The sequence below is a fragment of the Setaria viridis genome, chromosome 2 (assembly GCF_005286985.2).
Source record: "Setaria viridis chromosome 2, Setaria_viridis_v4.0, whole genome shotgun sequence".
Classification (NCBI taxonomy): domain Eukaryota; kingdom Viridiplantae; phylum Streptophyta; class Magnoliopsida; order Poales; family Poaceae; genus Setaria; species Setaria viridis.
Genome location: NC_048264.2, coordinates 41,383,914 through 41,437,018, shown reverse-complemented (window position 1 = coordinate 41,437,018; position 53,105 = coordinate 41,383,914). Strand labels below are relative to the sequence as shown.

General features: G+C 45.8%; 8 protein-coding genes across 8 annotated transcripts; 4 read left to right on the top strand and 4 right to left on the bottom strand.

The window, feature by feature from the left end:
- Positions 1-7,297: 7,297 nt before the first annotated feature.
- LOC117844424 (polygalacturonase ADPG2) lies at positions 7,298-8,754 on the bottom strand. Its single transcript, XM_034725131.2, has one exon. The coding sequence runs from the start codon at positions 8,752-8,754 to the stop codon at positions 7,312-7,314; it is 1,443 nt and encodes a 480-aa protein (XP_034581022.1). The 3' UTR covers positions 7,298-7,311.
- Positions 8,755-11,227: 2,473 nt separating this feature from the next.
- LOC117845097 (uncharacterized) lies at positions 11,228-13,504 on the top strand. The gene is made up of 2 exons (XM_034726003.2): positions 11,228-12,640; positions 13,213-13,504. Exon 1 carries the CDS (start codon positions 11,410-11,412, stop codon positions 12,634-12,636), a length of 1,227 nt encoding a protein of 408 aa, XP_034581894.1. The 5' UTR covers positions 11,228-11,409; the 3' UTR covers positions 12,637-12,640; positions 13,213-13,504.
- A 416-nt stretch (positions 13,505-13,920) lies between these two features.
- On the bottom strand, positions 13,921-20,049 carry LOC117845096 (probable V-type proton ATPase subunit H). The gene is made up of 12 exons (XM_072291576.1): positions 19,908-20,049; positions 19,685-19,749; positions 17,743-17,868; positions 17,138-17,240; positions 16,956-17,026; positions 16,589-16,656; positions 16,399-16,516; positions 16,140-16,301; positions 15,852-15,977; positions 15,642-15,767; positions 14,734-14,913; positions 13,921-14,449 (listed from the first exon to the last, which is right to left on the bottom strand). The coding sequence occupies exons 2-12, from the start codon at positions 19,712-19,714 to the stop codon at positions 14,201-14,203; spliced, it is 1,359 nt and encodes a 452-aa protein (XP_072147677.1). The 5' UTR covers positions 19,715-19,749; positions 19,908-20,049; the 3' UTR covers positions 13,921-14,200.
- Positions 20,050-23,210: 3,161 nt separating this feature from the next.
- On the bottom strand, positions 23,211-25,926 carry LOC117843327 (transcription factor UDT1). The gene is made up of 4 exons (XM_034723896.2): positions 25,335-25,926; positions 24,921-25,091; positions 24,048-24,221; positions 23,211-23,926 (listed from the first exon to the last, which is right to left on the bottom strand). The coding sequence occupies exons 1-4, from the start codon at positions 25,590-25,592 to the stop codon at positions 23,849-23,851; spliced, it is 681 nt and encodes a 226-aa protein (XP_034579787.1). The 5' UTR covers positions 25,593-25,926; the 3' UTR covers positions 23,211-23,848.
- Positions 25,927-31,599: 5,673 nt separating this feature from the next.
- On the top strand, positions 31,600-34,128 carry LOC117841996 (protein THYLAKOID ASSEMBLY 8-like, chloroplastic). Its single transcript, XM_034722330.2, has 2 exons — positions 31,600-32,100; positions 33,219-34,128. Exons 1-2 carry the CDS (start codon positions 31,708-31,710, stop codon positions 33,606-33,608), a joined length of 783 nt encoding a protein of 260 aa, XP_034578221.1. The 5' UTR covers positions 31,600-31,707; the 3' UTR covers positions 33,609-34,128.
- Positions 34,129-37,372: 3,244 nt separating this feature from the next.
- On the top strand, positions 37,373-38,238 carry LOC117841998 (uncharacterized). The gene has a single exon (XM_034722331.2). It carries the CDS (start codon positions 37,669-37,671, stop codon positions 38,011-38,013), a length of 345 nt encoding a protein of 114 aa, XP_034578222.1. The 5' UTR covers positions 37,373-37,668; the 3' UTR covers positions 38,014-38,238.
- Positions 38,239-41,064: 2,826 nt separating this feature from the next.
- On the top strand, positions 41,065-45,376 carry LOC117842012 (probable proteasome inhibitor). The gene is made up of 9 exons (XM_034722344.2): positions 41,065-41,360; positions 42,295-42,481; positions 43,098-43,292; positions 43,492-43,530; positions 44,155-44,232; positions 44,329-44,360; positions 44,457-44,517; positions 44,617-44,694; positions 45,048-45,376. The coding sequence occupies exons 1-9, from the start codon at positions 41,198-41,200 to the stop codon at positions 45,118-45,120; spliced, it is 906 nt and encodes a 301-aa protein (XP_034578235.1). The 5' UTR covers positions 41,065-41,197; the 3' UTR covers positions 45,121-45,376.
- Positions 45,377-48,097: 2,721 nt separating this feature from the next.
- On the bottom strand, positions 48,098-50,725 carry LOC117845396 (uncharacterized protein At5g01610). The gene is made up of 2 exons (XM_034726423.2): positions 50,034-50,725; positions 48,098-48,502 (listed from the first exon to the last, which is right to left on the bottom strand). The coding sequence occupies exons 1-2, from the start codon at positions 50,584-50,586 to the stop codon at positions 48,435-48,437; spliced, it is 621 nt and encodes a 206-aa protein (XP_034582314.1). The 5' UTR covers positions 50,587-50,725; the 3' UTR covers positions 48,098-48,434.
- Positions 50,726-53,105: the final 2,380 nt, after the last annotated feature.

The window sequence follows — 53,105 nt, the reverse complement described above, 5'->3', positions numbered from 1 at the left end:
CCAAGTCTTCATGTCTTTATAAGCGCCGTGCGCACCTTCTGACCTTCACCTACGATCCAATCGCCCTCCCTCCATCCTCTCGCCAAGAACCACACCTTCGCGTACGATCCAATCATCCCCTCCTCGATCTCGCCGAGAACCAAGAACCTTCTGACCTTCATCCACGATGCGATCGCCCCCTCCTCGTCTAGCCGGGAAGCAGCTCGACTTCGATGGCTGCCGAGGACACCGGCGACGACGCGTCCATCGCCCTCCTGCACCGCCTGCGCTCCGGCGCCACCGTCCACTTCGTCCACCACGTCGACGTGTGCTCCGCCGCCCCGGAGGACCTCGTCGCCGACCTGGAGCCGGCGCCGGGCACCGGTGTCTGGTACTTCTACTGCGTCAAGAAGTACAAGAGCACCCACGGCAGGCCCGGCGGGCACAGGCAGCGCGCCATCGCCGCCAGCGACACGTGCTGGCACTCGGAGGCCGGCGCCAAGGACGTCAAAGGATCCCAAGGCGGCGGCACGGTCTGCAACCTGTCCTACGGCCGCAAGGATGGCCGATCCTTCACCCGGCTCGGATGGTGCATGATGGAATACGACGACGCCACCGGCGGCGGCGACCACGTCCTGTGCAAGATTTACCGGTCGCCACGCGCGCAAGGGAAGCCGTCGTCCGCCGCGTCGAAGACCTCGTCCGGATCCAAGCGCAAGGCCGGCGGTGAGCACACCGAGGCACGGCCGGCCAAGTTGTTGCACGAGCAGGACACCTTCTTCACCAACGACTATGCTATGCCATCCACGGTGGCCCAAGTCAACGTCGGAGGCGGGGAGGAGCAGCATCTAAGCACGCAGGACGGCGAATTCGTCGAGACCTCGTATGGTCTGCTGCCGTCGGATGTGGCCCAAGTCAACGTCGAGGAGTGGATCAGAGGGATGGAGATGTTCGGGGGCGAGGAGGAGCAGCAAATCAGCAAGCCAGAGCAAGACGACGGGTTCGTCAAGGTACCTCCCCTGATGACCGAGGATATTACAGTCGAAGATTATTTGCTCGCCCCAGAGACGACGTCCGGCGAGGCCAGCGGGATGCCAGCGACGTTTACACCACCGGACGCCGACCTCTTGGATGTCTTGGAGCGGGACAGCGAGTTCAGAGTCCTACAGGAGCAGCAGACCTTGCAGATGCAGCAGGCACACGCGGCCGAGCCGGATCCCATGGCCGAGTTCGCCGGTAGTCTCCTGACACCGCATGCAGCGGCGATGGCATTGGCATGCCAACATCAAGAGAGTCACTGGATGATGCAGAGCTTTCTTCAAGCATATCCTTTCCAGCTTCCGTGTCTCATGTATTGACAAGGCTAGAAGCCTAGAACTAGCTAGGTTCTTTGTGCTGAATGCTGATTAAGCTGCGCATCATTTTTTGTTTTATATCAGGTGTAAACAAGGGAGTTGTATGAACCAAACATGCTGTGCTTGAATTTTATATAGCTGGTTGTGTGTAAGTTCAACTTCTTCTCTTGCAATTTCATCGTCAGATCAATAACACTCAGTGAACATTGTGGTAGTAGTATTATCTCTTTCAGATTATCTATTCAGATTTCAGAGTGAGTTTTTCGACTTTTTCGGCGGACTCTACAGCCTTTGATGTCTGAATCTATCAGCGCATTGCTCCGATGATGAATTCAGAGCTATTCTGGTTGTTCAAGTTTGTTAATCCATTCCGACCGACGGATGGATTAGCGCACAACGACCTGAGTCATTTTATAGATTAATCTTCAGAATAGGATAATGCTTGATAATCTGAATCCGTGGACAATCTGAATGCTGCTGTGTAGCATCCCTGCTAGTCCCTTTTGAGCGATTCCCCCAGTGTTGTGCGTGTCCTTGGTGGAAGGCGAGTGCTTCAGCGAGCCGAGGCACACAGAGCGAGGCGGCGCTCATGGGTCGCCGGCCGTAGCTGTCGTCGTTCGAAACACCGATGCCCTGTTGCATGACGGCACGTGCGCGGTAGCCGCGGCACGCATGGCGACCCAGAATGGCCTGAACGCGGCACTCCGTCGAGCCACTGCTTGAGGCGGAGATGGGATTCTTGTGTGTGGCCGGCACAAGTGCACAAGCACAAGCACTGCGTCAGAGAACAATGTCGGAACAGCTGTTCGTTTAGCCAAAGCCAGCGAACGGCTCCGCGACGCGCACCAGATCGAGGATGCAGCCGTAGCCGGCCGTGGGCTGACGGCTCCAGGGGAGAAAGAGGCAGCGGCGGCGACCATGTTTTGGCTGAGGAGGAGGGGGACGGAGGCAACCAATGCCTGCGGCGCGGGTGCTCTCCGGCGAGGAACGGTGTGCAGCGGAGGCGGCATCCTTGCGACGACCCGGGCGGACGGTAGTCGAGAACATTGACCGGGGGTCTTTGACAGCCATCCGATCGATCTCGTGAGGTCCAGATCGGGCGTGGGTTGCGCTCGGGGATGATAGTCCTCGTCGGGCACATGTAGACACGTAGGCACGTTGCGTAATGCTTAACACGTGTTTAGTTTAAGTTGTTGGAATTTCCTTTAATGTTTTGTACAGTTTTAAACTGTCATCCTATCTCAGTCTTTGGGAAGCCGGCTTATTAAGTCATTTTATCCCTATAGCGAATATAGTCATTCCAACATACTATTGCTTTCTTTTTCTTGCTATATAATCCAAAAATGTACTAGCAACCAAGAAAAAGGGTGTACTAAAAGAACTCGATTGCAGTGTTGAAGTTGACTGTGGGCCCAAGCAAGAGAAAAATTGAATAATTGATTGTAGTGCTGAAGTTGAGTATGGGCCAAAGCGAGAGGAGAAATCCTGGTTTTCTCCCCACATCCCCCTTCCAGCTAGGCCTAAGGCTATTCCTAGCGGGAAGTTTCATTTTGCGGTTTCCTAAAGTGACATGTCATCAAAAGAGGTTTGAGTTGATGAATGAAATAATGCCCCCAAGCAGAGTTTAATTTCACGATTTCATAGGCTGTCCATACCATTTAATTGCGAGGCATATGATTGGATATGATCAGAGGAAACGGAACTCTATAGCCCAGTGCAAGTTTCAACAGGTTTCATAGTAATGAGTTATGCGGCATATTTTAGTAGCTTAGGGTAGGTAGATGTAGACAAATACCTTTGAATCGCCTGGTGGTGCCTATAGCCTACCAGTCAGAATCAAGCAATGAACAGTCTGTAGCTCTGAGAGTCAACAAATAGACTGGCTAGGTCACAGCCTGCTAAGGGCATGTTCAACAGTTTAGACGGCTGCCGTCTGTAAGTCACATATAGATAGTGAAACCGACAGCTTGTATAATGATTTGTCTTTTAAGTTATTTAATTCATTCAAATCAAGGTGATTAGGTGTAAATATGATCCCGCTGTGCAGTGCTCCTCCTGCCAGAGTTTGCTGCATGTTGTAAGCGTATGTTTCAAGTGTTTCAGATGTTTCAAAAGAATGTTGCAAGTGTTTCATGTGGATGTTGCAAAGTAGATCAAGATGTTGCGATGGTGCATATATTTAATGCACATTGCAAGTGTTTTATCTGGATGTTGCATTTTCAATGAGAGATTTGAATGTTCCATGCAACACGAAACAGATGTTGCGATGGGTTTTTTTTCTCATCATCAACAGATAGCTAATAAATTTTTTCAATATATTTTTTGATGTTGCAAACGGTGATTTTCTATATTGCAAACGTTTATTTTCTACGTTGCAGATATTATTTTTTGATGTTGCGATGGACCAACGAAGCGTCCGATAGTGGGCGCTAGCAACGCCCTTCATGCCAATGGATGTATGGCTGCTGCTATTGGAAAGTAAATTGCGCAGAGTATAAGCTGCTCAAGCTCGACATGAGCACTATGGAGTTATCCATATATGATTTCCCTCTTGATCATGATGGTGGGGATATCTTCATTGTGGAGTCAGGGGAAGGCAATGTTGCTATGTTTCATCAAGTTGATGCAGGCACGTCTGTGGATTATTACAACCTTTTGCAAAATGGCACTGAGAAGTCCCATGAGTGGCGTATGAAGAGTACCATCCCATTGCCAGACCAGTATGCTAGTATATGTTTTATTAATGGTCCAGCTGAAGGATACATTTTCCTAGCAGGCACTCCAAATGAACAGGATTCAACATTTTTCTCACTTGAGATCAAGTCTTTCAGAATTGAGAGGGTCACTAGTCTAACCTCTTGCTTTCACCTTGCCATTCCATATTTTGGTTTCCCACCCTCGATGTCATCAAGAAGAATTCAGTAATATGAAGTGGTAAGAGTTTTATAATAAATCTTGCCGGCCTTTTGCATTTTACAGACCTTAAAGTTACAGTCACATGACTGTAATGCAGGAATAACATTAAATTTGCGGTGCACAACTGCACATTCTAGGCCTTTACACCTTCTGATGTACATCATTGATTGTGGGTTCATCCAAGGCTTCTTCTCTAGATCCTTGTGGTCACCACATAGCGCATGTGCTATTTGACAACTTTCTAATTTTAGAGATTTGCAGTCCGTTCATATTAAAATTATTTTCTTCTGCCTAAATATTGTCTGTCGCAAAGGCAAAGCACACTCATGAAAGTATTCATGGTTGCTGTGTTGTTCAACAACTAGTGCCATGTAATAGGAGCATTGCACTATGGAAACCATCTGTCCTGGAACATCCCACTATATTTTAAAAATAATCAAGAAATCAAAGAGTCAATCTACAGGATTCATTTATCCTCAAGCTGTTAGACAAGAACTTTAGTGAAACGCTGTTACTGCAAATATGTTGGCTACTTAAAAAAAATCCATGCAGAGAAAAAGATTATATAGGATGTGAATTCACAGTTACTTACAGCATGTTCTGCTTGATTCTTTTCTTCTTCACCATTCATTGAATTATGGTTTGCGATTTCACGGTCATTGAATTGTAACAATGTTTACATTTAAATCACTAGTTTGCCACCAAGATGACAGATGGCATGTCTTTCCTGCTTATATGTTGACCATATGTCTTCAAGGAGAGTAGTTTAGACTTTTATCTTTAGGTCACGTCCCTGATATATTTGTTAAGTACATCACACATTTTCTGATTGGTTGCTCACCATATCTTCTAATTTCCCCAATTATATAGGCATATTGGTTCTGTTCCGTTCATTTAAAAAATCTTTTTTATATATATTCTATTACTGTTATGTAGTTACCTTTCGAGAGTCTTGTTTTATTATTATTATTTGCAAGGCAGGTCTTTATTCTGTAGCATCAAGCATGGACTGGTAGATAGCATGTTGAAAAGTTATTGGTCTGGGTACTGTTGGCTTCCATCTGTCAACTGTCTGTCATGTTTATCACTTCTAAACATTGACTAAAACATCAATTTTCTTAGAACTTTGGGCCTGCCTGACAAGGATTCATAGAATTTCACACTTTCTAGTTTTGTATTTGTGACTGATGACATAGCCTGCTTGCATTGTACTGTTACTATGTAAATTGTAATCATGTATATTGTGATCCATAGAACAAATGAGCGTAGAGGTAGCAGTTTTTGTAGGAAAGATGGCGTTTTGAGGTTACTTGCTGTAAAATAAACTGGTTTATTAGATGAGTCCAAGCTCAGATGGAGGCTAAATGGGCTTCTTTAGTTCTGTCTGTTCTTCTCATCCATGTGCCTAGACTCCAATCTTGATATTTGTTCCGTCTAGCTATGCTTGGCTGCAAAAGTATATTTATTGGAGCTACAACATTTTAACTTGTGTTACCTTTTGGAACTGTGAATTGATGATGATGCTTACTGCAACCTAGGTTTTGTGAGTTCGCCTCTGATAAAAAATGGTGTGATGCACCTTTGTTTTTCATTACTACTTTTGAGCGAATCATGGTGTGATGCACCTTTGTTTTTTAGTACTACTTTCAATTGAATCAGCTCAAGTATACTGTCCACACCTATAAAGTTCTAATATGGCTTGATGCTGAAACTGTGAAAGGTGAATGTTTTTGCTGCATTTGCAGTGGTAGCTTCAAAGTTCTAACTCCATCTGTTCAGTTGCAGGACTAGATTCATGTCCAGGTCGCCCCTCGGTGCCTTGCTGCTGGTGTGGAGCTAGGTGATGATGACGCAGAGGCTTTTGTGTTGTGCTTCAAAAGTTTCTGGTTATCCTGTACGCTATCCGTACTGTCTATCGAACCCTGCTCGGTCTGACTCTTATGTAGCCCGTAGGTATAAAACTTATGTTCTCTACATTTCAAGTGCTACTGATCTGAGTCTCAATTATGATGAGACTAACACATGCTGTTACTAAACTCTGTGTATCAAGTATCATGTGTGAACTTGTTGGCTTTGTATATGCTGGTTGATGTTTTGGATAACTCGGATGATGTGGTAACACCAGAATACATATTGGTCAGCATTCAGCCATTCACGGTATCGTTTGGCAATGGTAGCTTTGTAATGTCATATTCTTGCCCTACATGTTCTACAATGTCTCAGGCGTTGAGATTGCGTACTGCTTTACAACTGTCTGAGCTTAAAGTTATTGGAGTTCAGGTATTCATTTAAAAATTTATGTTATCCCATAACACACCATTCTAGTTAGCTCAGTTGGCAGAACCCCCTAGTTGAGAGGATGTACACCCAGGTTAGAACCAAAAATAAAAAGAGCAACAAAGAAAAAGGGTGGTACTTTGATTACTAAAGGGAGGAATTGTGAGAGCAATTTTGTGTTGTTGAGCGTCATGGTCGAATATGAGCATGCGTGTACTCTGCAAATTCGAAAGGTGACATCCCATGAGGCCATGACCATTACAAAGCTAAATTCTGATTATCCAAAATTGATCTATTTAAAGCAGTTTTCATTTGAATTGCGGAATTGTACCATTTTGGACGCTAAATCTGCATCACTAGCTTGAAACGGGGCAAGCATAAAAAGAGCTCAAGATCAAAGTTCCACCGGCATTTCCATATAATGGACTTTCATGTGATGTAATAGGAAAACAACGATGGTGGTGGCTGGAGGCGGTACTAAGGACGCTGCCAATACTATTAAATTTCTATGAAAAAATATTTTTAATAGTAAGGACTAGAGTATGTACTTTAGAACGGTCTGTTTCTGTTGAAAAATAGTACATGTGATGTTTACATAACAACAATACGCAATAAGAAGAACACTGAATCTGCACGTCATATTTCGTTTGAGCACAGCCACGCAGCTGCTTCGATCTGGTTCCTCCGCGTCCTGGCCAGCATTCACCGGTGGCGTCCTGCCGTCGATTTCATCTTCCCCACCTCCATCACCGAACGTTCACCTGCATCTTTCGTATGTTGAGTTTCAGACATCTTCTTCAGATCCTAGCGGAACCAAATCCTCTTTGGTCGCCGCCGACGAGCACGGCGCCGGCGAAACGTTGCTCGTCTCGCCCAGCACGGCGTTCTCGCAGGTGCTCGTGGCGGCGTTCTTCTCGTCACCTCCCCTCGTCTTGAGTTCGATGTCCCGCAGCACGACGCCGCGGCAGGGGAAGGCCTCGCTGCAGTGCAGCCTGATGGCATCCCTGTTGACGCTGGTGCCCCTGATGTTGCTGAACTCCACGTTGCTGATCTCCACCGCCGCGGACTCCTTCTGGCTGCACGCCTTTGGCTTGGACGGGTCCGACGTCGTGCAGTAGTTCTGGTCGATGACGATGGGGTTCTTCACCTTGTCCATCACCATGTTGAGGAACTTAATGTCCCTGGCGTACCCCGTGCCCCCCTGCCACGTCTTGATCCTGGCCCCGAACAGCGTGCCCGACACGTGCGCGCCGTCGATGGTGACGTTGGACACCTCGGCCCTGGTGCTCCCTTTCCCGAGGCTCCCGACGCTGATCCCGTGCCCCGGCCCGCACTCGATCTTGGTAGCGTACAGGTTCGTCGTGCCCATGGCAATCGAGATGCAGTCGTCGCCGGCCTTGATCTTGGCGCCCAGGATGCGGACGCCGTCGCTGTGCGCCACGTGGATGCCATCGTTCTCAGGACTGTTCCCGGGCGACGCGATAGTGAGGCGGGACAGCGTCACGTCGCTGCAGAACTCCACCCAGAGGTGGATCTGCGGGGCGTTGAGCAGCTTTATGTTTTCCACCTTGAGGTGGTTGCACGACGAGAAGGTGAGCGCCGCCGGCGCGAAGGTGCACGGCATCTTGTGGTTCCGGCGGCACGAGTTCTTCCACGACGTCTTGCCCTTGCCGTCCATGGCGCCCTTGCCGGTCACCGTGAGGCTGTCGACGTTGCTGAAACTTACCCAGTGCGGGTGGCCTTGCTTGCTCCAGCCCGACTTGTCCTCCGGAGCCACCAGGGTTCCCTCGAGCTTGAACGTAACCTTGGACTTGCACGGCCCCGACAGGCTGGTCTCCTTGACGAGGTAGCTCTTTCCGGCGGGGACGAGCAGGACGGCGGGTTGTTCTGAGGAGCAGGCCTGGGCCCAGGCATTCTGGAACGCGCCGGTGTCGTCGGTCTGACCGTCGCCGGTGGCTCCGAAGCTGCCGACGTCGAACTGGACGCCCTTTGTCGTCGCGTTCTTCGGGGGCTTGCTCTCCTCGCCGAGTTTGCGGTGCGCGTACCATGTGTTCGGGTAGCCATCAGCACTGCCCTCCGGCGCGTTCGTCGTCCAGAGGTGACGTCTTGGTGCGTTTCGGTGCGGCGACCGTGGCGCTGGACGTGCTTCGACGAGGGTGCTGCCAAGCAGCGTTAGGAGCAGCAGGAGGAGCAGGCAAACCGTGGCGAGGAGCGAGCGCGAAGCCATGCCTGCGCTTGCGTCGAGCGATGCTCTGCACCCTCTGTGTTCTTGGAGATCGATCGGAGAAGAAGCGCAGGCGCTGGGCTTGGCTGCTGTGGTGGGTTGGTGCGGCCTGCAATTCCTTGTTTTATACCCCGTGGGGGTGCCTTGGTCTCCGACTCGCCGCCATGAATCTCCGTGTCGGAATCTTTGGCTTCTCGGAGTCGGTCAGTCGGACTCCACCCCCGCCGCTAATGTGCGCCGCTCCTCTGCATGAATCCCTCACGGACGACCTCCTGGAGGAGATTTTCCTCCGGATCGGCTCCCCTATGTAAGACGTAACAAAGACATGCTCACTATGTAAAGAGCCATCTGCTAAAAATAAGCTTTGTTGCAAGATTATCTGTGGTTGCTGATGTTGCGGAGAAGTATGAATGATAGTGTGAGGATGACAGCAGAATTACTCTTGGAATCCAAAAGTAGGATTTCAATGGTTCAACTCGCTCTTCTACAGCAACAAAACTGTCGTTTCCCTTGAAAAGATTTCAACGATTCAACTGCTATTCTTTTTTACAAAAACAAAAGCTCATGCTTTCCCTGGAAATTACCCTGACTTTGTCAACATGGCATCTGCGTTCGTATTCATTTGAGCATTCCTTCAATTCTTTGGTCCAAGCAATATGAGCAGCCTCCTTATTCATTTTCACCAACCGAGAGAGAACGATCATCCTGCAATAGCAAAGTAACCTTCGCACGATTGTCGATACCACCGATTCACCAATGGCCCATGGATTCTAAATCCGAGCCAATACTTGTGCACAAGAAAGTTCAGAGGATAAAATGATCAAACATAAGCTGCAGCATCATTTATCTCTGAACTTTCTTATTGGCATGATTGCCCTTGTCACAACTGAAATTCAGGGATTTGCATCCAAATTGGATGACATTGTCATCATGGCATATTGGCATGATCACGGAGTTGAGTAGTTGACGAGGAAGGTTGGTATCTCCTCTCTTTCAAGTGGAAACGCGCAACATGAGAAGATGGGAGAACAGACGTCCACTTCAGCCCGCGCCACCGCCGTTCACGGCACGGGCGTCACCTCCGCGAGCTCCATGGACGCGAACCTTAACGTATCTGGCTAATGTCGAGCTACAGACGCCAGCACGCTCGGACGCTCCACCGCCGGCGCTGCCGCGGGAGCTTCTCCACGGGAGACATGCCCGCGGGAGGGGGGCGCGCGCTATGGGCCGGAGGAAGCGGCTGGGAGCGCGAAATCCGAGTAGGGGAGCACGGAACGCACGGCGGAAAGGCTAGCGGTGGTCCCCGGGTGGCAGCGCGGCGTCGCCGGAAGCCATTGCCGCCGGCACCGAAGCTTTTGCAGAACAGCCCCTGGTACTTGCAAAATAGCCCCCGGATCGCGATTAATAATCGCGATCCGAATATTTGCATATTGACCCCATAGTTTTACAAATAACCCCCTTATTTGGATCGCGATTATTGGTCGCGATCCGATTATTTGCAAATTGGTCCCTAACTTTTACTTATAATCCCCTAGTTTGGATCGCAATTAATAATCACGATCTGATTATTTGCATATAGACCCCGCTGTTTTCCAATGAACCCCCTTATTTTGGATCGCAGATCGAATATTTTCAAATGGATCCTGATTTGGTATGTCTTCCTGGCTTCCTGCCCGTCCGCCGCCATGCTTCCGGCCCGAATTGCGAAGCTCCATCCCCGTCTCCAATCCTAGACGCAAGGTATCCGATCCGCTCCTCTTGACCACAACATCATCAGCACAGAACAGGAGGGGCGATTCGTCGGCGTCCGAGCCGAGACGAGCGAGCAGCCGCGGCTTTGGCTCATGCGGACGTCGGGAATGTCCGTAGCGCCGTCGAGAGCCGCGGGTGCGCGCTGACCTGCCCTCATGTCCTCGTGGACGGCTCGGCGGCGACCCACGCGGCTGTCGGAACCTGTGCAGCGACCAGTAGTCGTCTCGTCTCTGCTCTCCGCCTTGGCCTTCAGCGCTGCCCTTGCAATCCTGCTCCGCGTTTGTGCAGAATGACACTCTTGCTACTGCTGAACTGTTGAGAAACGCTGATTGCAGAGTTGTGGATTCCAGTCAGGTTCAATGCTGATTGCTGAATCACAACTGTTTGATATGTGTGACTGTGCACAGATCCGTTCACAAAATTCATGGGTAAACTGAATTAACCTACACTGATCTAGAGGCATTAAGTGGAAAAATGGCAGGCCACTGAAAATCCTAGTGAGCCTATTTTCATCCAAAATGGAGTAAGCAATGCATTCGGCGGCTTCTGGGGGCAGTGCTATGCTGCTGGTATGGAGCGGTGGAGCTAGGCGATGATGATACAGAGGCATTCTGTGTCACGCGTCTCCTGGATGTTGTTTCCTTCCGGTATCCTGGGGTCTCTACTGATGTTGTCTAACGAACCCAGTTCGTTCTGAATCCATGATGCAAGTTACTGAAATTAGATGGGCCTGGGCCAATCACCGGTCCAGCGCAAGTCCAGTCCAACTAGTCCACCGCGGCGAAGTCTCTTTCTATTCTATCACGAAAGAGAAGAAGAAAAAAATTCGCTTCACCGAGCTGCCTCTGTGCCTCAAAAGTCAAAACCCTATTCCTCCCTTCGCCGCCGGCGGGAGGTTCGCTGGCAATGGCGTCACCGTCCCGTCCGGTTCGGCGCCGCCGCAAAGCAACGGAGTCGCAGCAGAGGTCGCTGCTGGCCCTCTCGGATGATGTACTAGAGGAGATCTTGCTCCGCGTCGGCTCCCCTGCCGACCTCGCCCGCGCCTCCACAGCGTGCGTCGCCTTCCGCCGCCTCATCGCCGGCCCCGGCTTCCTCCGCCGCTACCGCTCCCTCCACCCGCCGCTCCTCCTCGGCTTCCTCGATCCCGGACCAGGAGGAGGATTCCAACCAGCCGAGGCGCCCCACCCCAACGCCCCTGCCGCCCGCGCTCTCGCCCGCGCCGCCGGCTTCTCCTTCGACTACATCCCGCGCGGCAGAGGGCGCCGCTGGCATCCCCGCGACGTCCGCGACGGTCGCGTCCTCCTCTACTGCAGTCCTGATGTGCAGGAAAGCATCGTCTTCCCGGACCTCGCGGTGTGCGACCCTGTGTCCCGGCGGTACCTGCTTGTGCCTCGAATAACCGACGAGTTACTTGCCTCCGTCCAGGTCCAGAAACAACATGTGCAATTTTTTGAGGCCTTCCTTGTCCCGTCTGGAGTTGAACAGAAGGAGGAGGCATCATTCAGGGTCCTCGGCAGGGCGTGTTGCATGACAAAAATGGTGGCACTTGTCTTCTCTTCAGGCTCTAGCCACTGGGATGTCGGTACATCTGAAAGCTGGGATGATCTAAGCTTGAATGCACGACCGTTTGCAGAAGGCCTAATGCTTCGTTGGCCCAGCTATGCATATGGCTGCTTCTACTGGAAAGTACACTTAAGGAACAAGGTACTGAAGCTTGACATGAGCAGAATGAAGTTCTCCATTATTGACCTCCCGCCTGGCAATGCCGATGCGAATGTTGTCATTGTAGAGACAGGGGAAGGCAGGCTTGGGATGATTGGTAATTTAAATCATGTTCGCGGTGACACCCATGTATATTATGCTAGTAAAAATGAAGGTGACAGCAACAATGAGTGGCGGATGGCCAAAACAATCCCGTTGCCGGAACATTACAACTGTTGCCTTGTTGGTGCACCCGAAGGATACATTTTCCTTCTAGGCGTTCCAAAAGACAAAGGTACTCTAGGTCCAGCATGTTTTTCACTTGGCATTAAGACCTTAGAGATTGAGAGGGTCAGTCAGATGGGGCTCAACTATCGTCACGTGTATCCATATTTTGGGTTCCCACCATCCATGTTACCAAGAATGATATGAAGTGGTAAGTTTTCAATTGTTTTGCGGACCTTTGATATATTACTGTGTGACGTGATGCAGAACTATATAAAAAATTATTTATATTGTGTGTGTCTTGCCTTGGCCCGGCTTCATGTACACCTGATTCTTTGTGCATTAAGTCTTCTCCAGGTCTTGGGATCATGATGTTGCGTGTGCACTATTTGACAATTTGTTAATGTTAGTTCTTCATTCATCTTAACATGATCTTCTGGAACATTTTCCCCCATTCGTTTATTGGAGTTGGATCTTTTTCTTGTTCTCAATAGAGCTGTCGTGTGTGTAGGTTGGCTAAACAAGTAAATTTATTGGAACTATATCTTTTTAAGTTTTTAACTGTCATCGTCTTTTGGAACTGCAAATCAGTGATGCCAATGTTTGCCTGCTACGGCAATGCCCATTGCATTGAAATTTCTGCATCTCGTGCATCTTTATGTTTGAGTCAAAAACTACCTTTGAGCACTTGAGCTACCATGCACACTTCAAATAATGGGCACAAAAACTTTGGAAAGTAATGTTTGCACATCATTTTCTAACTGCATATTCATCTGCTTGCAGGACTAGATTTGCATCCAAATTTGTGGCTTCTTCACTAGCATTCTGCAGGCGTGGAGCTTGATGACGATGCAGGCTTTCGTATCACACTTCTTTTCTTCAGGAGTTTTTCTAGTTATCATGTAGCCTAGTGACATTTTCCTACTGTTTTCGGCTACCATGTAGTGTACCGACATTGCCTGTGGAGCTCTGAGAGATTTGATTTACAAACTTTACTCGATCTGAGTCGCTGATAAGTTGTAATTAAGACATCTCACTAGTCACTAAATGCATAGTATTAAGTGCCGATTGTTAATGCTTTGTATTTCACAAAATCTTGTGGTTGACGTTTTGTGGAACTAGGACGGTGACAAACGCAGCACAAGATTGGCCCAGTTTGAGGTTTATGTCAGTGGGTATTGCTTGCATGGTTAGCTGATGCATCTATTTGAGTAGAGGGGTAACCAATCAATAGAGCACAATCTTTATGTCTTTTTGCGGTCTTGCTCTATACGTTGGTGTTTTGCACTCATCTGTACTATCTTTGGATTCTTCACCCATTTGCGCTCTCACGATGGACTAGTTTGAAAGTACGAAAGGTGGTCAAACTTAATTCGTATTTTATTTGTTTTCCAATAGCAAAATTAAAGGACCACGGGGTTTAGAGTTTCAGGAGAATAAATTGGCATAAATATCTTTGGAATAATTACAAAGAAGTAACAGCAAACCATGTGCACACAAGTCAAATTTGCTGAATTACAAGTAACAATTTACATAAATCATGTATTTTCACTTCGTAGAAAACTGTTCGAGGAACGAAAGAATCAACAAGCCCACGGACACTTTATTACATCGAGCAGGGTATGGCTTATTTATTATACATCGGTTCCGGAAATCAAAGAACAATAGGATATACTGGACAAGAATTTGGTCTTTCTCAATAATGGTTTGGCCATTCTGAAAAATGGCCAGTGGGGGTTCTCTGGATCTAAATACAAAAACTCGGTCTCTCTCAAGCCTGCAGGAAGCTGGCATACTTAGCGCCAAGGAATAGCCTCTGGATGCAGAGCAGTGCGTTTTTCCTCACTTCGGTGTTCTCGTGATTCATGAGCTTCATGACTCGGTCCTTGGCCTTGAGGTCTGCCACAACGATTCGGCCCGATGGGTGGTACTGGAGGAACTGTGAGAGGTCGTAGCAGGCCACCGCGAGAGCAGTGGTGTCACTTGATGTGTCAATAATTGTCATCAGGACACGTAGAATCTGCAAATTTGAAGGTGTTATTCCATCACAATTTCAGAGCTAAATGCTTATGTGCTTATAAAATCCAAATTGAACCATCCAAACTACCTCAATTTGAATTTAAATGTTCAACTACTTAGGTAGTCTATGTGCGCATGTTTCCTCTTTTTAAGGAACAAAAGATTGCCTGGAGTGAGATGCCGTGATTCGATGCAAACACACAAAAAAAGAACTTCATAGCTTTTACAGGCAATTTCATATCTTGTTTATTTGAATATGTAAGTTCAAGAAAGGACAAGGTATACCTGGAAATCATTTTCTTCAAAATTGTTGATGTTCTCACGCCAGAAACCTGGATCTTTGTGCATTGGAGACCAATCAAGGTGACCAAGAAGAACTTGCTGTTTGTACTTATCAAATGAGCTCAACTTCTTGAGGTTGTCTTTGAGTCCCACCTCTAGTTGATTCAGAGCATCTAATAGATCCTGGGTGCACAAATAATAGCAATCGTTGTTAGCACAAAAGAGGAAACATAGAAGCTCAACTGAGCATATAGTCTTGATATATTCGCATGTATTTATGCTTGCATAAATTTTCACAAGTCCAAATTTTTTGAAGCAGCAACTGAGGCCTATCACGCAGATAATGAAAATCCTTGTGCTTGACAATGCACAATTTGCTAACCATGCAATGTTACCAAGAAAATATGTACTGTTCAATTACCAGGGTTGCCACAGGGAGATGGTGACCAGATCACACAAAAAGGTTCAGAAAACAAGAAAAGAAACTTACAGTACACCTCACTTTGCCATTATAGTTCAATCAAAGTAACAATAGGGAGATGACACTCAAATCAAGAGATTTAAAAAAAGTAAATTATGTCATTTTTCCTTAACACTTTTTTTTGAAACATACATTTTCCTTGACACTCAGAAAACCCAGGTTTAAGCAATACCTTCACCATTAGTTACAAGAAAAAAATAGTAAACTTAAACTGAAAATATAGGTAAAGTGCAACCTCTTTTTTTTCCTTATACTGAACACTCAAAATGGCATATATTTGAGATGGGTCTCAAGAACACATATGCTTGCCGTTTTGCGATTCCCACATTTATTTCGATTCAAACATTAATTCAGATATAAATATTCCAACATTCTATGTGTACTTTCCAATGGAATATTTTAAAATCCAATGGTTTGGAAAGCTCCTCACCTCATCAGACCATGCTTGAGCTTTCAAGTTTTGTACGATCTGCGGCAATCCAAGATCGATCATTTGTGCAGCAAATGCACCCTTGGCCAGCAAATTACGAAAGGACAGGACAACAACTCTGACCACCTTCAAATTAATGCATTACGTAAACATTTCTGATATGAAGTAATTACAGTGACATTAATATGACATGAAAATTTTGAAGATTACCTTCTCTTTAGTAGAGCCTTTGACAACCTCTACAAGTCTTGGCATAACCCTTGTAGTGGATAAATAATCAACTGCTGCATCATAAAAGGATAAAAGCCAGATGCAGAGGCAAGATTCATAAAGGAGCTGCACAAGAAAGAGAAAAAGGAATAAAGATGGGTAAGTTAAATCTAGAGTTACAGAGGATGGAACAGTTTATGCCTGCTATCCAAACAAACTGCTTAGAGTCCTAATGAGATATCTTCTCAAAGATATTTCCATTCTAGATGTTTAGGGCCAAGCAATAACCTGAATTGACTGTTGTGTTGAAGCTGGGGATATTAAAGGAATGAGCAGCTTGATGCCATCAGCTTGAACAAATAATGTCCTGACATATGGTTCTCTTAGCAAAGAAGAGAGGCAATGGATAGTAGTAGGAATAGAACAGCTTGGGTGGGTAGGATTCCTCAGCTGCAAAACATGTCATACTAAAATTTCAGAACTCCTGAACTTTTCATAGCGTAACATATACAAAGTGATATACTAACAACAATTGGCGTGTTCTAACCTGAGAACAGAACCAATCAACCAAACCTCTCAACACATCATGTGTTGAAGTAAGCTTGCTCTTCGAATTCGAAGAGTCTCCATTTGGAAGCATGCCATTCTGAAGCTTAGGTCGTGCACTATATTCAAAGTAAAGTAAGATTCTACGAGTAAATTTGTATGATGAGCATTCAAATACTAGCCGAACTTACCTTATTATATCAGTCAATATCTTACAACTTTTTTCTTGCACAAACCAGTTGCCTTTCCAGAGCAATCTGAAAATTACAATTTTGTTAGCTAAATATGACAGTCAGATAACACATTAAAGCAGGACTAGCATGGTGGATGAAGTCGTCCTAGCATGCCAAACGGCTATCAGGTACAGAAGGTGACTGTTCTAGTAATAAAGCTTGTCATCCACCCAATGCCCTATTAAACAGGATCCTGAAGGAAAACACGCTAGTAGCAACATATGTCAACCTATTTGCTGAACAAACGAAATGAGCAGATTCCTGACTATATATTATGATAATAAAGAAACAACAGAATAACTAAACAAGCATAGAATACTTAACTTAAGAAAGGCTCGTAAATATCTTCACCGGACAGAGATTGGTCATAGAACAGTGCTGCTCGTTTAGGATTTGCTGAAAACAGAGGTCAACAATGTAACATAAATAACTGATGACACAATGGTTTAATGAAGCAGATGAAAAGTTTTCTTCTACAAGAAAAAAAGCTGATGAATAGTTGCGCACTTGCAAGCATCTCATCAATGAGGGCAAGCACATATTCAACAGTCTCTTCCTTAGAGATACTCCCCAGTATATTCAGGAAAACTCGAACATATGCTGGCCCATCCTGTAAGAATAGAGTTCAAGGATCCTTGTGTTATAAAACTATTTGAGGGTAACCAAACAAATGCATATAAATGGATAAGCAAAATTTGGTACAAGTAAATTTAATCAAAATAGAATGTAAAACTACTGTGAATGGCAATAGGCAATAAAAGTTGCGAGGGGGCCAAGAGAAAGAGCAATTAGTCAACTAGATTCCTTTTAACAGTTAAATACTTAAATCTATGGATGTTCAATACACACCCTATTAATTAACGGAATGAATTTAGATACTGAGGGGGGGACTACATATATGCGAATTTGATAACCTCGAGTAAACTTAAAGCAGGATCTTGAAATAAGAAAAAATACTAAAGAGCAAAAAAAAAGGAAAATTATAACCAAAAGATGCAGACATCAATCATTACAACGTAGTACTAAATCTGAAAGACGGAAAAAGAATGCAGTGATATAATGGTGTTTAAGCTTTTTTACTCACACAAATTTAGGGTGACAACGCAACTCACCTCCTCAAGCAAAGGAGCTCGCTGGCTCTCTGGTTTGTGGTCATAGCGCCGTAAAAGCTGAAGGCATGTCCCGGAAATAAGCTTAGTTGACATGTAATGCTCCCATGGAATGTCCCGCTTCAGAACCTTGAGATACAAAACCACAATACACAAAATAAATCAATAAATAGAGTTTTCCTTTCTGTTAACATATTGCAACCGAAAAGTCCATAATCAGAACAATTTCATGAAAAGCCCTAGCCAATAAAGAAGGCACAGTAAAACATGAAAAGTAATATGCCAGGGCTAGAAGATTGTAATTTTCCAGAAACTTGATCAGCAAAAATGGACAGTGTCAGAAGTTCATTACCTAGTATTAAAATTAACAAGGCATGCAATTTATAAATTCCCCATGAACTTGATCAAAACAGGATATCAGGCAGTCAGTACACCTTTGAAGCATTTGTTGTCAAGAGACGTATCAAAAACGTTCCTAGTTGCTTGGAAACACCAGAACCTAGATCCATCTTTGGAACAAAGGACGTAGGAAGATTTTACCCCACAAGAAAGATAACCGTAGGGCAATTGCATATTTGCCACCAGTTCAAATTGTAATGATGAATTTGCGACTAAAAAGTATGTATATACAAATTTGCCACTACAAATGTCGGTCAACCCTCAGTCACTAGCCACTCCATGGTTGCGTGCGGCGCAGTCAGAAAAGGTTGTGGCCACCGCGAGCGGACCTCAAGAGAGCCTCTGCACATCGGGATGGCTTATCCACAGCAGTGGCTCTGGATCAAGTACCTGACAGCCTGCTTAGCAGGATCCAAGGGCCCAGTGCCTGGGTGACGAGATCAGGCAACAGCACAGCAGCTTCAAGAATAAATGGCCTGCGGTTGCTCTGAGCAAGGCACAAGGAGGGCAGGGACTGATTGCTAAGAAAATTGGAGGTGGAGATGATGCATTGGATCTTAGAGCAATACAAGGAATGGCAGGTGGTGGCAGGCCAGTAGGCATGAAGGGAATGTAGGAATTGGGGGTGTCAGCTGGGTTGGGAAGAAGATAAGCTACTCAAGGGTGTTCCTGTCTTTTAATTTTGTAAATTGGTTATAAAATAGTTCAGGTCAAGAAGACAGAGCAGCAGCAAATGGAATACATTGAGGTCCATTTGGGTGGCAAATTTGCAATAAGAATTTTTGTAATGGAAAAATCGAGTTACAGGGTTAGAGTAGTAGCAAGTATGCAATTTGCCCATAATCATAATATGCAATGCAATCATCTGCCATTTCCATTTGTTTCTTACTCTTCCCACCAAACTTAAAACTTTATGTGCTAACAAATAAAAACATAAGCATAACCATATGCCATCAGCAGTTTGTACATTGGACCTGGAAACCAAAGCCCCCATTAAATCAGGTGAATAAGAAAAGAATTGCAAGGGATATCTGGATGGACTGATTCACTGGTATGATGCTGCATTGACCCCGCTGCGTACTTATCCAGCGGTATTAACACAGTCTAAGCTGGTTATGTCCTTGGTCAAATGGTCGTGCCTCACCATACATAAGCTGCACGGTATTTTTCCTTTGAATAACAAAATTCCATGACAATCTCCGCAGTTTCGGCCATACTCAATCATGCTACCGCTATGGGTCAAGTAGTAGCAGCTGCTCTCTGGGATCCATACATGACCACGACAAATTGTAAGGCTAGGTTGCAAGTTGCAACATACTGTATTAGCATGGACGCAAGTGATAATTTTGATCCAGTCCAAGTACCATTGCAGCTGATCCTATCAATCCTTCGACAGTGTCCAGTTGCAATATGCAAGCACATCCTATGTACCACACTACAACCTCTTAATGCGTCCCACTAAACCAACCCGCAGTCCCCCAAAAGACTGTAGAAATTGCATGAATCAGGCACAATGAAGCTAGCAGGCATCAACAGAGGCACTGACCTGCTCGGTGGTGAGCTCGGCGCGATCCATCGCGGCGGCAGGCCAAGCACCGGCCCCGGGACCACCTGCAAGAGCAAACCCCGGATCAGATCGGAAGCCCCATCCTTCTCACGGATCAGATCGAAGCGACGGAGCCCCGCGGCCGGAGATCCCCGCGGGAGATCGCCCGGGCGGGAGCAGAATCGCGCGAGAGGATTGGAAATCGATTCCTCCCTCTGCTCACCTGGCGCGCGCGACGGGAGGCGGATGAGGGATCGGGGAGGCTCCCCGGCGACGATTTGGGGGTAAAGACGAGGCGAGAGGAGAAGGGAGGAGAAGGAGAGAGAGATCTGAGAGAGACAGGGGCGTAATTAGATGAGAGCGAGACGAGTGGCCGAGTCCGTGCCGGGGCGGGGCCCACGTTACATGGCCACGTGGAGGAGTCGTGCTCCGCTGCGCCAGCACCCTGATCACGATCCATCCCGCCGCGCGAATCTTAAAGCTTTATTTTAGTTACGTAGAAAATAAATATTTTGTTATCGTTGTGCTCAGCCGCTACGGCGGTCTTGTTGCCTCGTCGCCGTTGTGGAGGCCGGAGAGCGCCGCCGCTGCGCCGCAGCCCGTGTCTGTCAGGATCTGAAGATCTGGACAATTGAAAGGAAGCAAAAACGCACGACGACTCGTTCTATCAGCCACCGACTTGCTCTGTTCTTGTGTTCCTGACGAAACTGACGAAGGCAAGCATCACCCTTGCCATTGTTGCCCGACAGTGTCGGAGTTCGCCGGCGACCCATAGTCTTGGGCTTTGCGCGAGGAGGGCTCTCGGCGTTCCAGAGCGAGATCAGCAGTGTAAAATCTTGTTTTATTAAGCTCTGAAGAAATATTTTTTTCAAAGTCAAAGCTCTGAAGAAATCTTATTTCGTGACCCATTTCAGTTTTCAACCAAGAACACGTTTTTGGTTTTCTTGAACCCAAAGAGTGCTACGAACGCATCATCATAATCTGGTCCTAATTGAGGTTAAACCAAATTCAGTAGGAATATGGTCTCTGCATCTAACCATTTGTGCAACGGATTTAGCTTAAATGAATCGTTACATTTTTTGTATCGATGCTTATCTATGGGAGCTAAATAATCACAGCATCTGCTAACCGACCCTTGCTACAATACTATTCTCCCAATTTCAACTATTGTATGCATATGGGTTAGTATCACAGCACGATGATGATGAACTATGGCTTTGTTCTCAATCACAACTTACAAGAACTCAAAAGTTCATTGATCCATGCGTGTCCAAGTTAACACAAAATCCTGTCTCTTTCCAGTCCGTTGTACCAGCAGCTTGACATGTACCCTAGTTACACTAACTACACAAACACTTCACCACTAAAGTTCTTCCTCAAACCAGGTTTCCACACTGAAACATGTAAGCTCTATGAGTTATTTGTCGGAGTCTCAGTTGTTTGGGACCTCCACAATGCTGGACAGGAGGCTCTTTAGCTCCACCATCACAACATCCTGCTCACCCTTCACCTACACACAGCAAGCAAGAACAGGTTTAACATTCGGTGAACTCACGATGACAGATTTTGCATATCAGTAAAAGTGTGCAGGCTTCAATTGCAGGGAAGTCCTTTTTCTTATCCATTGCGGAAAGTCTTTAGAGAACAGATTACCTCAATGGAGAAGACACTCTGCATAACCATAGAACGTTATCGTGCTGAGGCTGGTGACCTGCGCATTGTAGCTGCAGAGTGCTTCCAGCACCTCGGGGAACGAGGGATATGGGTACCCTATGGGTCCCTACCACCTCGGGGAACGAGGGATACGGGTACCCTACGAGAAGACACTCTACATAACCATAGAACGTTATCGTGCTGAGGCTGGTGACCTGCGCATTGTAGCTGCAGAGTGCTTCCAGCACCTCGGGGAACGAGGGATATGGGTACCCTATGGGTCCCTACTGATTAAGATACTGATTGGACATGACAAGTGGACCTGTCTGATCAAGGCGTGCAGGTCAAGGACATGAAGTTACTTGGAGTACACGCCAAGGAGGCCAGGCGATACAAATCAGTCAGAATATTGCGGAACGCGTGTTGTAGTCCGACTTAGATTACTTTCTATGTAACTACCAGGTGGATTAGGTTCAAACCGACCTGTAACCCTAGATCGTCAGCCTATGTAAGGTGGGGGAACCTCCTGAGGGCATTTCAATTCTCAAGCAATACAAGGCACCAAGCATACAAGACGTTGTGTATTCCTCTCCGGAAGCCCGAACCTGTCTAAAACCCCCGCATCCCTTATATTCTCGCGATCACATTCAAGTTCTTGTTTTCACAATCGCCTTCACCTACAAATCACCCACTTGGGGTAACCCCTTGGTGGACTGTCGGCTTATAAATCCGACAGTTAACGCGCCAGGTAGGGGTGGTTGTGAGATCATCCTAACGACCTCGATGGCATCTCGTCCCGACGTTATTTTTCCCGAGAGCATGAAGGACTATCTCACCAACCCGATCCAGATTCGTTTTGGGATCATGCCGGCGGATTTCGATCCGGTCGTTTCTTTCGTCAACTCGGCATCCACTGCCAGCTCAGCTTCCATCAGATCCGCTCTGACGGGACAAGTTCTCCATCTAAGGATTATCGCGCCGCTTGCCCAGCAGGTCGACGATCTCTCTTTTTGAGAGGGTTCCAAGCATCTTGGCTGCTGCCCGCCCACCCACGCCCTCCGACCTGATCGCGAGGCTAGATCGCATCAGCAACACTGTTGCTGAGTGCATAGATCTGTCTGAGGCGACGCTACGCTCAACTAGATGTAGTGTCCTTCCCTCACCCCTTCAACCTTAGGAACTCGGCTGCTGTGTTTTCCGTAAACCTCGCACGGTCCTTCCAGATCCACCTGAATCCGAACCCGAAATCCACTGATGTTGACCTTCTTGCAGAAGATCTTGAGGTGGTGCTTGTATGGCCCGAGAGGAACCAGCTCCACCTGACCCTATGGAGATGCAACGCACATAGATTCTGATGAATCAGCGTACATCACGGCTAAACATAAAGCTGGAAATCAGAGATGATCCAGCAGCCAATGATTTCAGGTTTTCTGCTCTTTCGTTTTCAGAGTTTTACATCTGTGTAAATGATATACAGTAGGTTGCTAGTTGAAATTACATGGCCACGTTTTGGTGGGGCTAGTTCTACCGGGCATCAATGCAATGGCAAGGGAGAGACGAAGCAGACTCAATCGGGCCCCTCCACCGCTCCGCTCTCCGGCGAGCCGCCATGTGCGCCGCCCGCCATCCGTGGCTCGCGAGAACGCCGAAAGCGGCGGCTCCTTTCTTATGGAGCCGGACAACGGCGTGGAGACGGAGGAGAAACTCCATCTCCGGAGGATCTCCGGCCGTGAAAGGGGGCGCATGCTGCAGGGGTGCGTGAGCTGACTGCTGACGACGCTCGCCTGAGACGCACGGCGCAGAGATCGACGGCGGCTGCCATGTCGCCGGGGCGAACTTTTACGAATAACCCCCTATTTTCGGATCGCGACCATTAATCGCGATCCATTATTTTACATATACACCCTTTATTTGGAGCGCGAATTCGCGATCCAATATTTTACAAAAAGACCCCTATTATTTTTACAAATACGCCCCTTTTCTGGATAGCCGGGTTCATCTGTGCTCCGGCGTCGTCTCCTCGTCGCGGCCGTCCTCCGCCGCTCAACTCCGGCGTCCTTCCCACCTTCCGAACGGACTGAATCATACCCTGCTCAAGATCTAGCCACAGTTTTCACATCTCCGTAGCTTCCTCGCTCTCTTCTCCCGATCGACAGTTTTGATATCCTCGCTGCTGCAACGCACTAGCCCTGCAACTCGAATTCTCAACTCTTGTACGCATATGGTTTAGTACCACGCAGCATACATAAGCTTGCACAGGCCATTGAAGAACTATTGTTTTGTTCGCAATCACAAACTTACAGGTTCATTTCTTTCAGGGGGTTCACAAGTTCTTTGTTCCATGGGTGTTCAAGTTGAACACAAAAATCCGGTCTTCTCCAGTCAGTTGTAAAGTTCGACATGTACCCGTGTTACGCTAACTACACAAACACTTCGCCACAAGAGTTCTTCCTCAAATCAGGTTTTTAATGCTGAAACATGTGAGCTCTATGAGTTATTTCTATCAGAGTCTTAGTTATTTGGGACCTCCACAATGCTGGACAGGAGGCTCCTTAGTTCCAACATCACAACATCCTGCTCACCCTTCACCTACACGCAGGAAGCAAGAACAGATTTAGCAGTTAGTAAAGTCTCGGCGACAAAATTAGCAGATCAGTAAAAGTGTGCAGGCTTCAGTTGCAAGGAAGTCTTTAGAGAACAGATTAATTACCTCAATGGAGAAGACACTCTCTGCATAACCATAGAACGTTATCGTGCTCAGGCTGGTGACCTGCGCGTTGTAGCTGCAGAGTGCTTCCAGCACCTTGGTGAAGGTGCCAGCCTTCTTGCAGAAGATCTTGAGATGGTACTTGTATGGCCCAAGAGGAACTAGCTCCACCTGACCCTGTGGAGATGCATAGCACAGTGAGTCTGAGGAATCAGCGCTACATCATGGCTAAACATTCAGCCAAAAATCAGAGATGATGCGTGGCCGATGATTTCAGGTTTTCTGCTCTCGTTCATTCTATCAAACTTCAGGTGTGTGTGTGTGTGTGTGTGTGTAAATGATAGGTTGCTAGTTGAAATTACACGGTTTTGTCCAAGACGAGATAATTATAAGAGTAAATTTGAGGAGATAAATAAGAGCTATTGAGGAAATTTGTACCGATTCAAGCATTTTCTGCTGATCGTCAAATATTGCAAAGCTACCAGATCAGTATGTTTCAAGATTGTGATAACGTTCAGTAACCATACTAGGTCAGAATTTTCAGTTCCAAAGATGCATAACAACTGATCCCTAAGTCCAGTGTGTTCCTAACATTCTCCTCCAACTAGTTGAACCATCCTGCTAGTATCAATTCAAGCATCTTTTCATTATCTAAAAAGATCGATTCAAGCATCTGCCGTTGATCATCTGATACTCAGTACATTGCAAAATTGAGTAACCACTTTCTATGAAATGGAACACCAGTTCGTCCCAATTATAAAATTCCAGAGTTGTGAATGATCGATTTTGAAGTCAAAAGTTGCCCTAACATTTTGCTCCACTAATTGAACTGTAATGGTAGTAGTATATAAAGAAATTCGTGGCATCAGCAATTACCTGATGCGGCATGTTTTCAGTGGCAGCGAAGGATTCAGAGCACGACGCGCTGCCCTGCTTCTCCCAGGCCTCGCCAGGCGAGTCAGCGAGCTGGCGCTGCAGCTCAAGGACCTGGTTCTGGAGCTTCTTGATGTGATCGATGGCATCCGACAGGGTGGACTCCTTGCTCATCTGAACAAGCAGGGAAAACCATTGCAATTGAAACACGTCAGGGCAACTGAACTACATCCATGTATTGCAGGATAACTGAGATTTTGCAACTTTATTAATTTTCAGATTCAGGGAAACAAGAGGAAGTTCATCTTCAGCGGCTGTGGTTCTTCCAAAATTAATTATCGAAGTTCATGTCAATTGGCTGGATGTGAGCATCACTGCTGGGTGTAAGGGGAAGCATCGCCGTGATGAGTACAGTACCTTGGTGATGTTGGGCACGATGGCCCTGAGCGCGAGGATGTTGCTGTTGAGCCTGCCGCGGCGCCTCCGCTCGGCCACAAGGTTCTTGGACTTATACTCCGTCGCCGCCGGCTGGCCATCCCCGGCAGCCTCCCCCTCCCCCTCCCCCTCCCCCTCCCCCTCTCCCTCGCCGCCGGCGCCGCCGAAGTTGAGCACGGAGTCGACGAAGTCCTCCGCCTTGAGCTCCTCGCTGCTGCGCGCCCTCTGGCGGCGCGGCATTGCTGCAGGCTCCCCCGCGCCGAACCAACCAACCACAAGGCAAGAGGCCAGGAAGTTCAGAGCAGCACTGCACTGAGGTTGCCACTCTTGCTGCTCCCACTCCTCACCCAACGCCCCCTGCGGTTGCGGCGGTGGCTTATAAGGGCGGGGAGCTAGGCTGCTGAGGAATCTCGCGAGGGGAAGGCAACGCGAGGCGGCGGGGCTCGAACGCAAGGGAGATGAGATGGCTGGTCCTGCTGGAGTGCTGGTTCCCGGGGAAGTTAGTTGGAGCGGCGCCGGACGGGGTGCGCTTGCCCCGGTTGGTTACGCGGTGGACACCCACCGCTGACACTGACGCGGGGCTCCCTTCTTGGCCCGCCAGAATCCCAGGTTGCCATGCCGTCTGGAAACTGAAAGATGCCAGGACTTGATGCCTTCATTCGCTGTGGGGGAAATTCATGGGAAAAGGGAGGTAAGATCATGGGAGGGTCATGAAGATATGGGCAAAGATCTCTGAAACTATTTTGTTATCGTGTTCTCGTTATCGCTGGTACAGTAAGTAGCTGAAGAGATGCTAGGACGGACTTCTTTTGCGATCTGGTACTAACTGAAAGATGTGATGATTGGAGGTGTGTACGGTACATTCAGGTTGTGGGATCATGGGAGTTCTCAAAAAGGAAGAGAAGATATTTGAGGGTAGCAAAGCAATATTGGTGTTCACGTATGATAGGACCAATGCTGGGAAGCATCTAACTACGGGTGTCCCATCTGCAAGACTGCACAAATTGGTGTTCTGCCGAGACTGTGTTTCCCCATACTCCTCGTATGGTATACAATCGTTAGTTAGCACTGCCTTTCTATTCTCTGAATTATGTGCCACGATTGTTGAGCGTTGGAATGCGACAGCAGACCACCACCTTGGCATTCACATACATGGATCGAAAGAAGCACCCAAAAAAACCATAGGCGAAGGGCAAAAATGGACTTTTGCTCCCAACTACATAGAACAATTTGACTTAGAATAAACAAGAAGTGCTTATAGTTGTGAACAGAAAGAGTATGTCTCAAGCTTGAAAGAGAGAAAGGCCCCGGGTACCAAGATTAGGCAAAGGCTCGAAAATCAGATTGCTTGTAATCTACAAAATGGTTGTATTGTCTCACGAATATTGGAGGACGTGGTAATATATTGGATTGGCCAAAAGTGTAATTTGTATAGAGTGGTAGTTGACCACCCTTAGGGTGGTCCTACAACTGTAAAATCTATGATAGGGTAAAGACTTCTTAATTAATTGTGTTGTTCAGTAATCGTAGTTCGTTTAGTAGTAGTTTAGTTAGATCTTAGGGTCTTCATCTCTTCACAGTCAAATCTCAGTTGCTTCGTTCTGTATCACTGCTGACGAGGGTTGAGGGGAGCTTGATCTTCGATAGACTTGCCTAGATTGTCGGTTCTCTCCCTGGTGAGCTAAAGACTGCATAAAGACAAGCTTTATTATTTCATTCAATCCAGACCATCAGAAGTTTCCCCATGCTCCGTAGACCGAAACCACTACTGGCCTCCTGGCTCGCTTGTTTCGTAGTTTCATACTAATGTGTGAGTGTGATTATTGTGCTCAGGAGGGGAGCTGCGCGCTTGGAGCAATTTCATCCGGGCTATCATTCTCACAGCACACGCATGTGTAGAATTCACAGTGTCCCTTGGTTAAGCCCTTGCCCACCTTGGGGTCACTGCATTGGTCCACGCAGGTCTTGGCCTTCACGCACCAACCTTGCCACACCCGCGAGCATTTCTTCTTGTTGCTACCGTCCACCACACCACCAGCCTCTTGAGCTGCAACAGTGGAAGGAATTGATCGAGCTGAGTCATAATTAAGTAAGAAGTAGAGTAATTGATTCAAGGATTTCTTCACCGATCGACCAGTTGTTTATTGATTGATTGCCTAAACATTCATGAGTTTTCGAGATATAAGATATACAAATATATATATACCTGATGACATGATTGCAAGCATAATCAAGAGGCAAAAGGACAACAAGACTTTGTTTGTTCCTGCCATTGCTTTCTATGATGCTAAGCTAGGATCTACGGTATCTTAAGCTGCAGATTGAGATGGTTTGAGGTTATATAGATGGCAATGTGCGCTGTAGGTTAATGTTATCTAATGTAGTTCATCCTGCCTGGTGCATGAAAGCATGAATTGATGGACCAGCTTATTATTTCAGGGAAATTTTTGGCAGGGGCACAAACCTTAGTTTACTTGGAGGATTTTTTTTGTATACCAGAATTACTGCTCTATGTCACTATAAGATCCATACTCTTTGTAGCTAGAACTGGCTGCAGATGAATACTGCCTTGGCTGCAGCTGCAGATATCTTCAAATACTACTGAATTTTCACACTTAGATATTAAGTAGAAAATGATTCACAAGTTTAGCATGGGATTAAGATCGCTTGCACCTTTCGTCACTATGGTATATTAGTACTCCGGCCTCTATTCCAAAATATAACAGGTTTTAGTTGTCCTCAGTCAAATTTATCTAACTTTATCAGGTTTATCAAAAAACACACCAACATCTACAACATCAAATATTATTAATTTCATTAAATCTATCATGAAATATGACTTAATAGTGCAATTATTTGGTATGGTAGATGTTAACATATTTTCTAAAAATCTAGTCAAAGTTAGAGAAGTATGACTTAGGACAAAGGAGGGAGTATATAGCCATCCGTTGGCATCTCGCTCTCTGTTATATATATATATATATATATATATATATATATATATATATATATATATATATATATATATATAGACACACACACCTTTTTCACCATCAATCTAGGTTAGTTGTCATTGTTTTTTTTTAAAAATTCAGTACCTTCAGAATCCAAATCCTAAGACATACCACTACGGCATACATGGGTAGAGGGGCACTAAAAAATCAAAACTCAAACCAAATTTGAAAAATTTAACTCTATTGCCCCCTCAACCCTAACAAGGAAAATTTCGAGTTTCCGGAGATCAAAATTATTGCCTTCTGTAATCATACACACTCTGTAGGACTAATTGCAGTTGCCTTGGTATCTTTGCTCCTTTAATTTCATTACTTTAGATATACCTAATCCTCAAAGGTAGTTATTAGAAAATAATTAAAATATAGCATGAGAATTCTTAAAATAATTAAAATATAGCATGAGAATTCTTAAAAAAAGCCTGTGCTCTAAAAAGAATTTTGGAGTTAGAAAGATACAGGCATGCCCATGATGCTGAACTTATCGTAAGCATCAAGCATGGCTTGGATGTGGATCAACCCCCTACCACCAGAGATCAAAGCTATAGTTGGCGCCATGTGTCTCATCATCCACGCGGCCATTTATTCGGTGGTAACCTACATGTCTAACTTCACCAATCCCGTGATCTACTAATCCAATCTTGCATAGACCTTCATAGGTATGAGTATATATGTGTATGTAAGGGGTTATTTGGGAGGGATTCTCCCAAAACATCTTTATTAGTGAAAAAAACTGATTTCACCCGGCTTATAGTTCATTTTCACCTCGATTTGCAAAATGTCTTTACACTACAGTGTCTCAATTTACACAGCTGATGGCCAATGCTACTATAAGCCCTCACAGGGCCCTAAGTGTCTAGCATCTGTAGTTTTTAATGAAAATATTAGAATTTAGGAAGTCTTGCGGTTCTGATTGTACACCAACTAACATAGCAACTCCAGTGAGTGTTGACTCAACTGAGTAGTTAATTTTGAATTACTTCTATAAATGTAGAAATAAATGAAATATATTATATAAATAAGTGAACCGCAAATTGAGCATAGCTTATTTGGTTAGGTTCCTTTATGATTTCTTTAAGAATAAATGATATTACTCTTTCAGCATTAGATAATGTGGGCATCTACGCCCGTAATATGTTTAGAAAAAAATGAATGGTGGATTTTGAGTAGTAGATTTTGCAAGATTAGATGCAAATGTAAACATATCTATCAAACCCAATATCCATTAAAAAATTTACATGGATCTTTATGTTGTTGTTCAAAATTAATCATGCATGATAAAATATTAAGAAATGATATACACTTGACAAATAAAAAATAATACACCAACAAAGTTTGATTATAATTAGGTTTTACGAGTTGAGTTTGGATATTTAAAAATAATATGGGCTCATTTGTATAAAAAATAGTTTCTTAACAGTATACTTATTATGTGTTGCATATGCATTATAACAAAATTAGTGATCAAAGTTGTGTCTTAGATTTTTGGATATATAATGTGTCAATACTTGAAATGCCACTTATTTATGACCGGCGGGAGTAAGAAACTTGTGAAACTTAGGTAGCAGTGCCTTGTAGCTAGGACCTGGCCACAAGTTCCTAGCAGGACCTAAATCGAACTAACTGCCACTCTGCCATCTTTATATATAAGCTTAGAGATATTTTAGATGCAAGCTTGCAATTTTTTCCTTTCATCTTTTCTATCCCACTTTTCTTTGTCGTAACCAGTGATTATCATCACCTAGCTTATTGTATGCTCTATTTTATTTGTCTAAATAGAAAAAACACACAGATTTATCGCACGAGTTCTTGAATGGACTCGCCCAAAGTATATACTCCTAAAAGTTTTCTTACTTGAAATCATGAGGTAACTCCTCCAGGGTTGGGGCAACAACACATGTCTTATTATTTCTCAATCGATGACATCAAAAACAAAATTTCCCAAGCGCTGCACTCCCAAACCATGTGACCCCCTAGCCACTATTTGCAACAGATGTAGAAGAAGCCTTTGCACTTCCAGCTGGTGTTGTCATCATCATCATTGAGGCATGTCTTGTTGTCATCATCATCATTGAGGCATGTCTTGCGGTAGTTGTCATCCTTCAGGCAGCCAAGGCTCACCGTCGGGAAGCACGGCGCATCCGACACGCCGACCTCTTCTGCGCCAGCAAAACGAATCGAGATTATTGATGGAAGTAATCTAAGCATTTCACTAATAGGTTTTATGGTTTGGTTAGCAAGAGGATCCGTGATAGATTATAATATCTGATGACAAGGCTAGCAGCATAGCTAGCCATAAGCACACCAAGGCCTTGTTTGTTACTGCCATTGCTTTTTCTACTATCAGTTGAGTGTACTGTTTTGCGGTGTTTTTAGGGTGTACATTGTAGTGGGTAATTATGTGTATTTATAGTGAAAAGGGTAGGGGATAAATTGGCAATGTAATTAATGTTATCTAGTAAGTGGTTTTCCTTATTTGATGGATATCTAGTAAGTGGTTTATCCTTATTTGGCACATACCAAACCATAAATTAAAGGTTAATGTTAAGGGTATTACCATATAATAGGAGGATTTCTATTGAGCAAACTTAATGCCCTCCTAATTATCAGAAAAATACCATCCATGATTATAAACTTTGTAGCACTAATTAATGTTTGTTGTGGAGGGAGATGCCTTTGATACCACAAATCCTAAAATTAGTAGGAGAGATATTTTGTATAAATATTTCATTGTATTATTAAGTACTCTACTTTAGTTTGTTTCTTTACCAAGAAGTGGAATAAAATAACTCAATTGAAAAAAAATTCAAAAGTATAGTGTGAGAGTTCTATCTAGCATCTTTTCTACTTACGTATGCATCTTTCATCCAATTAATGACATGCTGTTGAATATCTGAATTGTTGAGTGCATATGAGAAAGGGAAAAAAATGAATCGCATAGAAAAAATGTTAAGAAATAGAAAGATAAAAAATAAAAATCACAAAATGCCATTTAACTCTAACAGAAGAGTTCACCTTAAGACTAGCCCTATCTCATATAAATATGAATTTATCGTAAGTTAATGAATGACATGGATGAAAAAGTTATACCACTAGTTTAGATTTACAAATTTAATGGCACATTATTATAAAAAATAATTTTTTTGTAAACAATATATTTTCTATATTTTTATAGAAATAGAAATCCATTTCGATGAAAAACCAAGGTTCATACCAAAACCGGAACAAGGCCACGCTTATCGCACAGCCAGTGTTGGACTCAGCCGTCTCGCCGCCGTCTCCACGGCTCGGCCTCTAAACCCAACCAACCCAACGGACAAGACGACGAGGGTTTTGCCGCCGCCATGGCGACCCCTCGACCCCACCTCGCCCGCCTCCTCCTCCACCTCCGCCGCCGTCCCAGGGCCCTACCACTACCCTTCTCCCCGTCCTCCTCCTCCGCCCACGGCCCCCACCCGGGGCCCTCCCTGTGGCCGCCGCCCGCGCCGCTGGCGCCGCCGGCCGGCGCGTGGGGCCGCGCGTTCCACGACGGGCGGCCGCGCGGGCCGCTGTGGCGGAGCAAGAAGCTGATTGGGAAGGAGGCCCTGTTCGCGATCCAGGGCCTCAAGCGGTTCAAGGGGGACGAGGAGAAGCAGGCGGATTTCGTGCGGCGGCACGTGGCCCGACTGCTCAAGGCCGACAAGCTCGCCGTGCTTGGAGAGCTGGAGCGCCAGGAGGAGGTCGATCTGGCTGTGAAGGTGAGGCCTTTCCCCTTTTTTCTCGCTCATTTGGGCGAAGTGGCTGTTTCAATTCAAGGCTGAAATTTGTGCCGTATAGCGAGTTAAACAGGTCGTGTTTTGGGCAACAAAATGAAATTCTGGTGGTGCCATATACGCACCTTCACTGAACTGTTTGCTGCTTGATTAATACTGAATTACTGATTGAAATGGAGTTGCAAGAAATGCATTAGAGGCAGTAAGGGTTAAATTCGGACCCTTAATGTGTCAGCATAGGGTTTGCTTTCTCAGTGGATGTGCGGAATTGTGATATTTTATTTAGTGGATTTATTGAAATATTTGTGTGATTGCTTGAAAAGGTTCAATTTGTGCGTTCAGGAATGAATTTGAGAATTAGTACCTTGTAGGACCATGCACCTTGAATTGGTGGTGAATTGATCAAGCAGCGCTGGTGTAATTGTTTTGCTCTAAGAATACGGACATTAGTCTAACTATGGTTAAAGGTCATCATGATTGCTCAAGAGAAGTGAAAACATGGCTCTTATGATACAAAAATCAAGATAAGGTTGAATTGGTATTTTCTGAGTGATTTGCTATGTTCAGAGGGTTTTGTTTCTGTCAATTGCATTTTATTTCCCTTTTGTCATGTTCAGTTGCAAGGTGCCTTTTTCAAATGTGTTAAATTATCATAGTAATATTCTCTGTGATTGTGAAAGCTTGCTTCCATATGGAGTGTTTTCTCTCCTTTCCACCTTTTTGAGAGAGTAACATAGCGTAGATCAAATTTTGGACAATACACTTAGTTGGCTTTCAAGTGATAAATTTAAATGAAATGAATATAGATGTTTATGAACTTGTGTGGATATTGTGCTCTTATACAGTAATATCATGGGGATTAACCATGTATATCATTTCTGGATAGATGTATCCCTTGATTCAATCTCAATGGATGCATGCTGGTTAATCCAGAAAAGAATTGCAAAACAAAATATAGTTTTATACTGAATACTAATTCATTCGGAATATAGTGGAAATGTGGAATGTTCAACTTAACTTCACTTTTATTCAGATTTTGAAATGACATTTTTGAATGCTTGCTGTTGTTGGACTTACTAGTCTCTTGAACCTTGGCTCTTCAGATGTTTAGGATAATACAAAAGGAGGACTGGTATAAGCCAGATATTTACATATACAAAGACTTGATTATTGCGCTAGCCAAGTGCAAGAAGATGGAGGAAGCAATGGTAATCTGGGGGAACATGAGAGATGAGAACCTGTTTCCAGACTCACAGACTTACGCTGAGGTCATAAGAGGATTCTTAAGATATGGTTCCCCATCAGATGCAATGAATATTTATGAGGACATGAAAAAGTCACCTGATCCACCAGAAGAGTTGCCTTTCAGGGTTTTGTTGAAGGGTCTTCTACCTCACCCATTGCTAAGAAACAGAGTGAAGCAAGATTTTGAAGAGTTGTTCCCAGAGCGGCATATCTATGATCCACCAGAAGAAATTTTCGGCATGCGCTGAGGTAATGGTTGTCATAGCCACATGAACCTGCTGAGCATTAAGTGTAATGAGATCATTCAGTTGTTCCACTGACTGTTTTATTACCTGCATCTGAAAAAACAATCTCATATACATATGAGTTTGTCTGTTGATTGGATGGTGATGTTGCAAAGCAGCAATACGTGGGCAGGATGGAAATAAAAGGATCATTCTGATTTCTGATGGCCAGATTAGTTACCCATACAGTTACAGATATTCAATTATCCAGGCAATCACTGGGTTAGTTGTCCCTATCTCTGCAAATTATTTTGGTCAGCCAACCTCATAAATATCGGGCCATGTATTCACCTCAACAAATGCAACTCCTGCGTGGCTGCAATGCAGGATCTTCTGGGTAGTAACAGAAAAGATTTGGTCTTCTTTGGGTCCACTTGTATGATTAGGTTGTTCGTACAATGTGCTGCTCACATTCATGCTGTTCATTCCCTAACCACTTGTGACACCTACTTTTGATGAGCATGAAGGTATTTCATTTCTGTCATGAACATTTTCAGTTTTTGACTATGGTCAAATGGGCCTCTAATGAATTGAGACTATTAAGAGGCTAGAAGTGAGCAGATGGATATTGCACAAGTGTAGCCCAAAGTGTTTGTATTGCGATCGTAAACATCTTCTGCTGAAACTGCAATTAAGATTGACATCAGTGGGAAAAAAAAGACATGGTAACTATGGATATGATTTGTAGAAGTAAATTTAGTAATGTTACGCGCACTTTATTTAGGGCTTCCCACTACTAAAATACATGGACTAAACTGCTGTATCCCACTACCAAAATATAAACTAAGCTGCTGTATAAAAAAACGTATATAAAACTTGGACATACCGAAATTCCAAAAAAAAAATGAGCTAAAATTCTGTATCAAACAAATGTGCACTTGCTGATTAAGTGTGCTCTGTTATTCTCCAAAATCTTTATCGTTTTTATTCTCCCTGTCGACCTGAATGATCTGTGTTCTCATTCGAGCTGATTATTCACGAGTCACTGTCACTGGCTTGTTTTGCCAATCTGGGGCTCGGTGGTGTGTTGTTGGAGTTTTAGTTACATTTTGCCCAATTAATGAACACATGTTAACTTTTCTTCACGAACCTCACTTATATAATTCTTATAAGCTAGAGGATGGTTGAAGTGTTCTTCAAAGACAAAAAGAAAACATCAACTGAGGCTAAGGAACTTTCCTGCGAAATTACGAAGAATCAATTAGTTTATTGTAACATTCATATGATATTTTTTTTCCCGAGAACATGCATGACACGCTTTTCATCATACGGAAAAAGAGTGTGACCTTACAACGACGCCGACAAGTCGGCTACATGGAAGCTAGATACAAATCCACATCTTATACTGAAGCAGCTAGGTGTCTACCGTTGACACTCTGAACCTTTCACCTGACTACCTGAGTAATACATATCAGAGACAAGCGCAAGTTGATCACATGGTTCGGAGCAGGAGCAGCAGTGCATTAGAAGTACAGCGAAAGTACATCCAGCCGAGCCAAATGTACTTTGCATCTGACGAGCACAGTGCAGTGTAGCTCATGGTGCCAATGTCAACGAAGCCCTCTTGCAATAACCCACGGCAAAAATATGCCTGAGCCAGCAGCATCGAGGAATCTCTCAGATGATGACCAAGATACAAAGGATGCTTTTTCCATGGTAGAAAGATCTGCTCCCAAATGGCGATCTTAACAAGATCAATCACTTTGACACCGCCACTTTATGTCGAATGGCGAGCACAGGTTTATAATGTCCGGATCGTATGATGGAGCAGGTTAATTATGTCCGGATCATCGATCGGCAGGTTAATCATGCCAGAATCATTGGTCCTGAAAGGATGGACACGGACAGCTCATGTTTGAGCCTTCTCTGCCGTCCAGTGGTTCAGAGAAAGAACTGTCTGAATATTTAATCGATGCCTCTGAAGATCTGTGCAGTTTTGGTTGCACGAGGGGGCTGGTTGTCATGGACCGGTCGGCCCCGGCAGTGCTCGTCGGCGGGGGAGAAGAAGCTTCTTCCTCACCCGTGTGCTGGTTTGATTTTGATTCTGTCGATCATTCCTGGTAGAGAAGTTGACATTATGGGCACCATGCGTGTTGGCCTGCTGTTGACAGCTATATATCTCAGCTCTCAAGCGTGGCGCTGGTCCTGATTAGTCAATCTTCATCGCAATTCCATTCAATCCAGAAAGGGACGCTTCTTAGATTTTTTAGAATGAATCTACGAAAGGGAACAGCTGGAGGAACATGAGCATGAACAACATTCATGAAAATTCAGACTCAGAGTGTCTTCTTCCTTGATGTTTTGTTTATATAACAAAACAATTGTTTAGATGTTATCCATCATGTCCAGATTTCAGCAGTGTTATGCACTTTTTTCTGGTTGTTTTTACAATTGCTCCTTTGCAAGTACCAGGTAAGTGAGTTAACTGATCTGATTTCGTTTCAATTTTTTTTAATTCGTTTTAAAAAAAGAGTTATCTGATCTGACTACTGCTGAGAAATCACTAGGCAAATATGTCAGTAAGGTTTAACAGCAGACCGTAAGAATCAGTCTGAATGAAAAGGTGGAGACTCCGACAATGAATAGTATGTATAGACGAATTCTGTCAAACAAACAACTAGCACTAGACAACAGCAGAACAATGGAGAGTGGAAATGGAGTGATTTACGTTTTCTTTGACATGCGTTCTTCAGACACAGCAAGCAGTCAGAAGCTTCTTACCTCCTGTCCTGCGCATCCAGACGAGGTAAAATGGCATCTTCAGTTCAGGAGGCAACGAATTCAACAATGGTGTCTCTCCTGCAGCACAGCACCTGCCATCTGCAAACAGGCGCTGTACCTCCAATGTTTGCTCCCTGCAAGACACCAGCAATTTATATTCCGAGCAAATTCCTATAAAATTGAGCTGCTGTTTAAACCCTGTCCTGTGATTCCTCCACACATGCCGTGGCATGGATGCGCGATAAACAAATGGGAGCATCTTCGCGGATCACATGGTCATAGGTTAACGGACGGCGCAGCCTGATTGATATACGAAAGTCCACTTTTGGATTCAGTGTGAAGAAAAAGGATATTACTGCACCTGTTCCTTCATTCCTGTTAAACTTGTGTCACAGATAAATTTTGTGCAAATTATTATCTCTCATTTCCGCGAGCTGAGTTCAATTCGATCCGCGGCGTGGACTAGAGCGAGGACCGAGGAAAACCCCATCGAAAAAGACAACAACATTTTGCTTCCTTGAGTTCACTTCACTTTTCAATTCCGACAAAAAATGCATCGCCCCCACTGATACCGAGAAACTTTCCTCCTTTCTAATGCTACAACAGCTCCTGATTTGCAGGCCTCAAGGACCGCCGCATGCCGAGCTTCACCTTCCAAGAACCCGCCCCAAGCTCATCGTCAACTGCTGGGCAGAGCACAAGGCCCTGCAAGCTAGGCACCATCTGCCGCTTCCAAGGCTCCCCACCTGGCTGGACACAGTTGTAGCCTCAAAGCTGACTTCTGGTTATGGAATCTGGATGCTGCTGAGCTGCTGACGCAGAGCTGCTCCGATCCTTCTTCTTCCTCCATAACATCCAGTCAGAGGCTTTGATCCGGCCAGATGTCAGTCGCTGATGCACTCAGAGGTCAGAGCTCCATGCTCTACCTCACTGCTGAGTGGCTGGCCCCACATGGATTCCCAAAACTGCCAGAAGCCACCTCCCTCCTATCATTTTTTAGAGCCACCAGCCATGAGAGAGACTGGGAAATCAAGATCCATAAAGGGTGGGTGCGCGCATGGCCATGCGGCCTCTGCCCAACCCAACACCCCCACCATTGTTTAACCAACTGATCATTGGGCAGTGAGCAAGCTCAACTTGCCGGATGCCATCTCCTCTATATAACAGCCCTCCCAGCCATGGCATCCCAGGCACATCGGGCAAGCTGACTTGTGAGAGCAAGAGCTTCTGCATCACCAATTTGCTCTCCTACTCTACATTCTAGACATCATTCCTCGGATTCTCTCTCTCGTAGTCTGAAGAGATGCCTCGGTTCATCCTCTTCTGCTTGGTGTCGAGCCAGCTGGCCATGACCGCGGTCGTGGCGCGGCCGTTCGCCGTCTTCTTGGACGGCGGCGCGATGAGCAGCGTGGTAGCAGACGCTCCTTCCGCTCCGGCCGTGCTACACACGCACTCCCTGCTGGAGGAGTCAAGGTTCGCCGGGTCGCCGCTGGGTTCGCACCACAGCCATCACAGCCCCTTCGACCGGACGTTCGCCGGCGGCAAGATCATAGTGACGGGGCTCGCCGCCGCCATCGTCGTCGCCATCTTCTGCTACCTCCGGATCACGAGGACGAAGAAGAACGTGGAGGTGGAGCCAAAAGTCTGATTGCTAGGCCCGACTATACTCCATTACTCCTACATCATACTACGACTTCTGCAGAAAAGGAAAAAAAAATAATCGTTCGATTCCACATACACACAGTGAGGATGGGTATATGGGGTTCAAGTGTAACCCCACTTAGATTCATTTTAACATGTAAACAAGTATTTGTGACGAATATAGATGGTTTCTGTGCCAAAATCCTTCGGTTTGCAGAAGGTGCTTCAATTCTGCTTGGGATCATTGTCCATGGGATCAATTGCATGAGCTTACTAAGAGATTAGCTGCCCATAGTTTGGACGGCTGAGTTGTGATCGCAAGGCATTGGTTTCAGAGCTGGACGGCGATGAGAACTGCTATCCTACAACCTAAAAAGATGATTCCCGATCTGGGAGTAAATGCAGGCATGTGGTCTGTTGTCTCCACCAAAGAGAAAATGGTACTTGAAGGCCAGTGTTCTGATTTTTTTTTTAAAAAAGGGTGGGGTTGAGGCAATCGGATTTGTCCATGGTTAACTAAACTTTCCCCTTTGATGCTGTTAACGCAACACCTCAAGATCAGTAGGACAAAAGCGGCAACAATGTTGCATTATATTCATGGTGAACAGCCCCAACATCTCTAAGATTTGGCCAAGTGGATTTGCTAGTGATTATCTGATTTGAATTTGCCCCATTGATGCTGGCAAAACAAACACCAAAAAGTTCAGTTGAAGAAAAAATGGCATCAATGTTGCGGTGTTTGTACGATGAACACGTAGCCAGCATCTGTCGAGCAGTTGAGCTTGAGCATGTGCAATGATGACCATCGTTCTTGCGATGTCCCTCCCATGCATCATCGATCAACCGGCTTTAACTAACTCGACCGTGCGCGCACCTGCCTTGAGCTGATTGGTTTCCGGTGGCGAGGACGAATCGTATCAGATCGTGCTGCAGTCTGCAGACAGCCGATCGATCTTGGTTCAGTTAAGACTCGGGCCACCTTTTCCGTTTCAGTTGGTGTAACTGATCTGTACTAAGTACTGGAGACTGCTATAGGTTACTTGATGGCTTCACAGTGAAGCAAATCACTAGGAAGGACCTTCTAGGCCCTCGCCTGACACTGTTCTTCGATGAACTGACACCTAAAATTTTTTTTTTTTTGTTACTTTCTTTTCTGAAACATTTATCCCCATGGGTAGTTTATATATCAATTATCAACTTCAGGAAATCATCGCCATGAAATCCTTTAGAGAAGTAGGTTATGGGCGGGGCTTCTGTTGACGATGTGATATCACAGCATGAACCTTCAGGATTCAGATTATGGATTAGGGGATTCAGGACTCATCAGGTGGTGCATCTTCTGCTGTTCTTCACTAGACGATGCAGAGTTGCAGAAATGCAGTACAGATGCACCAGAAGGCGGGGAGCGCGTGGTTGGAAGCTTGGGCCTAATAACAACCAGGCCACCCAGAAGCGAGGGCGGCGCGGTGCGCGCGCGCCTCGTCAAACTGAGCGCAAGCATGGCCTGCCACTTTGGCCCAAATGTGGAAACTGTTCATGGGCCGCGCGAATGGACTGACGACGGTTTCCCTTCGCGCCGCTACGCGACGACACCGCTCTGCCCATCTCGGAAATGTCGGCGCTGATTCTCGGGGCCTGTTAAGGAATGCTCTCCGTTTCACCAAATTCTTCGCTCCACCAACCCCAGGAAAATAGGAGCTATGTACTTGTTTGACTACTGGATGCAAATCCAGCTTCAGGAATTGCATGAACTAGTGGGAATAATCACTATTGCCTTTGGGTCATTTTTTTCCCGTGCCGCTACAGTACATGAGGCACTACTGTGCGCATTTCTAGTATGCTTCATCTTATTTTTACCTATGGATAATTTTTATATTGGAGAATATAGATAGCATTGTTCCAATAAAATTTTAGTATACCTAATATGTAGCAACAAATGAAATTACAAAATCAACCACGCCAACCTTAACAGTGCCCCCTCCTCGCGCTGAATTCAATCGGCCAGGCCGAGAAGCTGCAGAACAGCAGAACCAATCGACCTTTAGTGTAGGGTCTGTTCGCTTCAGCTTATTCAGCCGGCTTATCAGTCACCAAGCAGTATTTTTCTCTCACAATAAATCAGCCGTTTCAGCTTTTCAGCCAGCTTATAAGCTGAAACGAACAGACAAGTACATGCACTAGTTTCAGCCTTTCATGTTGCTGTTCTTCAGGTTCAGCGAAAAAGGCACGTTTTTCAGGCGCCGCCACTAGAAGCTTCAGTAGTTTCATCCATCAGACTTGGGAGATGCTGCCTAAAAGTTCGGTTGTTCCATTGCCTCGGTCACGGTGCCGTGGATCGAATCAAGCGACTCGTTGCCGGCGCCATCGAACGCACCAGAGGCAACGTTGACCAGTGGTCTAGGATGCAGGAACGTGGCCGCGCCGTAGCCGGCGTCCGTGTGCAGGATGTTGATGATGTCGAGCGCCTCGGTTCGTGGGAGCTCAGTCGCTCATGGTGAAGGCCATCACCGGCGCCGGCGAGCCACACCGCCTGTGCACCAGCACGGTTTACGGGGCTTAGAACGCGCAATTAGCAGGTCTGAGGCTCCGAGGCCATGGCGGCGCGGTTGTGATCCACGGTCCAGGCAGGGGCCAGCGCTCACGAGGAGGGGAGGAGAGGGGGCGGCGCGACATATGCGTTGGGAGGGAACCGAGGGGCGGGATTTTTTCCCGAAGGGGTACGAGTAAGTAATATTAGTATTGGTGGGTAATTTTCACCCAACTAAAAAAAGTACGTGGAATTTTGAGTAATATTAGTATTGGTGGGTAATTTTCACCCAACTTAAAAAAAAAGTATGTAGGTTTTTGGAGCACCCTTTGAGGAGCTCAAAAAGACTTTGGAGTTGCCCTTCAGATCAATTTTTTTTTTCTAAAGTTGGTATAGTTGGAGTTGAAGGTGTTTGATAAAATGATTTTGAAGCGGAACTAGGAAACCAGGTGTTTGACAAGATGACCCTCCTACTTGCGTCTCAAGAAGGTGGCACCAGCGGCGCAATTAGTAGAAGCAACGAGGCCCATCGTCAGAGGCGCAAGCGGAGCGGCCGCGCGCGCTTGACTTCTCCGGAAACCCCCAAACCCCCACCGAGTCCCCGACCCCCGCCTCGCCTTCCGCCCCGGCGAACCCGAGTCCCGGCCGCCGCGCCCGCGAAGCCATGGTGACCGACGCGGCGGCGATGGCCGTCGTGCGGGCGGCGCGCCCGGCCCTCCGCGGCGCCCACGATGGCGTCGCCTTCGCCGCCCACGCCGCCTTCCTCGCCGCCGGGTACTCGCTCTGCGCCGTCGGCCCCGACGCGCTCACCGACCCCCCGCCCTCAGGTTCGTGCGCCCTCCCCCGCCGCCCGACCTAGCTCCCTACTGCTTTCCTAGGGCTCCTGTTCATGCAGTCTGGTCTCTGGTACCGGCGTACCGCGGTCGGTTGGTAAGGTTATGCGTCTCCCAGATTTAGGGTTCACATTTCGGTTGGTCGGTTGGTCGCCCTTTGATGTTTAGGTTCTGGTATTTATGGGGCAACGCACGGAGCTTCACCAAATATGATGGTTGATTGATCCCGGATTCACTTTTTTTTTATTTCACTTGTACAGAATTTATAGCGATTGCATGTGATAGCTTATTGCCTCAGTTCCTTTCAAAGAGATCACTGTAGCCCTGTCTGACGGTCATGCAAAACTGCTGTAAATGCTAGCAGGGTGCCTGTAGGCTGCAACTAATCCTAAGAAGAAAAATTTACTAGTCCTGATTCTACATTTCACTGGTCAGTTACCGCCAATTACTGACCATGCTGCCTGGACATAACTTAGTAATCTGATTTTCGTATCCTTGGTACTAATTTGATTCTAAAGTGGAAGGGTCTTGGACAGCAATTAGTGGGTGTCATGGTTGGCATTTGGCAATTTTGGAAATAATGGGTTTAGTTTTAGAGAAGTAGAGGTATAATGCACAGGTTGGATCAAGGATCATCCCAAAGAGGTTGCTGGTCCTCTTATAATTGAGCCAACTTCGTATTTTGCGCGCTGTCTGCCTACCTTAAGGATTATTGGGCTAACTCTACATGTTGAATCAGCTAAGGGTGTGCGGCAGACCGGCCCCTGATAATGCATGAATAATAATCCCTGTTTTAAAAGCACTAGGCTGAGTGGAATTCTATCTTTCAGTAATTTTTCTCTCTTGTTAAAATTATCTGGTTAAGGTGGTCATTTGGCCAACAGTTTTAGGCTCTATATCTTTATTGCACAATTTAAATTAATTTCAGGTGATGAGGAGGTGGGAATCGATGGTTGGAACAGCATGGAGAACTGCTACGCGTTTTTGTATAGCAAGGAGGAGAAAGGCAAGAAGAAACGGGTGCTAGTGAAATGTCTGGTGATCGGTGAATTACTTGCTGTTGATGTTCTGGATCTTGAGGCACAAGATAAGGGCCCGTACAATATCCAGATCAAGTATGTTTGGACCCTGCAGTTACTTTTTTTTAATGTCCTGCAATTACATTTAGTTTGCCACATTCTTTGGTTTCACTGTTTTAGGGCAATATATGATTTATGAACTATAAGCATAGGATATTAACTAATGAGCAGCAGCAGCACCCATCTACAAATAATTATGCGGCAGTCATGTCATGTTTTGGTACATATACCAGCCAGAAGCATGGTTTATGCTGTTTACGAACACATGCATCTTGTAGTAATTGATATTTTTACTTGGGAATATGTTCTTGTATCATGCATCTCTGCTTGGAAAACATTATTTCTGCAACGATCTTGATTTAGTGTATTAGTTTGCGACAAACAACTATTCTGAACAGTACTATGTATGCCCACTCTAGTAATGGATGGTGAAGTTAGGCTCCCAAGTTACTTTGGAAGGGCTATGGATATGATGCAATGAGTAATTGTGACTTGTTCTGTAATACATATGTGATGTATTATATAATGTACCTTAAATTTGTAGAAAAATGCATTGGCATACCTGAGCCCTATTTTGCTGAACTATTCCTTAATCCTTATGTGAATCGTCCAGTTTATGGTCTCTGTTTTGACAGTGTTACCTTATATGTAGCGTGAAAGATTTCTTCTCCAAAGAGCAGCCCAAGAATTATGGGGATATGTACAAGAATTTTGCAGGCCTCACTGAGACTGTGAATTCAAATGTGCTGTGCAAATTGGATGGGAAGGATGATGGTGCTGTGGCTGGTAAGAACCCTGATGCTGCTGCCAAGAACACTGATGCTGAGAGCAGTTCATCAATACACAGGTATGATGTTGCTTTTATTTTTGGCAGCACTCTTGCACCTACATCAGAGCAAATTTTACCTTACTGCTGTTTTTTATTTTCGGGTTCATATCCTACAACTGTTGAAAACAAAGTTAGCTAGTAGTTGGTCTAATCTGTAGATTCTTCTAATATTTTTTTGCTCTTTTGGTTAACAACTTTTAACTACGTGTTTTTCCAGCTCTGAAAATCCAAGTCCTAGAACTACTGACCCTAACAGGTATGATCCTATACATTTTTCATCTATTTTTTATTTGCGTATGTGCATAAGTCCATCGCTTATTACTTCTCTTCCAGCTCCTGTGGTGAGTTGGGGCGATTGAACCTCTGTATACCCTTTTTTTCAGTCTGTTATAAAAAATTTGGCCCTATTTTATTTGGGTCCTGTTGTTGCTCTTTGATTAAATTGACTTGTAAATGTTCCCAGGCACACTAACCGTACATAGAGAAAAGCATGCACATTCTTGTGTTTCTGTTCAAATGATGTTATCAAGTGCCTTTTCTTTCACAAACTTATTATATGTCATCTTCTTTCACCAGAAGTTGTACGTCGAAAATCTAGCTCATGGAGGTAGGAAGTCTGGAGTGACTAATGATCAAACTTTTGAATGTAGTATTTAGTTACTGGTTCTTGGTACATATGCACCATTAGACCATAAAGTAGTTTGTTCAGTGCACTTAACAGATTCACAGAATGCCTAATAAGTATTTAATAGACACATGAGCTGTTTTAATAAATACTATTTATTTGCTATTATTGGCAGTTCTGTGTGGTTTGCAGTGATGTCCTTGCTTATAGGCCATGGCTAATCTGCTTTTATTTTGTATGTATGTTGCGGTGCAGCCTAATATATCCTCCAATAGCTCCACTTGGTTCTGATGACCTGTTTCCTGGGCCTGGTGCAGGCTTCTACCCTCACGGGTATGGTCTTCAACCATGAAACTTCATTTAGAACATTTATAAGTCAGTGTCTTCATATATAGTTAAACATGCCTTTTTTTGTTTCTTTGTTTGCAGTGGGATTGGGAGTGGTGGCAGCATGCATGTTGGTAATATTACATCTACTGAACACTTTCCAGTTTGCTCACTTTATGCCTGTGCATGTCTTCGGTCATCTTAATCCTTATTTTGACACAACACAACAGGTCCGAATGATCCACGCTTCTTTCCTTCAAATCCCTTCCCTGCCCCATTTGGTGGCCCTGGGTATGTTCTGTTCATGTTTCACTAAATTTGGCCTTTTCAAAAATCATTAGTGGTACTTTATTTGTTCAGTTTTGAATGGAAATGAGTGTTTGAAAACAGGAGTGTTCCACCGGGTGGTCGCTATGATCCAATTGGCCCACCTGGTGTTCCAGGATTTGAACCATCAAGCTTTGTTAGGTAAGCTAATCATTAGTAGCATTTCTGTTAGATTCTTTCCCATTTAAAGTTCCAATGTGGCCTATTGTTTAACTCAGTGCTGCTTTAATTAAAACCCATGGATAATTAACTAAACGGCTCTCTGACTATGCTTTCCTAGTGCAGGTTACTATCCTACATCCTTTGGTATATTAGAACAATTACATCCTATATAACTGCATATTCTCCTTGATCGTTTTGGAAGCTTGAGCGATACCAAAACTGTCAATGCTTATCCACCAGTCCATTTGATTGCGGAATCAGCATCTGAAATCTAAATCTCTGATGAACAGGTCATGCAAACTAAATGTTTTCTTTTTTGTCTGTTGATGTAGGCGTCCAAGGCGGCCTCCTGGCGGGAGCACCCACCCAGACCTAGAGTTCTTCCAGCAAGGACCAGACTTCTGAGACTCAGGACGCCAACCTCCTCCCTCACGAAATAACATGGCCCTGTTTGCCACCCTGAGCTAGAGAGCGCTTCGTGTGATTCCGACTGCTATATCGCAGATAGTTTGTGTGCCGGATTTCGTCTGTAAAGATGGATGTGAACCTTTCTGTATTTACCCTTAGTTCCAAACCGTCCTTTTGTCGCAGTCCTATTGCATTCTTGTATATATATGTATCTTTCAACGGTGTACCAGCTGAAAGCGAAACTTGTCCACAACTATTGTCGAGCATGCCAAGGAGCATCCCCTGTCGCTTCTGGCTGCTGCATCCTTGAGCCCGGCGCGGCCGGAATATCCCGGCGGGGATGGGTGCCGTCCAGGTCGTTTCCTTCGGAATATGTGCTGGTGAAAGCAACGCTAGCACAGGGTTGGGATGGTTCTTGGTTGGTTGGGTAGCGCCCGGGCGCTGAGCCAGGCGGCGTACATGCATTAGTTTTCGCTGTGGTGCGGTCGTTGTGCCGTGCGATGCCGAGGCTTTTGGATGGTTTCCCCGCCCGGGGGCTCCACCGCCCCTGCGCGTTGCCGTGCCCTGATGTGCGATGGCATCATGCGCCTCGTCTCCCTATAGCTTCGCTGGGGACACTTTAGCTTCGCCGGGGGGCACTTTTGGTCCGAGGCACGTACGCCACCATGGTGGTTTGCTGCCACCTCGACCACCGTAAAAAAAGGCCATATTACTAGTATTATCGAAATACCAGCCACAATATACACTCGTGCAGTCAGTCAAAAAGAGAGCTAAAAATATCTTAACTTTTTATGCGGGTAAGATAAAAATAAAAATCTAAACTGACCACGCATTATACGGATGGCCTGGGAAATCCGTTGCAAGTTGACAGGGATCAGGCGTGGACATGGTGGCGCCGTGGCAGAGCCGGGAGGCGGCGGCGGCCCCCAGGTTGAGACTTTGAGGGAGATCTGAATCATTCGGCCGAGCCCTTTTTGGCATTCCTATGCTACGCCAAGTTACGCCGGGAGCGCGGCGCTTGTCCTGGACGGGGGCCTCTGCGCCTGGTTCGGTCCGGGGTCCCTAGGCCATGATGCGGTCCGCCGGCAGCAGCGGCGGGCAGAATTATTTAGTGCGCCTACGCGCGTGCCATTAGGCCAGGGGAGGAGCTAGCCTTCTGCCTTCCCCTTCCTTGCGCGCCGTATAAAAAAAAAGAGTCTGCTCGCTTTAGCTTATAAGTTAGCTGAAAAGCTGAAACGACTGATTTGTTGTGAGAGAAAAATATTATTTGGTGATTGATAAGCTGACTGAATAAGCTGAAGTGAACAAACCCAAGGGCAACAAACAAAACGCTCAGCCAGGGTTATGCTCATGCTATGCTACCACCATCAGGCGTTCAGGCATTCAGGCCATCCATCCCACTTGACATTGTCTAGGAAAACAAACAAACAAACCCCCTGCGGCGGCGCTGCAAATGTGGTAACCTTGCTCGCGCCATGACTGGGCAAACTGATAACTACGCGTGGTGATTGCTTTCCCGGGCACATCGAGGTGACGGCTGCGGCAGCGGATTGGGTCGCGGTTGGCAGAGGATTACGGACGGTGCGCGTTGCAGCAGCCGCGCATCTGCATGCGCGATCCAGCGTTGTTTTCTCACGCACTTTCTTGAGCCGGCTGCTGACGCATGCGTGCACAGAACAGAAGGTTCTGCTGCTGCAGAGGAGCAACAGAGATCCTATCCTAGGACGACCCTGCTTTTCCGTGGCTACGGTCAGGCAATCAAAGCACCGAAAGACGAGATCCATCTAGCGAAAACAAAAAATTCACGACGAGTGCTTACCTTGTCAAAGAAGCGATGCGGTCGCCTTTTCTTTCTTTAATTAATAATAATGAATTTTCTAGAGTCCATACGGACGCAAAACGAGATATTTTTCTTTTTCCTCCTTTCGTCTAGCCATGACGCAATCGACCGAGCGAGACCGATATTTCAAGATCAAGATCAATTAAAAGCGAGGAGGAGAACATGGGGGTGAGTGAGAAGCCAGTGAGGGGGGACAACGGACAAGGAAAACAAAACAAAATTCACATCCCTTTCCACACATCCAGCCCCTCCCCCTCCTATCATGCCTACTACGCCATACGCGAGGGGATGGATGGGGAGGAGGCTTGGGCGAGGGAGCACGCTGAATAATCCCCTTTTCCACGACTGAAGGGAATACCGCCACTTGATGGACTGATCGACAGGTAGGCAGATGGATACCTTCATCAAGACTTGCACACCACATAACTGAGGCCTGGTTTGGTTTCCGGCTGCTTATTTTTAGCATCGGTCACATTGATGTTTAGATACTAATTAGGAGTATTAAACGTAGACTATTTACAAAACCCATTACATAAGCGGAGGCTAAACGGCGAGACGAATCTATTAAACCTAATTAGTCCATAATTTGATAATGTGTTGCTACAGTAAATATTTGCTAATGATGGATTAATTAGGCTTAATAGATTCGTCTCGCCGTTTAGCCTCCACTTATGTAATAGGTTTTGTAAATAGTCTACGTTTAATACTCCTAATTAGTATCTAAACATTTGATGTGACACTTGCTAAAAATAAGCAAAGGGAACCAAACACCCCATGAGACATGGAAGGAAACCATACATAATAAAATTCTTTATATATTTATATGTATATGTATTATGTACGATGCAAGCCCTATGGCCTAACCTAACCTATTAGCTGAATGAATCATTGTAGGAGTATATATTGTATGATTGTGCATGTACTCATCCATCCATCCATCCCAGGGGCAGGAGGAGCACTCAACCAACCACCAGCCAACACAAGCTCACATGGGGGATGGGCTGTGCCCAGCTCACTCCATGCTGAGCTGGCACACACACCACCAACTCACCAAAGAATTTCCATTCTCCCTTGGGGGGGGGAGAAGAATCTCAAAGACCAGACCGGAACAGCCACCAATTGGCGGCACGGCACTTCTCAGCCAACTACTATTTTTTCCTTGTTCTCTGTTTTTATTTTTTTTCCTTGCTTGCTTGCAACACATGACTGAAACTTAATATCACACAGGTGCATGGACAAGAGGAGAGGGCAAAAAAGGAAACGAGAAAAGAACTGCAAAAAAAGTACCCACATCTGCCTTAGTAGATACATTCCAACCTCTGCAGGTAGTTGCAGTTGTTGTTTTTGTTGCAGCATCAGCAGCACTCTCTCTCACACACCACTGGATTTTACAAAGGGGAAAACTGGCTCGGCATTGCCTCGGTGTTCTTTGTCTCTCTCAGGCAGCACACGCTCTATCACTCATCAGTCCTCACCTCTGCTCCTGGAGCTGCTGGCCGTCTCCAGCTACCTCTCTCCTCAACCTCAGGTGAGGAACACCTGCAAAACAAGCAGCTTTGTTTAGACCTAGACCCCTCTTGTTGTTGAATAAGTAAATAAGGAACTAAAAACATTCGCGAAGCGGAACTAGAACTGTAGAAAGAACCAGAACAGCTATTAGTTTTTCTTTTCCTACGGAGTTTGAGGCACAGTTTAGGCCTTTAGGGTTCACATCAATCATGTGAAGCTTAGCCAACGGGGGAAACAAAGTGAGCTCATGACACCATCCACTGTTCCACCCTTTCCAAGTAATGGAGATGTGTGTTCTTGCAGCGTTCGTGTTCCCTGCGCCAGCTTTCCATTTTCCAATGGAGGCAGCAGCAGCAGGGAAAGAAGCCACAGAAGGAGACATGTGATGAGACGAGACACACATTCTAACATGGAAAGATAACAATCTGCAAAGGAGGAGTGCGTCCAAAAGCAACAGCCCTGCCCCTAACAAACTCGGAAAAGAAGGGTTTAGGAGAAACAAAAAATTGGATTCTTAATGAGATTGATAGATAGACAAAAGCCTGTATCAGGCAAAAATCTTTGCTTCAAAAGCAGAGAAGGCTAGGAGTGCAAGCATCTAATGCTTACTATACTCCTCTTGACACCTGTGGAGCATACAAGCAACTTGACCCTAACATCATCGCAATTATCAAATTGTAGTTCACCAACGAACTCAAAGTCGCCACCTTTTATCTACAAGTGATCTGACCAAGAGCATAAGCAAGGGCTCTTGCACCTGAATCTGATGGCAACAGACAATCGCAAAAACATTAGGTAAATGTAATTTCCGAGCTCTAATCCACCATACGAAACTTGGCTGATTCGAACACTTGTGACTAGACCCAGAATGACCGAATTTTATCAATGTTGAAGTAGCCGTGGTAAATACTATGTAGTACTAAAAAATGCTAATAAATGCTCCTGAAGGGCTCTGAACTCCACTGAAGCTATGGTTTTGATTTTGCAAAACACCAGATGAACGGAGTTTCCTGCAGAGTTAATGCCCTGAAATTCAGCTGTAACTGAAGCCATTAATCGATCTCCCCCACCCCCACGGCGAGAATTAATCTTCCACAAGCTTCCAACTCCAAGACGCCATCAAATTTCAATCTTTCCATCTCTCCCCCTCCCTCACCGAATCCACTCAAGAAAGAACCGCCCACTCGCCAACTTGTAACTGACGCCCACTGATCCGAGAAACGCGAAACAATTTTGCACATTTTTAAAACTCTAATCAGCTCGCGGAATCCAAGGCTTGCAGCTGCATCTCACCGACCTGGCTGAGATTTATAACCGATTCGGAATCCAATCGGGCGAACTGAAGATCGAATCAGAGGTTAAATTCGATGAATTCGACTAAAACCTTCAGACGCGAGTGGATGGAATCTTGGGATAGAATTCCATCGAGTAGACATCGGAACGGGAACGACGAAACAAACCACCTACCTACCGGCCAAGAGAGGAAGAGGTTCCTAACAAATCGAGAAGGGAGCCTTGCCACGAACAAATCTGAAACAGGAGAGGCGTGCCAGAATCTCACCTTTCCTGTCCTTCCACCTGGCGGCGGCGGCGGCGGCGCTCATCCCGGCGGCGGCCGACGGCTTGCACTCCGGCGGGTCCTCGAAGAGCGACCTCGAGAGGCTCTTGTGCGCGTACCCGATGTCGAAGACGATGACCCCGGGCTGCTCGCCCGCGACGAGGATGCCCTTGACGGGGAGCCACACGAATAGCTCCTCCTGGGAGAGGCCCTCCACGCCGCGAAGCGCGCCCTTGCTGAGGTTGCCGCGCACCACGTTGTCGAAGTAGGCGAGGTCGCCGTTGTCGTACTTGGCGTAGCAAGGCGCCGACAGCCGCGCCTCCAGCAGGCCGCTGGACTCGTCCAGGGTGTATGACTTGACGCCCCGCGGGAGCAGGCCGCCGGGGAGGCCGTGATCCTTCAGGAGCTGGTGTATCGTACTGCCGGCGCGGGGGGCGCCGGAGACGGCGTCCCTGGGCGCGTCGCGGGAGAGCGCGGGCAGCGGCGCGGCGAGCAGGAGGAGGCACAGGATCGGGAGAGCGGCGAGCGGCGAGGGTAGAGGCGGGAGCTTTGCCATGGGAGGGGTCCCGCGCGGCGGCGGCGAGGGGATGGGGTGGGGGTGGAGGCGAGGGCGGAGGCGGAGGGGAGGACAACGAGGAGGGGGAGGTTTTAAGGGAGGAGAATGGGGGATTTGAAACTGTGGAAGAAAAGGCAAAACAAACTCAGCCTGGAAATTGTGACGCCCTGACAGAAATGGTTTTGGTTTTAACCAGATTTTTCGTTGGGGTTGTTACTTGGGATCGAATGACAGTTTTGCCCCTGGCTGATATGGTGAGAAATTTGGGAAGGAAATTGGTTCTAGGGGTTTTTCCTTCATTTCCTAAAGAAATGTGGTTGGGTGGCTTTCATGTGTGCAATGCTGTTTACGGGTGGAAACAAATTTGCACGTTGGAACGGTTGGTTGCTAAAGTTTCGGTTTCGAATCGGGCAAATTAGGCGTTTCGCTCAAATAACCGGTAATGAATCATTGGCGGCTTCTGCGCATGGGGCTAGGATTGGCTCATTCCTTTGCTGTATTTTGTTTATGTCACTTTGTTACGTTAACGTACGAACTCTGATGGTGTACGGACTCTAATGATGTACGGACTCTGATGATAAATAAAGTAGTTTTTCATCGAATCAAATGTTGGTTGAAGTTCGGTTCTAAGTGTTATGCGTTACTCTATCAGATAAGTTACATGTTTTATTTTGGATAACTAGTATCGCACCATCTGTGTGTCTACGTGTGACGTTCGGATTGATTTGTTCGTTTGCTCTATTTTATCTTTATGACTTTGTCACACTACCATCTTCGTCATAAGGATCAATAGTTTTGCAGGCTTCGGTCTGGAACTCCGGATACATGAAACTATATAACGAGTCAATGAATACATACGAATAGGTATCTAGGACCTAATGCATCTTATTTATGACATTACTCAATATTGCTACAAATAATAATAGTTGGCACGGTATTTCTTCTACCAAAGTGTTAAAGTTAAATAGTGTTATTAGAGTGCTCATGCAAGTGCATCCCACGCAATTTCCTCCATTGCTATCACACCATATACACCATGACAATGTCTTGTCACATTGTTGCTTGCATGTTGTAGGTCACCACGGGATTTTGGGATCATGTGACTTTGACATGCCATGGCCCATGGTTGGCTTGATCCGTATTATTAGCAGTGAGTTGCAAGATTAACTGAGCTAAATGATGTACGGGTTGTTCTAGAACGATGTCATTTCTACAAGATAAAAACACACGTTAGGAATGATTAATAGAAATATTCATGCATATCGACCCATTATATTTTGATGGCGACTTGAAAGCAGAGGCAATAATTCATCTCTTTGTCTTTGTAGGCTTATTTTGTGCTAAAAGATTAGCAAAGAAATCCCCTACGATCAGGGCTTTGTTGAGACTAATAATGGGATTTGCAGGATGTTTAACTTACACGACTAGCAATAGATTATACACACAAGCATCATAATTTCAAAAGACGCACACAACTTGGTACACTTCCTTTTCTACTGTTACTATCGTATCATCTAAAGTGCAATGTACATGTCATTTTCGTATCTGTGAAATTGAGCACAAAGTTACAAACCAGTAGGAGACTGGGGCCTCCAAGAGAGTGCTAGAGAAGCAACGAGCAACCCACAGTGAAGTGATGGATCCAAAACGGGAGCTTCAAGTTGAGCCACTTGATGTATTTTCATTATCTACATTTCATGGCTTACAAGCTAATTAAATATTGAGTCCCCCTCAAAGAAAGTAAATAATACTTTAATATTTTTAGGCTACTGAAGCTATCAAAGGAAAGCAAGTGTAGTTGGACCCAAAATCAATCTCTTTTTTTTATCAGGTGTAGTTGTACTAGTAAACTGTGTTGGCACCTACAACTCAAAATAAAAGCATTCTGTTTTCCACGTCGAATTATTTTGGCAGCTAGACTGCGAAACGAAATAAAAGAGCAGGACACCATCAGGCGTACAACATTCAGTGACCAGTATCCTTGGGCAGGGGCAGTCTGGTCCAATCGCCAACGTCCCAGCTGGCCCCACATGCAGCACAAGATGTGTATTATTGGGGGTTGGCATGCATGAGATGGCAATTGCTGTTGGCGGAGCCCGTCGGTCTTTGGCGTTTGTGTAACACGGAATCTGCCAACAGGCCGCTAAAAATAGTAGGTTGAATCGACGCGGTGGGCAAGTTAACTGCATGCAAAAGACGGCCAAATTTTCACAATTGCAGTGAAAAAATCAAAACATTCTCTATACACATAGCATCATTTTCCTTTCGAAATACATAAAAGGCATCGTTTACCATAGCAAAATTTTTTTTTTACTTGAGGCGTGTGTAGCGGTATATAGCGTCTAGGTCGCTGACGTCACGGGCTCACGGTCATCCTGCAGAGATATCACCAGGAAGGCGCATGGCAACAAGACGAACCCCTGCGCCGGTTCCGTTTCGACGCTAGCGTTCTCGCTCGGCGTGGGGACGGCCGTTTCCTAGCGTTTTTTCGACCCCTGAGCCGGGACGGAGCAGATTTC

Coding starts and splice junctions, on each gene's coding strand:
- LOC117842012 (XM_034722344.2), top strand. CDS start 41,198: ATGGTGACCGACGCGGCGGCGATGGCCGTCGTGCGGGCGGCGCGCCCG. Junction 41,361..42,294: donor CACCGACCCCCCGCCCTCAG/GTTCGTGCGCCC, acceptor AATTAATTTCAG/GTGATGAGGAGGTGGGAATC. Junction 42,482..43,097: donor CCGTACAATATCCAGATCAA/GTATGTTTGGAC, acceptor CCTTATATGTAG/CGTGAAAGATTTCTTCTCCA.
- LOC117841998 (XM_034722331.2), top strand. CDS start 37,669: ATGCCTCGGTTCATCCTCTTCTGCTTGGTGTCGAGCCAGCTGGCCATG.
- LOC117844424 (XM_034725131.2), bottom strand. CDS start 8,754: ATGGCTTCGCGCTCGCTCCTCGCCACGGTTTGCCTGCTCCTCCTGCTG.
- LOC117841996 (XM_034722330.2), top strand. CDS start 31,708: ATGGCGACCCCTCGACCCCACCTCGCCCGCCTCCTCCTCCACCTCCGC. Junction 32,101..33,218: donor AGGTCGATCTGGCTGTGAAG/GTGAGGCCTTTC, acceptor TTGGCTCTTCAG/ATGTTTAGGATAATACAAAA.
- LOC117845096 (XM_072291576.1), bottom strand. CDS start 19,714: ATGGATCGCGCCGAGCTCACCACCGAGCAG. Junction 17,027..17,137: donor CATTGATGAGATGCTTGCAA/GTGCGCAACTAT, acceptor CTCTGTTTTCAG/CAAATCCTAAACGAGCAGCA. Junction 15,978..16,139: donor CAACACAACAGTCAATTCAG/GTTATTGCTTGG, acceptor TTTCTTGTGCAG/CTCCTTTATGAATCTTGCCT.
- LOC117845097 (XM_034726003.2), top strand. CDS start 11,410: ATGGCGTCACCGTCCCGTCCGGTTCGGCGCCGCCGCAAAGCAACGGAG.
- LOC117845396 (XM_034726423.2), bottom strand. CDS start 50,586: ATGGCAAAGCTCCCGCCTCTACCCTCGCCGCTCGCCGCTCTCCCGATC. Junction 48,503..50,033: donor CAGGTGGAAGGACAGGAAAG/GTGAGATTCTGG, acceptor CTTGTTTTGCAG/GTGTTCCTCACCTGAGGTTG.
- LOC117843327 (XM_034723896.2), bottom strand. CDS start 25,592: ATGCCGCGCCGCCAGAGGGCGCGCAGCAGCGAGGAGCTCAAGGCGGAG. Junction 24,222..24,920: donor CTGAAAACATGCCGCATCAG/GTAATTGCTGAT, acceptor GCATCTCCACAG/GGTCAGGTGGAGCTAGTTCC. Junction 23,927..24,047: donor AGAGTGTCTTCTCCATTGAG/GTAATTAATCTG, acceptor TCCTGCGTGTAG/GTGAAGGGTGAGCAGGATGT.